Source organism: Fundulus heteroclitus, chromosome 5, assembly GCF_011125445.2.
Source record: "Fundulus heteroclitus isolate FHET01 chromosome 5, MU-UCD_Fhet_4.1, whole genome shotgun sequence".
In the NCBI taxonomy this organism is placed as follows: domain Eukaryota; kingdom Metazoa; phylum Chordata; class Actinopteri; order Cyprinodontiformes; family Fundulidae; genus Fundulus; species Fundulus heteroclitus.
Window position 1 is genome coordinate 23,890,396 of NC_046365.1, and position 70,372 is coordinate 23,960,767.

The 70,372-nt window shown below is 43.5% G+C and overlaps 4 protein-coding genes across 5 annotated transcripts; 2 read left to right on the forward strand and 2 right to left on the reverse strand.

Moving 5' to 3' along the window:
• The first annotated feature begins 474 nt into the window (after positions 1-474).
• On the forward strand, positions 475-17,500 carry zgc:175214 (RING-H2_RNF24_like domain-containing protein). Its single transcript, XM_021310794.2, has 7 exons — positions 475-1,307; positions 1,486-1,890; positions 5,920-6,073; positions 9,564-9,606; positions 9,900-9,941; positions 13,818-13,900; positions 16,633-17,500. The coding sequence occupies exons 2-7, from the start codon at positions 1,866-1,868 to the stop codon at positions 16,751-16,753; spliced, it is 468 nt and encodes a 155-aa protein (XP_021166469.1). The 5' UTR covers positions 475-1,307; positions 1,486-1,865; the 3' UTR covers positions 16,754-17,500.
• A 34-nt stretch (positions 17,501-17,534) lies between these two features.
• Positions 17,535-40,475, reverse strand: pdcd11 (programmed cell death 11). The gene is made up of 36 exons (XM_036137247.1): positions 40,373-40,475; positions 38,670-38,792; positions 38,424-38,561; positions 37,793-37,960; positions 37,466-37,627; positions 37,259-37,379; positions 36,984-37,159; positions 36,782-36,889; positions 35,828-36,040; positions 35,622-35,746; positions 35,474-35,534; positions 35,212-35,358; positions 34,863-35,114; positions 33,568-33,693; positions 33,279-33,473; positions 33,014-33,184; positions 32,712-32,925; positions 32,453-32,602; positions 28,834-28,946; positions 28,207-28,706; positions 26,540-26,602; positions 26,358-26,454; positions 26,127-26,216; positions 25,918-26,020; positions 25,653-25,830; positions 24,492-24,548; positions 24,286-24,408; positions 23,657-23,779; positions 23,405-23,570; positions 23,070-23,207; positions 22,840-22,983; positions 20,558-20,808; positions 20,309-20,477; positions 20,070-20,223; positions 19,782-19,947; positions 17,535-17,946 (listed from the first exon to the last, which is right to left on the reverse strand). Exons 2-36 carry the CDS (start codon positions 38,769-38,771, stop codon positions 17,775-17,777), a joined length of 5,436 nt encoding a protein of 1,811 aa, XP_035993140.1. The 5' UTR covers positions 38,772-38,792; positions 40,373-40,475; the 3' UTR covers positions 17,535-17,774.
• Positions 40,476-40,574: 99 nt separating this feature from the next.
• Positions 40,575-50,551, forward strand: atp5md (ATP synthase membrane subunit DAPIT). Its single transcript, XM_012852892.3, has 4 exons — positions 40,575-40,708; positions 49,995-50,100; positions 50,254-50,347; positions 50,426-50,551. The coding sequence occupies exons 2-3, from the start codon at positions 50,014-50,016 to the stop codon at positions 50,341-50,343; spliced, it is 177 nt and encodes a 58-aa protein (XP_012708346.1). The 5' UTR covers positions 40,575-40,708; positions 49,995-50,013; the 3' UTR covers positions 50,344-50,347; positions 50,426-50,551.
• taf5 (TAF5 RNA polymerase II, TATA box binding protein (TBP)-associated factor) lies at positions 50,552-59,538 on the reverse strand. 2 transcript variants are annotated; one of them, XM_036137249.1, is made up of 11 exons: positions 59,103-59,538; positions 58,374-58,599; positions 57,960-58,275; positions 57,681-57,844; positions 54,655-54,790; positions 54,436-54,556; positions 54,206-54,335; positions 53,047-53,211; positions 52,777-52,954; positions 51,199-51,376; positions 50,552-51,109 (listed from the first exon to the last, which is right to left on the reverse strand). In XM_036137249.1, exons 1-11 carry the CDS (start codon positions 59,509-59,511, stop codon positions 50,895-50,897), a joined length of 2,238 nt encoding a protein of 745 aa, XP_035993142.1. In that variant the 5' UTR covers positions 59,512-59,538; the 3' UTR covers positions 50,552-50,894. The 2 variants fall into 2 exon arrangements, with proteins under 2 accessions (XP_035993142.1, XP_035993141.1); XM_036137248.1 differs by having other exon boundaries at positions 58,374-58,602.
• Between the last annotated feature and the right edge of the window lie 10,834 nt (positions 59,539-70,372).

Consider the following 70,372-nt stretch of genomic DNA (forward strand, 5'->3'; position numbering starts at 1 on the left):
TGCTGCTGCTGGTTTGGGAGGGTGTCCAGGCTATGATTTTCCAACCACGTTTTTTCTTTACTTCCTTATTAATATTTTTTTTTCATAAATCCTCCCTTTCGTGTTTTAGAGTGATCTGTTCTTTTGTTTTGTTTTTTTGTTGCTCTGCCCGTTCTACATCTGATCAAGGCGTGTGTGCGTGTGTGTTTTCAGTGGAAGGCTGAAGTAATTTCTTCCCCGTATATAATAAACCTGACCTCCATTTCACACCAACTGCTTTGTTTTGGTTGTCAGGACATCTGCCGTGCGCGGATCATTGGGCTCCCTTGACTTTGCAGCAAGTCTCTCTCTCTCTCTCTCTTTCTCTCTAACACACACACACACACACACACACACGTATGCATGGAAGAGTATACGGAGGAGGAAGAGTGGCGGGCGCACGCAAAGACGCACGCCGCCGCGGCGCTCGCAAGGCGTCCCCGATTCGTCAACGTCTGCCTGATTCCGGCTGGCCTCGGCCTGCAGATTGGCGGACGAGGCGGCAGAAGGAGGGCCGACAGAGGAGAGAGTTGCGAGGCAAAACGGCTGGTCACATGAGCAGAGATCTGTTTACAAACCCAGGGCTGAGCAGCGAGAGAGAAAGAAAGAGAGAGAGAGAGAGAGAGAGAGAGGAGCGAGGGGAGGACCGGGGGAGAAAGGCAAACTGCAGGCACCATTATGGAGTGAAAAAGCGAGGAAGAAACGGGGGACGCCTGCCATCACAAAGCCAGCTGGAGGTGTGAGAAGCTGACAAACACACTCCGCCTTTGTCTCTGATTTTTTTTTCTTCTTTTTTTTTTACTCCCTGTCTTCTTAATCGAAGGAGCAGATGGTTAGAGGGAGAGTAGGTCCCCCCCTCCTCCCTGCGCGCACACGCACGTATCTTCTGAGTGGCAACACAAACGCGCAGCAGCAGCGGCTACAGAGGGACTGTTGTTGACTGCATGGAGCTGTCCTCGCTCCGTTTGCCTTTGGAGGGGAGAACATCGCTGGCTTCAACGTTGAGGAGGAATCCCTGCTGCAAGATCAGCGGACTGGAGGAGGAGGAGGGGAGGAGAAGGAGGAGGAGAGCAGAGAGGTGGTGAGACTTGTGAAAATCCCCCCCCTGTTAGGAGAGAAAAAACAGCGCAGATTAATGTTGGATTGTTGCCTTCCTTGGGTTGAGGATCTGTCATTTAAACGCTGGATGTCATTGTAACTGGTTAGAGAGGTGGGGGACGACACCGCAAAGTGACGCAAAGTGAAGTCAAGGAGCCCCCCCCCCCCCTCTCTCTCTCTGTGTTAGAAATGTGAGTATTTCCTGTTTGCCAGCCGCCTGTGTTGTTTATGATTGAGCTGTGGTTTCACATTTGTACAATAATGCGCCTCGACTCGCTCATGAGGCCTCTGATTCTGCTTGTTCTCAGCCATGTTTCTTTGTTTTCTTCTTGTCTCTCTCTCTCTCTCTCCTTTGGTGACATCATTCAGAAGAAGCCCGTGAGGGTCCCCAGACCCAAATCTCCAGACCCGCCTCCATTTAACACAGAGTGGGTTAATCCAGATTTGGGGAATACCGTGCAGCCCAGACTGCTGAGCCAACGACAACAAAAAAGAAGAAGGGGAGAGAAAAAAAAAAGACACACCTCCAGAGGATTTCTGGGATCTGAAAACCTCCCGTGACTTGTTTCTGAAGGAACTCACGCAAAGATCCAGGTCAGGGCAGGTCAATCCTGGAAGAGGGGGGACCTTCACTTAAAAAAAACAAGTGACGGCGTCTGAGCCTCCAGAACCACTGCTTCTGGCGTTTCTCCAGTGTCTTCTCCTGACAGGGCCTGAATTCCCTGCTGCTGCCTTGGGAGTCAAATTTCATGCAACCACTCCAATGGTGTAACGGTAAGTGAGAGGATTTCGCTGCCGACCCCCAAACACATGCAACGACGTGGTGGCAGACTTTAAACCGAGCCGGGGAGAACGACGTCGATCGGGAAGTGGAGGCCGCGGTGGCTCATTTAATACGCGAGCGATGAAACTGAATTCAAGGTTGTGCTTAATCTTGCTTTATATGATGTTGTGTTTCGGGACGGACCAGTTGCCGACGTCGTGGTTTGAAAAAGTAGGTTTCAGAACCAGCTTAGTTTCATAGAGAGGCCAATGAAAGGGTGGGAGTGACCAGAGTGGCACAGAGAGTGGTCCTGTTTTCCCCTTATTGTTGCAGGGAACTGCCGGTCAGCTGGCTGAAAAAAAAAAAGAAAAAAAGAAAAAAAAAAGAAGCAAACACGCTTTTCCCTTGCTTATAAGACAGACAAATTGGACTGTTTGGAAATATTTCCAGTTGCAAGAAAGCCACAAACTGTCAGGTTGTGGGAACCAAAGGAGCGCCGCCTGTTTATAAAAGTAATGTTGTTTTAACACTACATTTGGAAAACTAAAAGCTGCTTGTCTGTCAGGCAGCGGCCCGAAGGCTGGCTACGCGTCTAATTAAGCAGCTAATATCAGCTCGCCGTTGCCAATTACCGGTATGCCAAGGTTTTAAAAAAAAGGGGATGGTTTCACAACTGCTACAAGTCAAGTTTATTTGTGCAGCATATTTCAGCAGAAAGGCGGTTCAAAGTGCTTTACATGCATGAAAACATAGAAACATCATAAACACATCGAAACAGTCACCGGTTGTGAGTACAGTAACAAACATAACATTTTATCAAGACAAAAACATCAACGCACATCAAATATGTCGGACAATGTTCCGGTTATTTTGGGTCAAAAGCAACTCTAAACAGGTGGGTTTTCAATCTTGCTTTAAAACAATTATACCTAATCATTCTGATGATTCTCACCTCTAAAAAGTACCTAAAAATCCGAACACATTTACATTTATTTGGACAATGATTTAAAAAAAAATCATGGTAGTTGAAAAATACATGACAGCATATAGGAATACATTGATTAAGTTGGAGAAAACTGTTGAATCATAAATGGCATTTTTATAAATGGAAAATCTGTTAGCTTTTTTTTTTGTAGGTTTGCCATTTTTTTGGCAAGTTTATAGAATTGAGGCAACCTCTTGAAAAGTTCAGCTATATTCTTACAACAAAGCCAACGTCGCTTAAAAAAAAAAGGCACAAACTGTCACAAGGATCTGCTCTGGGTCATTTAACTGAGATACAGTCGAGGTGAGAAAGTCCCAGATTGATCGGAGTATTTTCTGGCCATTTAAAGCCAAGAATACAGGCGCACTACCCCCCTCCCCCGAATGCTGCTGTGCACTGCCGATCAGCAGGCTGAAAGAAGATGGCTCTGGAAAGACTGACAATTTTGACTGGGAGTATTTTTAGACACAGAAAACACTTAAATGTGTTGCGCTGAAGCTAAAGAAGTGCCATGTGTGATGTCTATATGGTCCATTTTCACACAGCAGTTGATAAGCAGCTCGTGGGACGTCTACATCTTCATTTAGTGGCTTTATTATGTAATAACTGCTTCTGTTGAAGTCTGTGTATCCAAATCAAAAATAACTATGTTAATAATGTTAAAGACATTAAAACACCTATATTCAACCATATCCTATCTTAGCGGCAGCAGGAAAAATTGTTGCTTCTGTGAAAATTGGATCTTTTTTGTTTTACACTGAGTTAATAATGTGAGATGAATTTTTGTTCAAGGTTGTCCGTGTCTAGATGTATTTCAGAATATGCTTTAATCGTCATGTTTGTGCGCACATTGAGTTTGAATCTGGTTCAGACTCGCGCTCGGCGAAGTCTTATTTTATTGCTTTTGTGTACACACATCGCACACATTTGTTCAGAACTGTGTGATGTGTAACACTCCCATAGCTTGTCCCCGCTTAACCCCGCACACTAATAAATCCCCCAACCCATACCCCTCACCCCCCCCCCCCGCCCCCCTGTAGCCTGCAAGCTGGAGCCGTTCTCTCACTGTAAAGTGTGACACATGGTCACTTAGACTGGCAAACAGCATTCTTTGCAGCACATTAATAGGAAATCATATGTTCTGTGGAAGTGGGGCTTCCTCCTCTATGGTTAGACCAAATGGTGCTTTATCCCCCAGAGTCCGTTTGGTTTAACTCCCCCCACCCCCACCCCCCCGGCAACAAATTCTCACCATACGGCCTCCACCGTCCGTCTCCCCCACAGACTCTTGACACACACACACACGCCCGCCCGCCCTCGCACTCCGCCAGTCGCCTCTGAAGACCCTGTAGAGCAGATGGTGTCGTGACAGAAGTGCCGTCCGTCCTCCGTGTTTGTCTCGTTCACAGCCAATTAACGCTCAGACCCGGGAGCGCCTCGGTTGCCACCGCGGTGCCAGGCGCATATCCCCGGACGCACCTGCATATATTACGCTTAAATACGCCGCCCACGGCGTAAGACACTCGTCACATTACGGAGAAGTTTCCCCCCAGCTAGCGCCAAGAGGAATGGGAATCTTTTCCTTGTGGGTTCGGGTGTTTTAGGGAAGGGCTAATTCGCAAATTTATCGCCATCGCAATATCATTTTACGCACTTTGGATAACCAAAGAATCGCTTTGGACTGCAATGGTTATCAGCCGGTTATAAAAGCACCAGAAGTTCTTGCTGTCTGTGCCAGAAACATATTTGGAGATAACTGTTTAATGTAGAAATGTTTGAGGAGGGCATCCAGGTGATCGGGTAAAGATGGAGCAGATGAGCAACTTTCTCCGTCAGCCATGTTGTTGAGATGGAAACGATCAGTATCTGGATGGACAACTCACTGTTTGGATACCGTGTTTGCAATGAATCCAAAGCAGGAAGGGTACCATTTTACAATAAGGCTTCCCTTTATTTAGCTGGCTTGTAAATGGTTTGTAGACATGTTATAATTTCATTTGTAAACACTTTATAAATCATTAATAAGCATTTATTATGCATCAGTAAAGGGCAAGAAAGAGACAAAACTGATCAGTTTCTTGTCCAAAAGTGAGCCAAATCTATATTTCAAATTCTTTGTATTTCATCTAGAGCTTCTATACTAAATATTTCAGTCTAAAGTACAAACTTGTAAACTCAATAATATCAATCTGTACCATGTAATATTCTACTTTATCACTGCATTATACACATCCACAAAAATTAAAGGGGGGCCTTAGTGTAAAGTGTAAACCATGACACAAAGTAGAATATTACATGGTACAGAATTATGTTTACAAATAATTATTGAGCTTACAAGGTTGGACTGAAATATTTAGTTTAGTAACTCTAAATTGAATATATAGAATTAGAAACATTTTAGCCATATATAGACTTGGCTCACTATTTGGCAAGAACAGGTCAGTTGCTCGCCCTTTATTAATGCATAATAAACAGTTATTAATGACTTATAAAGTGTTTACAGATGACTTCATTACATATCTACAAACCTTTTATAAGCCTCTATAAAGGGAGCCTAATTGTAAAGCGGCACAGCAGGAAGACGGAAGAATGTTTTTGTTTCGTATTCGGTAATTTATTGCAAGCTTTATCGTCATCATAACATTCGTCATCATTATTGCATATTGCATGCATTTCTAATGTTGCAGAGCTCTTTTGTGGGTCTCTTGCTATATGAGCAATATCGGTGGCATAGTTTCCCACAAAAACCTAGCTTTTGTTGTTTATATTTCAAGTAATCATTCATGTTAATTGTAGATTGCTCCTGCAAGTAGCGATCTGAAGTGTTATCTACTGTATGGCACATTTATTTCAATGTTTCTGTTAATAATGGGAAGGCAACAGAAATGTTAATAGGGTATATTAAGTATCCAGAAGTTGTTTTTATAGTAAAATAAAAAAGTTCCAGTTAATCATCTAAACAGGACAACCAACAAACAAGTGTTTTGGCATCATAAAGTTCCCTAAGCTTTTAAGTGACACCCGTGTGTATTTATTTGCACGCTCTCCCTGGCAGGATGCCCTTGTGGTTTGAGTTTTCATCGCTCTGAACACTACTGCAGCATGACGTCTGACATCTACCACCTCCCTCTCAACATCTATGTCATCGTGCTGGGCATCGGCCTCTTCGTCTTCATGCTCAGCCTCATCTTCTGTTGCTACCTCTTCAGGTAGGTGGATCATCCAGTAGCTGGGAGAAAAAATGCCGGTGAAAATAATTTCTGCCTTGATCATAAAAAGTCTAACAAATAGGTACATGAATAGAAAAAGACTATTTAAGTAAGTATTTTCAAATGCATATTTATCCTACCCCCTGCTAAATGGCTCTTTAGGAAAATACAAGGGACTATTGCTGTTTTACATCTATAACGTTGTTTTCTAGACTATGTAGATAAGTAGCAGGTCATTTGGGTTTGTTTTATGTGCAAAAAGCTGCTGGCTAGCAAATGAATTCTCACCATCTCTGGAGGTGCATTTGCATCGACTTAGCAAATGGAAACCTTTCACCTCATGCTTTGATGTTCAGGCACATCCTCGCCGCCTCGCTTTTCTCGCTTTCCGCACTCGTCCGCCTGCTGTCAGCCGTCTGTGCAAGCCACTAAATGACACCTGTCTGGCCCCAAAGGGCAGAAAGACAAATCTGATGACGAGAAACATTAGACTGAAAAAAGGATGCAAGAACATTACTTTTTTTTATGAATCGCAGCAGAAATACTAGTTCTGTTTCCATGTTTATTACCTTAAATGGGCAAAGGTATGTCGGTATTGTTCATACTGCACCCTGAATACTTGTTTACACCCCTGGTACAGCAGAGGAATAAAAAAAAAAACATTAAAGGTGCTAGCTACAAGTTTACATCTTTTTGGCCTTTAGGTGGTGCACTCGTGCTCGACGGCTCTCATTCCAACCTTCAGTTGTACTGTTTGCCAGCCGGTTGCCAGGTCCTTTGGTTAGCATCAGCAGAGATTTACTCTCCTGTCCAGGAGGAAAGCGACAACCTCCGCGTGGCTTCTAAGCCCCTTTGCTTCCCTAAGCCAGCGCTCATAAGCTTGATCGATGTTCACCCCTCGTTTTGCTTCTGTTTTGGTCCGCTTAAATCTGAGAAATGCAACACAGAGTAGAAGCCGTTTCTGAGCGCTATCACAGAGCTACTACGATCTGGCAACGCCTGAGCTCCGTTTTATGTGACTTCAACCTACTATTCCTATTGGTGCAGAATCCTTTCGCATCAACGTTGCCGTCGTAATCAGAAGTATATATTTATATGTTTTGGACCCGTCGAAAATTTATAAAACAATGATTTATATACTATATTTTTATTTTTAAGTAAAATTACTATTTATATGCTGCACCACTCCAGACGTTCTATGGATGTATTATTTTTGAAGACTAGTCGTTTTGATGAAAAAGTTGTAGCTATGACTGTTAAATTCTAAATGATTTAATTTTAATCACACATGCAGGAACATTCATGTTTAATAATCACCTGTTGCGACATTTACTGGCACCCAAACATTCCAGTTTAATAAATCTAGTTAACTATGTTAAGCCATATTTTACCTTTCTGGTAAATCCTAACATCTCCGGACCTTAAATTGTGTTTTTCCCAATTTTTGTGTTTTGACACAACTAAGTCATTTAAAAATGGGAAATAACTGGAAATGAACATAAAGTGGACAATTTCCCTTCACCTGGACCTTTTACCTACAGATGAGACTCAGGTTGAGCCTTTCGAGAATTAACAATTTGTATGCGTGATCAGAGACATAACAGAGCAATGAAAAATGTCCATTTGTTTTCCTTAATGAAGAATTTTTATCCCTCCACACTGAATGCATTTCTTCAAACTGAATTTTTAAAATGGTATTTCATTGTAACTTTTATTTTCAAGGCTTCTTACACATCTTTACCAGATGTGCCATCAATTGTTGCAGTTTATTTTAGTTTCAGAGGACAAAGGGTGGTCGGAAGTGGTCATTTTGATTTTATCGACTGCTTTTCTTTACTGCTGCTTTATTTAAGCCTTGAAGTCAGCAGGTGGTGGTTATTATTTTTGGCTGTTTTGAAGCAAGAGGATAATACTTGAAATCTCTCCTGGTGAAAAACATGGCTGAGGCGTAGTTTATATTTGCTAGAATAGTTGCCTAAGAAGTCCACAAGCATGCTGGTGGGAAGGGGCTTGAATAATATGTACACTAAGTAATCTATAGAGAAAGAGCTTTATTTTCTTTTAAGAGACACTTACAAATTGTGGAAATTTCCTAAAACCGGGTAGGGGGGTTTGAAACAACCACCTTGTGGCCATCATCTCAATGCTACTTATAAACACTTACAGCTTAACTTAATATGTATTTTGCCTTAATTTTTTTGACTGTCAAAAATGTAGTACATAGGACATCCTAATATAAACATGTTTTATTCTAAATAAATCTCAGTGGAAAAGACATTTGGATGTGACCAATTTCTCTGTGAAAGGCACCATACCCAACCTTAATGGTGCTCTAGATAAAAGTAGGAAAAGCAGTAGGGAGATTTCAGTGTTTGTGCACAATGACCAGGTTAAAGGCCATTAACAAAGTATTTTAACAGGATAGCAGCATGTTCACAGGTTGACGGGCACAATGACTGTTGACTCCTCGAATGAGACACAAAACAGCCAGATAGTCAGATTTTTACTGCTGCTTTTGCTACATTTTAAGTGCACTGCAGTCATATTAGTTTTAGAGATTAGGAGTGATAAGAAATGTTCAGCCCTCTGTGGAAGACTTTTAAAAAAAAGCTCCAATATCAGGCTACTGGTGGTAGTTGTGTGTGTGTGTGTGTATATATATATATATATATATATATATATATATATATATATATATATATATATATATATATATATATATATATATATATATATATATATATATATATATATATCAGGATAGGTTCTAAAAGCACAAGTCATATTTTTTTGGATCTGTTTTTTATTGTTTTCTGGTTAAAAATTAGGTCTTTTATTGTTTTATATGCATACATTTCCACATCATTTGAAACATCCCACAGCAGAAAGTCTATCCTGGCTCTTTTTAGAAAAGTTGTAGGATTTTAGGACAGCAACAAAATGATGGTTCTTTAAAATTACAGCAAATTTCTTATATTAGATGTTTGTAAAAAAAAAAAAAAAAGAAATAGATACATTGTCATTTTTTAAATGGTAAAGGAACACCAGTGGCTCTAAAAAGAGTTTTATTTAGCTGGACTTGGAGGAAAACTGTCTCTCTGGATAGCAGAGCTTACAGACCCCTGGTATAGACCCTCCACTGACGGCTTGGGATGTCCACCCTGTCACCTTCATACCGGAGGGACAACATGGGAGGAGAAAGCTGTACATGCATCAGTCGGTGCTCTGCCTGACCGGGTGACACCCAACACCACCCCTCCTTACATCTTTAATCAACACATCACGGCCGCTCGCTTCTGTTCTCAACTTTTACTGAAGAGCTTCTCAACCTACCCATGCATTGAGAATTAGGCGTGTGATTTTAAATCCGTTCGACTAAGAAGGACCAACCCTTCCGTGTAAACCTGTCCTGTTCAGAACCTGTTTCTCCCTTGACGCGGTCGTCGCTACGCAGACTGCAGTGTCCTTATCCTCTCTGTGTCTCCCTCAGGTTAAAACAGCAAGGAACGAGGGAGCAGTTCAGCTACAACGAGGTACGACGCAACGATATCTGTCACTGTGGGGGGGGGGGGATGTTATAAATACAGGGAGGCCCACAGTACCGCACACAGGGATACTTTACACCACTCTATATAGATGACCTTGACTCCACCTGTGTACCGGCATCTACTGTTTTTTTTTTTTATGTGTTGCACATCGAACAGGTAAAAGTAAGCGAGGAAAATGATCTTACAACTGCATGAGGAGAATAAAATGCAAGAATGAGACGGGCTGTAATGAAAACATCCATCATTTGATCCCCTGCTCTCGTTTGTCTTCACTGCAGGTGGTGCTGAAGGGAGCGAGCAAGAAGCTGAGCCTCCTTGGAGTGAGTCCCCTTTTCTCTAAAGGCTTTGTTTTTTTTTTGTTTTTTTTTACAATGGCATTTTATTTTAGCCTAACCTATATCCGCAAGAGCTCAGATGATCCGTTATGAGCTGGGAGGGTTTGTTTATTCGGTTAACTCTGTCAGCTTTTCCCTTCAGACATCATTAGTAGGCCGTACGACATTAATTAGGGTGGGGATGACTTTAAATGAGGGTCATGTGAGCGGCCCTGCAGAATGTGTGACTCTCAGAATGACAGGAGTGCATTGCATTGTTCCCCAATGTCTAAATAAGCAGTCATATTCAATAAATTGGGATTTCAATGAAAAGTTTGTTTATTCCAGTAATAAAATGAGTGATCTTTTACTCAGATCACTAAGTAAAACAGATAAAGATAAATTACACACAGACGGGTGTTTTCAAGCCTTTTATTTCGGTTAAACATGATGATTTTCAGCTTACGGCTCATGAAAACAAGACAAGATTAGAATATTACGTTAGACCAATAAGAAAAAAAAAATACAGATATGTTGGTTTTATGAAAAGTAGGTTTTATATTCAGCTGGGAAATTAATTACCTACATAATTTAGATTAGTTAAATGCCAGAATTCTAAACAATATATTTTTTACTCACTTTAAATTGAAACCTAAGCACACAAGAGGGTTGGGGTACAATTTTCTAAATGCTTGAAGTTGATCTGCAGAGGTTTGCAAACACAAACCCTACGGGAGTGTCCTGTCATCATTCTGGTCGGGAAGGCGACGGGTTCTGTGACCCAGAGCTGAACACACTTTGAAAGAGGAGCGTGTCAGGAGGAATGGACCAAAATTCCTGCAAACTACTGTTTGCCTAAAACATTTGACCTGGGGTCACACAGCTAAAGGGAACTGCTTCCTTCACAATTTCTGAAACCTGTCATTATTTTCACATTTAGCAGGTGGTTTTAGCGACAGTAACGGGCCTAGACAGGAAAGCTTTTAGAAGAAAATTGGTTATGCTGTTTATTTAATTCTGTGTATAACAGCATATCGTATTTGCAGTACTGTGCGTGTGTGTATATGTATCAACATAACGTCCATTTTTTAATAGATTTACGGAAACTTTCTTTGTCAAAATGGCCCTGTTGCTTGGAAACAAAGCAAAAGCACAATTTTGCATTACGGGCATTGGAGATTAATTAAATGACTGTCAAAATGAGATGCCAAATGGCAGCGCTGGGTGGAAAGAGCCAAACCGGCTGTTCAAGAACAACCAGAGCTGAAGTCCAAAAAAGAACATGTTGCTGCAGCTGTGTTTTTGTTCTTCCTTCTCTTTTCTGCAACTGCAAACTAAACTGTATCACAAAAGACACAAAGTGGTATTAAAAGAAATCACTGCACCTATTATGCAGAATGCCACATTAGAAGAAGGGTCCTCCCGTATTAGACGTGTTCTCCACTTGAACGGTAAAGCGGTAACAGGTGTATGATACCTTTTTTAGTCGATGAATCTCATGAAGGGTGGGTAATTGTATAAAAGATGAGAGCAAATATTTCTAAATTTCCACAAAATTTGAAATATACCAAACTACAGTTCAAGAACATGAACGAGTGCATGATTATGACTTTAGCTTGTGCATGCTAAATGCTTTTCCCAAAGGAAGCTGAGTGGTTAGCTGTGGTTTGGGAGCTGGCTCAGATCTCAGGTTTTTTTATCCAGCTAGCTCAGCCCTGCCGCACACGTCCCTCTCTGTCATCCTCACTCCTTCCTGTTCATCTTTTCTCCACACTTATCTTCCTCGCCCCTCTTTACAAACCCCCTTTTAAGACCACTTGTCTTTCTTATCCAGTTTCATGTCCTATTTTCATCCCACTAATGCTCCTCAGCACTCCTGACCATCACTACTCCACTCATCCCTCTTTACATTTGACTCCCGTTTATCCTTTCATTGGTATTTATTACTGCTTTGCACCCACTCATCCTTGGCTATGACTTATTTGATTCCTACTCGCCCTTCTCAACACGTTCTGATTTTGTTCCTCTTTGTGACATGATCCAGTCCTATTTGGTGATCCATTTCCGTCACACTAATCCCCTTTAACGCATCTGATCATTCCTCTTGACAATGTTCTGATCACTTCACATTTTATCCACACGTAGATCTGTAGGGCTGCTTTTCAACAAGTCATTCTTCATCAGGCCCTATAATTAGCCCACTCCTCCTCGTCATTCTTCTTCAAAACCTTCTTTACACACTCGTCCTCCCCATTCCTCTTTACAATGATTTTTCTTTTTACCAATCCTGACTAATACCCTTTTTATCCCAATTATTCTTCAGGATGTCTTCATATGACCAAATCTTGACCTATCCATCCTCCTGTTTCCTGATTGCCAAGCGTATTTAACAATCATTCTCTACATTCTTCTTAACAGCTCCATATTAATCCCTCTCATCATATTTTTAATCCATCTTCAACGCTCATTAAGACGTTTTCAACACATCCATCCTCCCCATACTTGATTACCTCGTCTTCATCCCACTCATCCTCCTTATTCCTACTCAACTCTCAGTCTCTACATTCGTAAATATTTTCCCATTTTCATGCCACTCATTCTTGACCCCCCGCCCTCCTTAATAACCCCACTCAACAAATTCTTAATTATTTGTTATAAAACCCATTATCATGTCGTTCCTCCCTCTTATCCTCTTCAGTCCTCTAGGCAATAGACAGAGAAGGGCAAAAAAATAATTAAAAAAAACATCGGCTTCGTTGCCCTGTAGAATATGTCATATTAAGAAGCCCTTAAAAATGACATAAATCACATTCCGATCGATTGGTTTTGAGCGCAATAGTATTTTCGCAACACTATTGGTGAACGTTAAGGCAAAAATGCACCATGTCTGCAAATCAAAATAAGACCAAACAAACACCCAAATATGCAACATAGTGCGTTGAAAGTGCATTTCCACCTAGACGGCACTTCCACTCGAGCCCAAGCTCAAGTGAGCAAAGTGCATTTATGAAGCGCCTTTCACATACAAAGCCATCACAATCGCTGTACAGAAAGCCAATAACACAATTGAAATAAAATGATAAAAATAAGATAAAATCCCACATCTTCAACTAAACATAGCTGCAGAGCTAGACCGTTCCACAGCCTTGGTGCCGCGCACTGGAAGGCTCGGTCCCCCTTTGTTTTTAATCTGGTACGTGGAACAACCAACAGAAGCTGAGCTTCCAAACGAAGGGAAGTAGTATAGGTTGTAAAAAAGATTACATAAGTAATCTGGGACCTGGTTATTTAGTGTTCCATGACAATTTTAAAGTGGATCCTGAACCCTATTTGTAGCCAGTGTAGAGAGTATAAAATGGGGGGGATGTGATTTAGCTTTCTGGAACGAGTCATTTTGTGTGGTTTGGAGGCGTCAGAATGAAGATTTATCCAACGCAGTAAATTGAGCATTACAATAACCTAAGCACAGTGACACAAATGCATAAATAAATTTTTCCAATCCAGCTGTGGAGACCACATGTTACAGTTTAAGCAAAGTTCTTTAAATGAAAGAAACAGCAGCGAGACAGAGATTTCACCTGTGAATCAAGGCCCTTGAAGAACTGAAAATTACGCCAAGATTTCGGATGCTGGACTTCGGAGTTGGCCAGATTTGCTGGAAAGCCAATTACTGGTCCATCCACACCTTCTTCCGCTCTCTTTAAACTTTGATTAGTGGAGTAAACTGTCATCTTTCTGGCACGGGTACTTGCCTGGAAATGCACCATACGACACATTAAGCTACATAAAAAAAAAAAAAAAAATGTTCCCTATGGCACGTTGAGGAACATCTTCTCCTTCCTTTTATCTTGAACTAACCCTCTCTGTTTCTGTTCATTGCAGCAAACCTGCGCGGTGTGTCTGGAGGAATTCAGGACCCGCGATGAACTCGGAGTGTGTCCCTGCTCACACGCATTTCACAAGAAGTAAGTGTTGATAAACTCCGAAGGTCCTGCGAGGACGGTTCCTAGGCAGAAACAGCCTGAGTGATGCTGTACGTCATATCTGTCGCCGTCCTCATACCCGCACGCTCAGAGAAATTCGGCTCGGTTCAGCTCAGAAACTGAAAGGTCTCCGCCTGTGGTTTGGCAAACAGGACATGGCAGATTCTCATTTTCAATTTACCAGACTTCATCACGGGACGGCTACGTGGTTACAATAATAGTGTTTATATGATAAAGGTAAAATCATATGCGATGTCTAGTTGTTTCTTTGCGTTCTGCAGAACAGGATATCAGCGTTTACTCTGTCAAACCTGCCCAAACTGGACTAAAATATCTTCCTAGGTGTAAATGTAATAAAAAATGATGCCACAAATTTCTTTTACAGTGCATTCCTGCTGAAACTTCAGTGCATTCTGCTTAAAGCCTTGTTTGTTTTTTTTTTTTTTTTGGGGTAAAATGATCCAGGATAGATGCTCATTCCTCAAATCAAACAGTGAGGCTACATTTTATATCTCGTTGTCCTCTTTCTGTAAACACTCGATCTCAAAACGAGAGAAGGCGCAGACTTCTGTAGAAAATGCTGCCACCGTACCAAGAGGCAGTCAAACCCGACGAGCGTCTTTCGCAGTGCAGTTGTAAATGTGGACAAATTATTGAGAATAAAAGGGATGATTTAAAGTCCTGTTGCAGCTTCACGCAGGGTTTAAACTTTAAACTTTTCCAGAGGCTTTCGATCCATCTTTGATGCACCAGGGTCATCTCTTAGCGGGGAATCTGAGACCAGACATTCACATAAAGGAACGGCATATCTCCTCATAAAGTTACATGACCAGACTTTAAAAGGCTGAAATTAGAAATCTTTCAGTCAGATGCTTTGATGTCTTCAAACAAAGTCATATGATTTTTATTTTTTTTATTCAAACCTTATTCAATTTTGCTGTTTGACCAACCTACCTTTTGAAGGCAAAAAACAAGAACCATGATTAGATTTGCCTTGGCATTTGTTGTAGCGGACACGAGGCAACGATGCAAAAGTGTTAAATAAAAGAAAAATCTTAACAGTATGGATAGAGGGGATTGTCGGCGTAAGGACTGTTTTTTTTTAAGCGTATCCTAAGCATAGCATGGTGAAAATATATAATTACAACAAACAAGGTGTCAGTAGAGGAGTTGTTGTAGCTTACAGAGTGAAAAACACATTTAGCTTTATAGAAAACGTTTCCATGCTCCTAAAAGCTGCCACGTGTATTTTACTGTGAAAAGCCTACTTGCTTTTGATGAAGCATTTGAGCCGTTTATTTATTTTCATTTTGAAATGATTATCTAACAATCGATATGTGGCCAAAAAAAATTGGACTGGGTGTACAGGTTATAAAATTTTGTATTTTCTCTAATCCACACAGGGTCAGAATTAAACATATAGTCTTAAATATAGAATATACCCCAACTAATAATTAGATAAATAGTGTGCAAACACTTTTTTGAAGCAATCAGGAGACTTCTGGTATGATTGCGGCTGGATATTTGGCCATTCTTCTAATCAGAAGTGGCAGCATTCATTTAAACTGGTTGGTCTCCCTCCACTGACCTAGTTTATTAGCTTAGACCATCCGTCTTATAATTTTCAGTAAGACTGAACTCTGGATCACCCTCGAAGCTAAGAGTTAGTCTGCTTTACCCATTCCAAAACCACTTTGGATGTGTGTTTGGGATCATTGTCCAACCATCTGATCTGAACTGTCATCCTCTGGTCAATGAAAAGTAGTCAGAACGTTGAGGAACCACCAACACACCCCAGAAGGTAAATCAATAAAAGCACCAAAGTTAAAAGACAATTGTGCCCATGAGAACTGTACAGGATTTCTAAGCATTCTTGAAAATCGTATTATTCGTTTGAATCATTTTCCAAATCTGAATAACTATGGAAAAACAACAAAAAAGCATTTCTACTTATTTTATTATTTAAAAGATAAAAATATAAATGTAATCAACAAAATAGCTTTGACAAATTGATAATGCTGACCTTCATATTTGGTCTGCCACACATTAAAATGTGAGCTTTTGTCCAACTTCATGACAATTTTGGTTTCTAAATTACTAATAAATATAATTTTAAAAAAGGCGCTTTTAAAAAGAGCTGTGTTGGGTTTTTTTTTAGCCTTTAAATCATTTTACCTACAAGTTTAAAACTGGACCTACGATTCCTTAACTGGGTTCAGTATAGGGGACTAAAAAAAAAAACAAAAAAAAAAAAACTCTTTTTTGGCATTTTATGAAATGATGGCATTTCTGATACAAACTGATCTGTATTTGAGCCCTGTCAAGATTTTCTGTAGGTTTTTACTAATCTGTCTGTATAGTTGCCAAAAATAGAGTACATCAGCCCTTTAACGCACTGCAGATTGAAAAAGCAGTCATTTCATGATTTGGGGTAAAAATTAAAAAAAAATTATAAAACCCAACTAGTTGAATATTTGGTTCCCACATATCCAAAAAAAAACAAAAAACGGGGAATTTATTTTTGGAGTCTGGAAAAGCATGAAATCTTTTACAAAAAAAAAAAACCTTAATGTATGAAAACTTCTGTACAAAAATATCTTCCCACTTACATTCCAGCGCAAATATTTGCATGATCTATATTTTAATTCAAAGTATTTTCTCCACGAGGTAAAAAACAAAAACCCAAACGCTGCCCCTGTGTTTCATCCTCCCAGGTGCCTTCTCAAGTGGCTGGAGATCCGCAGCGTGTGCCCCATGTGCAACAAACCCATCCTGCGGCTCCGCTCCGACGACCCGCAGGGCGCCGAGGGTCCCATGGATCCAGAGGAGGTGTGAATTCATTGGAGGGGGAAGAGAAAGATCCGCTCCCCCTTTCAGAAAACACCCGCATTAAATACACTAAAGATGACGACCATCTCAGAAGGTAATAAGTGGTAACGACCCTGAGCCGGCGCTCTGCTGGCGAGTTTCGAGCCGTACGCCTCGGCTGGGATTCAAGACATCGACAGCGTGTTTGGTCCGACCGGTCAGAGAGGGACCTGGATGAGTAGGATTATTTCCATTAAAAATAAGTTCCTAGTTCTGCTTCCATGTTGCACTGTAAAAAAAAAAAAAAAAAAGAAATAGAGAAAAAAAAAAATGGCAGGATAAAAAGGAGTGGCTTTAGAGAGCTGGATTATCAGAACGAGTAGAGCAGCACTGCCAGGGACAAACATCACCAGAGGCATGGAGCGGGGACATCCCAGGATCAGTCCGGATACCTCTATTTTCTCAGGGGTGTTTGTTACCAACACAGCCAGCACAACCCCATTTCAGTAACCACAGGATCCCAGTGCCACATATGCATCTTTGAGTACTGCCAGAGTAGGTGAAACGCCACAGCAGCCAGAGTTCGCCACAGTTACCTGGCTGAACCAGAGACCAGCTGGAATAAAACCCAGATTTCAGTAGGAACCAATTGTCCCCCCCTCCCCCCTTTAAACAGAGACTCTTAGAAAACTAGTCTTGCCTGTATGTATTGTGTGTAAAGGTACCCCTGTATGATGTTATTTTGTATTTTAAATAAAGTGTCATGTAATGTAACAGCGTTGGATTTATTCAAACAAAAAGCCTTGACTTCATTCCTCGTTTTATTTTACAAAATAGGTTAAAAAGCCAGTTCATGAAATGTTAAACAGCTGCTTGTTTTTTAACATTTATTGATCATTAGCACTCACTTTACAAATGTCTGCTGGACCTTGGACCCAGGATCAAACGGTAATGACTCAACAGACCACGACATTATTAAAATAAAGAGTTCAAGCTAAAATATTGATGTTTTCTGGGAGCAGTTCTATGCAAGCTGTATCTTTGCTCTTCAGTTTGCAACGTCTTTGCCTTTAGCCTCAACAAACTCCATGGCCTTCTCTTTGACCGCCTGCACGCTCTGAGGGGTGCCGTGCTTCTTCTCGTACTCCAGGTAGCGCTTGAAGAAGAACTTGATCTTCTTCACGGAAACACTCAGGTGGATCACCCGATCAAAGAGAGCCCTGCAGGAGGAAATAAGTGGAGAACAAAATGAAACATAAATGTTCGGTACTCGTGTCTGTTTGCTTTAAAACAAAGTTTGTGGTGCAAATAACATTATCATCAAAATGTTTATTTCAGCAATTCACTTTAAAAAGCGAAGTTTTGCACAGGTTAATTTCAACCATACTGATATCACTGACATGATAAAGAGTTGACACAGAAATATAAATCAACATAGTTGTAATGCTGTAATCTAAACCAGGCGGATCCTTTAGAAGTTAAATAAAAGTGGTCCAAAAATGGCGCCATTAGGTACCCCGCATGTGATCTTCATTTTCTAAGATTTAAAAGGTGAACTTGATCTTTTTTTTTTTGGTGCGGTTTGCTTTCACATTGAACGTTTTACAAGTGAACAACAACTTGTAACAGAGCCGTGTGTGTGACAGAAACTGGGCAGAAACGACTGGGCAGGACGTATCACAGACCTGGAAATTTACAACAACAAACATGGACGTTGCCTGTTGTGCAAATTTGTGCCGTTATAACAGCTGCAGTATCATTTTGAATGACAAGAGCAGCTCCTTTTTAACGCAGGTTTTATAGCGTTATATTTCTGATTAGAGTGGGATTGGTGAATGCTTGCTTCAAATTTAAGGAGATTATGCTTTTTTTGTCAGATGTCCTGCAGCGGTGGCTCATTAAGCGAACAAACTCCTGTCTGTTTAAAGCAGACCAAACATGGCAGGTGTGAATAATATGGACCAGTTTAGCACGGTACCAGAACATCCTACCGATGTTTCCAATCTGCCAATCTTTTTATCATCAGCTGTGTAAAAAAAACAGCTCTGACTTCTAGTAAAACCAAGTTTAAAATCGCATTTAGATCTTTAATCAATACAGTCTCATTGCTGTGGCTGTTGTCCAAATCCTGACTGGGAAGTAATACACATTAATTTTTAAATTAAAAAGACGACAGAGTAAATTTGTTGATTAACAAATCCACTCTTCCTCCAGACCTAGATTTCCAAACTAATATTTAAAAAAAAAAGTTTTTTGAAGAGGACTTTGGACCTCTTCAAAAACCTCAGCCCAGTCCTGCTTCTCCTTATCTCACATCCTTCTGATATTGTCTCTGGTTCAGGAGTGCTTTACCCACAAGGAATGAACACTGAATGAATGTAATACTGACATCTTGTGGCTGAAACCGGTACAACAACTTGCAAATTACAACAATCTAATATGCCGTTTTTTTACAGTGTGTTGCTGTTGTGAATTGTTATTTACACAGGACATGTATATAATGTGATATGTTGTATTTCTGGTCTGTTTCTCTTACTGACTTCCATGTCGGCAGGCTGCTGCTCTTTTGCCAAGATAAAACACCAAATGCTGCGCTCTTTTTTTGGGAACCCTGGGAACTCTCATTTGATTGGCTCAGGAACCAGGAAGTAAACACGGGCTACACGTCTGAACTGAGGTAGTTCTGGACCATTTGAAAGGAGAAAAACTTGACTAAGACGTTGTTGATGGAGAGGACCGACTGTTTATAGGGAATGTTACTTCCATCCCAGGTGACAAATGAGAATGATTTAGGTTGATTTTACAGTAAAATTACTTATACCTCGTTTAATAAAAAAATTCAAATAAAAAAAATAAAGGGTCTTGCATCACTTTTTAAAATAGCTAAAAATCCATGATTGAAATATCACTGTGTATAACAAATCTAAATAAAATAAATGTTCCACTTTTAAAACTGAATTTGCCATGAACAAAATTTTTGATAATGTTCCGACTTATTGGAATACATCTGTAGATAAATCACAGGGTAAATGTCAGCAGCAGAGCTCACGCTTACCTCACTTCCTTCTGAGATCCGTGTTTGACCATCAGGTCGATGAAAACGGACCACAGATCCGTCCGTTTTGGGTAGGTCGTCAGGACTTTGTCGAACATGTTGCGGCCTTTCTCAGCGTCACCGAAGCGGAACTCCAGCTGAGCAAACTTGGTGATTACATCCACACCTGACGAGACGAAACATCGCAAAGGTTCTCACTTTTAAATGTTAAAATCCTGAGGTTGTTATTCTCTCTTGGCGACTGATGATCATACACAACTTGAAACAAACTAACTCAGCTCATCTTACTTTCTTTTGGGGGTAGACTGTTCAGCGCCCTCTGCAGGAGGGCACTGGCAGCGTCGCCCTGGCCCTGCTGGAGCAGGAAGCTCCCGTAGCTTAGCCACACCGCTTTATTGTCGCGGAATCGTTTCACCATCTTCTTGTACAGGCCCTCCGCCTCCTGGATACAGACGCACATGTTAGAAGCTGCCGGGAAAAAAAAACAACTATTTGGCCCTGGTACGTGGTCAGGATAAAGTCGGAACCTTGGTTTTGTCGGACTTGGCGTAGATGTCGGCCAGTTGCTGGTACACGGGCATGGGCTCGCAGAACTGCACGGCTCGCTCAAACACTTTCTTCAGACTCTCCTCGGTGCCGTACATGTTCTCCAGGTTCAGCAGGGCCACCCACACGTTCAGCTTCTCCTGCTCCTCCCTGGACCAACACAGAGCGGTTTTAGCACAGACACGTTCTCATCGACACCTGCCGAGGTCGGCGGGTTTTTTTAAAAACACCTGAAGGAGATGGTTTTGAGGGCCCTCTCGGCCACGGCCCGGGCCTGCTCGATCTCCGTGGCTTGCAGATGGTGGGCCATGTACTGGAGCCAGAGCAGCGAGCTGTTGGGGGAGGCGAGGAGCAGCCGCTCGAAGGCGCCCGCGTCCTGGGGCCGCAGGTTCGGGTCCATCAGCTCGGCTTCCCGCTGGGCGAGGGCCTTCTCCGCAGACTTCTTCTCCTGCTCCAGCCCGTGGCGCGATTTCTTCTGGGGCTGGAAAAGGTGAGCAGAGAGAAAAAACGAGGTGAGACGGGTCCAAAGCAGCAGGATGCATGAGGGACGAAGAGTTTTAAGCAGCTCATGTTGTTGGAACGGTTTTTAATGAGATGATGCAGCCCCTTGCTGAATGATTCGTTCCCCCTGACAAAGACAAAGTGGTGCACAGCTATGAAGTCGACTAAAAAAAAAGGGTACAGGATACTAACCCTATTTATTTTCACTCCCCCTGAATTGTAGCTGTGTTGGACCACCTTTTGTTGCAATTAAAGCTGCAAGTCTCTAGGAATATGTCTCTGCCTTCCAAAAACAGATTACATAAACTGTCTCGTCATGATTCAGGTGACCAAGTACTCCACTCACACCTAGCAATAGCTTCTAACAACACAGGATAGGACGGCTGGGTCATTGATTTGCATCTGACTTGAATGCACCTTGGAGGATGGACCTCCATGTCCTTAAAAACAGCAGCGCACCAACTGCAGGGTGCGCTGTAAGTGCGAGCCACCAAAATTGACAAAGACTCCTGGAGAGGTGTTGAAACGTTTTCAGGAAGAACTGAATGAAAGTCCGGTTTCCTCCGATTTAAGCCGTTGCGATGACCCGGATAACTGAGAATTTGCACAGGCATTTAGACCCTTCTTTGCAAACGAGCTCAAGCTCAGTCAGACCAGGTGGAGAGAGCTGGGCAAGATTTTGAAGCATTACCATAAGTTCTCTACAGGATTCAGGCTTCGACTTTGACTGGGTGATACCGGCACATGAACATGCACTGATCTGAACCGTCCCGTTATAACTCTGGCTGTATATCGAGGGTAATTGCTCTGTTAGAAGGTGAACCCCCCACCCAAAAGTCAAGTCTATTAGAGCTCCCAACAGCTTTTCAAGCGGCATCGGCCTGCATTTAACTCCACCCATCATCCCATCAACTCTGACCAAAAAACACGCGTGACCTTGACATTAGGGCTGGGCAATAAATCGATTAATTCGAATTTACAATTCTTTAAGATTTCATTTTTGGAAAATCTGGATTTTATTTTGCCAATACACTCATTGGGTTTCCATGAAGAGAACAGCATGTGATGCTGAATATATGTTTAGGCAAATATATTGTCAAAATATTGTTAAGTGGAAACTTTTTTTTACCATAATACGAGGTACTTTATTTACTTAACTTTTTTTTAACTTAGTTTGAAGTTCACAAGTGCAGTGAAGCCTGTTCTTAGCTTAATGTGTAATACCACTAGCAGCAAATGTGTTGTTATATTTTCATTGTTTATAATGGCACGGCTGCCATCTTGTTTTTAGTTGCACTTTGAATTCAGGTCAACTCCCAGACGAAATGCTTGACATAAAAAGCAAGGTTTTAAAATAATTTCTTTAATTTCTTTTTGTGAAACAAAAAGGAGGAAAAAAAAAATCGATTAATCGAATTTGGTATGATAAAATCGGAGATTTATTTTTTAATCCATATCGCCCAGCCCTACCTGACATCACCGCATTTCACTCTGAGGATGCTGTGCGTAGAGTGATGTGCAGTTTTGCTCTCATCTGACTAAAGCATCTTCTTCCATCTCTGTTGTGTCTCCACAGCCAGATTTGTGGAGCGCACGACTAAACAGTCGTCCCGTTAACAGATTCCTCCACCTGAGTCGTAGCTCCTCCAGAGGTACCATGAGCCGCCTGCCTGCTTTCTCGATTAATGTCGTCTTTGCCCGGGCTGTGAGTTGAGCTGGACGGTCATGTCTGGGTTGGTTGGTGCATCTGAGCAAACCAACCTCTGGGGCCTTTATTGTATTTATGCCGAAATAAGGTTACATCCAGGAACACCTCATTTCCTAATTAGAGGAATTTTCAGGGCTACTCTTTGCACTTGCTCTTGTTTAAAAAGAGTAAAGGTGACTAAATACCAATGCAAGCCACATGATTGAAATTTTAATTATTAAAAATCTTTTTAAAAACCACGTACTGTTTACTAAACGGAATGTTTTTTTTTTTTGTTTTTTTTTTGTTTTTTTGCTGTCTCACCTTATCGTTTCCATCTTGCTCTTCTCCGTCACTGGAGTCCCCGTCCTTTGCTTCCAACGTGGGCTTCAGGGAGTTCAGGCCCACATCCCAGGAGAATCCTGCTGCCACCTGCAGCCTGGATGGACCAGCAGAGCCGGGGACCACCTGGAGAGACGGAGCACATCTGTCCAGCTGCCGGGGATGAATTTACGGCAGGACCAAAAAAAAAAAAACTCTGGGCTTCTACTTACTTTAACAGAATCATGCTTTACTTCCTCTTCCTCCTCCTCCTCTTCCCTGAAGTACACCTCCACTCCACTGTCTTCACCATCAGTCTTGGATTTCTTTTTCTTCTTCTTCTTCTTCGGGATCTGGGGCTCCGTTTCTTTCTGTCACACGAATGAACGACAGAGACTGAGCTCAGGGCTAAATACACAACCGGACATCCAGCAGTGCAGCGTTTTTGACCCGACTGTCTGGTTCTGGTACCGTTAAAAAAAAAATCGGAGCGAGAAACTACACGGGAAAAAAAAAAGGGCAAGACAACAGCAGCAGCAGGGAGAATGTGTTTAAAGCAGCTCGTTACCTGTTTGCTCTCAGAGAGCGAGCGCTTCTTTGCCTTTTTGCCGTCGCGTTTCTTCTCGTCTCCGACGAGACGCGGCGGCAGGCCGAGAGACTCCGGCAGCACGTCTGGCTTCCCGGTGTCTGCTGGGAGAAGGGAGAGGTCGACCAACTCGTCCTCCCTGTCCACTCTGAGGAGACACCAACAGTGGTTACTGGACCAGATTAAAAAAAAAAAAGAAGAAAGAGACAGAGCTGAGACACGGCGTTCTCTTACCTGAGGATTTTAGTGGTGAGGAGCGCGTTGACCGGCAGGTGATTAGAAAAGATCTTGTGGTTGGTCACAAAGTATTTAGAGGACTGCTGAAGTTGGGCTCTTCCTGTGATGCCACGCGACAGCCTGGAAACAGGAGAGAGGAGAGGAATGAGCAGGAGGAGACGCCACCAGCTTGCTCTGATTTATCATCACTACACAAAGCAGCAAAGTATCTGAACCGCTCACTGCAAAAACAGAACTAAAAATAAGTAAAATTTTCTTGAAATAAGTGTATTTGTCCATGATTTGAGCAGGTAAATGAGATTATCTGCCAATGGAATACGATTTTTGCTCTTAAAATAGGAACAATTCATCTCCATCATCTTATTTCAAGTGTAGTTTGTCTAATTATCTTATTTTAGGCGTCAAAAGACTCATTCTATTGGCAGATCATCTTATTTTCCTGCTTAAATCAAGGACAAACACACTCATTTCAAGAAAACTTTACTTATTTTCAGTCCCGGTTTTGCAGTGGCTCCAGCACGGTAACCAGGCATTTAAGCCCACTTCTCTCCATCAGCATCTTATGATGAGATGTTTCGACACGGCACTGTGATCCAGTAAAAAAAACAAAAGAGGGAAGCAGGTACCTGATGAAGACCCCCTGCTCGCACACAGACTTCACATAACCTCGGACAATCTGGCCCGGCTGCAGCTGGTCCAGCGACAGGACCTCTGGGTCCTTTGGAGACCTGGTCTTCTGTGGGTTCAACCTGGAAGGGAGGCTGTAATGAGCTGCATGTCCTATAAACCCTTAAGAGGAGGTCAGGCTTTTCACCAAATGACTGTTTCTTACCGTGACGGACGCAGGGACAGGTGCCACTTCCCGTTCTCCACGTCTAGAAGGCAACACCTGAGACGGGACAAAGGGGGGGCGACGATTGGTTTAAAAAAAACGCAGCTGGAAAAGCTGAAAGGGTGACACTGATGTCCAGCATGTCGACGGGTAAATAGGTTAATTAATGCTACAAGTCAGGAAATTAGGCTCACTTACAGGTTAAATGAACAGTGTAATAAAATAGAGAAAAATCTCCATCAGTATCCTTTTATGGGGGCAAAGCAACTGTGAACTGTAGGGTGGAAGAAAAAAATATACACACTTTTCAAATACTTGTAAATGTATTAGAAAACTATAAATGCTTTTAATCATTGCCAACGTTTTGCAGAACCGACTATCCTGTGATTACAGCTGCAAGTCTTTGGTCTTAACCAGCGTTGGACCTCTTCAGACAAACATGCCCTGTCCCAGCTCACTCTAGCTCACTCAAGACTAGCCGAAGAAAGTTTTACAATGTCAAAAGTCAAGTCTTGCCCCCCAATTCCCGGTTTTATTATTGTCTGGATCATTCTAACACGCGAATATGCTTTGATCCAAACGCTTCCTGTGCTGCTCTGGCTGGGTGTTTAATGATCGTCATCGTCCTGGAAAGGAAAACCTCCGTCTCAGCCTAAAGTCTTTCTTCCAGGATTGAGCTGCATTTAAGCTCCGTCCTTCAGCTCTGACCACCTTCCACCTCCCTAAGAAAAAAATAATAAAATCTCCTCGACATGACACTGCGACTCCCATGATTCACAGCGGGTATTAATCAACAATTCATAAGACTTTCAAAGTTTTTCTTTGCACTTTGGTGTTTTTTTCTACTCGCTTTCAGTCCCGCTGTCCTGCCTGACCAAGGCAATGGCAGAGTGTGGTTGAGAGAGAGAGCGCAAAATTAGAAGTATGACTCCTAAAAACTGTATCATGTCACGTCTTTGATAAAAAAAAAAAAAAAATACAGCAAAGACAGAACAGCTCCTGCAGCTGTTTATCTGCTTTTATTAGCTCTGAAGTTTGGGGCTGAACTGGAGGAAGAGTTCAAGGATAACATGAAGAAAAGTAGTCCTGTGATTGTTTTTTTTTTTTTACATTACCATTTTTGGGATAGGCATTGAAAAAGAACGCTGAAGCAGTGCTAACCTGATGAACTGATCCTTGCTGAACGTCTCCAGCGGGTTTGGCCTGTAGGAATCAGCCAGGTCGGTGACAGAAACCGTGCCCGCGTTGCCGAAGGGAAGCTTGACCTGGAGGCCGACCTGCGGCTGAACGCTGGTCACCATCCCCAAAGTGATGCCGCCTTTCTCCAGCTTGTGGACCCCTGGGAACCAGCAGGAAAACGGGGAGCATATCAGACATCCTCACTGACACTTTACCAAAACAAACGAAGGCCAACGGCGTCGTTTACCTGTGAGCGAGAGCACAAAGCGACGAGGCTGGACGCTCGCCTCCACCACTTTAGCGCGGACCGCCTGGCCCAGCTTGTACAGTTTTTCTGGGTGGTTGGCATCCTGAAAACAAGCACCAAAAATAAGCAAATATGCATTTAGAAGATGCATTTGAGCAACAAATCAGAGCCTAATAATAAAACATGTTGACATAACCTGCATCACTCACCTTAGGATCCGTGATCATGGAGAGCAGGTCAACGGTGCCGGTGACGCAGGGGTCGGTGGTGACCTCCAAACACTTCTTGTCTGATTTAAACTGGAAAGAGAAACAAAAAAAAACCTGAGCCACTGAAGGAAGGAACGTAAGCGGCAGTTTCTGCGCTTTGTGGCTTTGGAAATATTCCAGTTGATAACCGCTACCAAGTAAATCCCCAACAAAAGGCTGTTTAAAGCTCACCTTTGATACGAAACAGGTGATCTCATCGCCGACCTTATAGCTGGCCAGTCTGTCTTTTGCTGTAACTGGTTTGAAATCTGCATCGGTTTCCAGGTGGCTACAGACAGAAACGGAAACAGAAAATGAGCGGCCACAAAACTTAAACATCGGCACGGGTGACGTGTTGTTAGTGATGTGCTTACCTGGGTATAAGTGTGAGCTCAGGTATGGTGTACTTGAATTTAGGGTGAGAAAACGGAAGAAATCTGAAATTCACGAAAAGGTTTTGTTACAAAGATGGCCGCTCGTTTTTTTACTTTAACGGGAGCTTATTGAGAAAACAATGTCCTATTTATATTTCAATAAATTTCAGCATCGTCAAAAAAGCTAATTTATTTTCAGGCGTTTCTGTGAGTCGTTTTATGCCAAGCGTAATAATGGAAAGTTGAGTGGAAGAACAAAATGTGGTAGAAAAAAGGTGCACAACCAACATGGATTGCTGCTGCCTCGAAAACATGTCCGCCCGACAGAGCAACTATGTTGTTATTTTTATTAAAGAGAACGGTTCTGTATTCTCCGTGACTTCACTGAACTGTCCTGGGCTGCACTCTTGACTCGGTGGAAGAAGTGGCTGAGAGGAGAGTGTTGTCCAAGCTCACATCCATCATAGACAACACCTTTCACCCCCTGCAGAGGAGCTGAGCAGCTCATTTAGTGACTCAGACACCCTGTATGTAAAAAGGAGCGCTACCACAGGTCAATTATACCTGCTGCCATCAGACTTTACAATGCTGCACTATAACTGCAATAACTTGTGCAATTACTATTAAATAACCAATGTGCAATTACTATTAAATAACCAATGTGCAATTACTATTAAATAACCAATGTGCAATTACTATTAAATAACCAATGTGCAATTATTAAATAACCAATGTGCTATTACTATTAACTAATGTGCTATTACTATTAAATAACCAATGTGCAATTACTATTAAATAACCAATGTGCAATTACTATTAAATAACCAATGTGTAATTACTATTAAATAACCAATGTGCAATTACTATTAAATAACCAATGTGCAATTACTATTAAATAACCAATGTGTAATTACTATTAAATAACCAATGTGCAATTAGTATTAAATAACCAATGTGCAATTACTATTTAATACCCTGTGCAATAATCCTGTTAAATAAGTGACTCAGCTGTTATAGTTATCTCACTACCTCACTGTTGTTCTTTACCTGGTACCACTTTAATGTACAACGTCAAATCCATATGTATACAAGTCACCTTGAATGTACATAAGTCATCTTAAACCTCTGCTTTATTTATTTATTTATTTATTTTTTCTATTCACTGTATATATGTGGACACACTGTAAATACCTCCTGCACATTTTCCTCCTTTTGGCACCTTCTTTTGATTATTGAGCCGATGTGACACGTGGATTTCTCCACTGAGAGATGAATAAAGTCTATCTCATCTTATCTTATCTGCTCACATTGCCAAAGGTACCAAAAGCTGGTCCATCGACTATGGTGTCCATGTCATTGAACCATGTAATTAACTGACCGGAACCTTTCAGAGAGTCTATGGAGTATTGTCAACAGGAAGATGAGAGACCAGAACCAACAATGCAGACGACATGGAGGCCTTTTTAGCTTTCATCGCCTGTGAGCGGTAATCTTCAAAATTTACAGAAATAAAGATATTAAATATATCACTTTAAGTGCAATTAATCTATATTACAGGAGTTTTGGTTTCTGAACAGAAATAAATCAACTTTGTAACAATACCTAAATTCCCTGAGACGTCCCTGTATTTCCCATTATGTATAATGACACCGTCAAGCCGTGCTAACCTGTGACTGGTGGCTTCTCGTCCTCCGATGACCCTGGCTTTGACCGTGCTGCCCACCCTCGCCGTGGACGTGGGGAAGGACCCCAGTCTGACCTCAGCCGGCTCCACCACCTGCGACACGTGGACGCTGCCCACGCTCCCGTCCTCCAGAGCGACCTGAATGCAGGTGGGCTTCACCGACCTCACTTTTCCCTGCACTATTTCGCCGAAGCGGTGTCCCGACGAGTCCGTCTGGGATTCCGAGGGCGTGCGCCGCCGCCTTGGCGCGTTTCCAGTCCACAACACCAGGGGGAGCCCTTCTAGTTGCTCACAGCTGGGCGCCACAACTTCCACCGTCAAAGTCATCCCCACCTTGAGCCTCTCTGACTGGGACAGGATGACGTCGTTCAGGTGGGGGCGGGTTTCGATCAGAGTCAGCTGTGCTGCGTCGCTTAGCGAGACAACGGCAAAGTCCTGGTCCACGAACTGCACCACAGCGGAGCAATCAGCACCTTCATTCAGCTGTAAAAAAACCCAAAAAAAAAACAATGGAAAGCATGTTAAAAATGGCAATAATGAAGTAATTTAATGTGAAAAAAAAAGGGTTCATGAAAAAAAATAAAATTTTTCTAAAGTGAGCGACACTTACTGATTTCTTTTTGCCCAGCAGCTTTGGAAGGAGGGAGACATGGACACAGGTAGACAGGATGTCAACATTAAGGATGACTGCACTCACTTTCTGTCCAGGGGTCAGGTTAACTCCTGGAAAACACAGAACCGGACAGATAGCATCACTGGGTGGGGTCGAGTGGGCTGCTGATCCATTCAGATAATGTGACTCTAAACGATGCTCAGTTTCACGGGGATATATATTACAACAAATATAATCACTTTTTATACAGACAGATTCAAGGTTTGGCAAACAACTAATGTGCTTTAAAGGAATCTAATCAGTGTAGAATATTTGTTTCTCAATTTGCTGCACTTTTCGAGCTGGATTCCATTTAAAGCTATGGTCTGCGATTTTTCCAGAAGTTTCCCCCAAGTCCCTTTTTGAATAACTACGCAAGCGCAAGACCGCCTTAGCTGCTCTTCGGCTCTTTAGGGGAATCGCCTGAAAAAAAAAAAAAAATCTCCCGAATCCACTCTGGTCTTATTTCTTTCTGCTGAGGCCTTCCTCTTTTTCTCATACACTTGTATGCGGTTTGCTTCTTGCAACTCTCAGCCATGTTCAACATATACGGTGAGAGCAGCAGAGCTACAATGAACCGCTAGCCGCTAAGCTAACTGCTAACTTAGCCGCTAAGCTAACTGGATACATAAACCAGACCTCTCAACTTTTATCAAAAGTTAGGAGTGAGATTATGCTAATTTGGGGGCGGGGCTTGTTTGGGGCGGGGCTAACCGGACCCTGGAAGAGCCGGTGGAGTCAACTCCATCTCATTTTTATCCCACCAGACAATGAAGTAGACATGTATTACTTGTGTTAAAAAGAGAAAGAGACGTATTAATACTTTATTGTTCAGTTAATGGATTAAAACATAAATAATACACAATTGTTCAAATAATACTGATTAAAATAAGTAGTTTTAAGTTATTGACCGAATTATTACACTGTTACACATTCATCTATGGGTTGTTTATCATTGTAAATCTATAACCTGATTGGTGAATCAGGCTGAGTTTCATCAAGCCTTTATGATCCCCTCAGCAGCAACACTGAAGCACACAGAGGTTCCCGCTGCGTCTTTACGCACGATCCAGCTGCTGATGTGTCCCTCCTTTCAGCTCAATGCACTTCTAGACTGTTACAGTTTATAACATTCTCATCACCTTTCACAGCGGCAGGTTTCTCAGTCAGTCGCCGCGCTGATCAGACCAATCTCTATTGCTCTCGTCAGTGCTTTCTGGGCGCCCAGAAAGCACCTGCTCCGAGGGAAAGGAGGGGAGGGAGAGGAGCAAGCGCGGAGGCACAGAAATACGGTGCATGTAGTTAAAAAATGCAGAATTAATAAAAACGAAACTTATAAACAGACTAAGTGGCTTTTTAAACTGCATCTGGATAGCAGAACTGTTTTATGATCCAGTGTGCAGCCATTACTGGTTCTGAATGAACCGGTCATCTGGCAGCAGCTCCGCCCCCTCTCCTCCTGTGTACGCGGTACAGGACCATACCGGCTTACTTTCACCACTGTTAAGACTAAAATTATTCATAACTATGATTACTCTTCCTGCTGCTCTGTTAACATGAACTGCAGCAGGAATTACTGATGGCCACAAGCTGTGAAAGAAGCCCAAACAGCTCAGCAGAAGGCGGAGTTTTGTCGTCCGCAGCCCAGAGGGGCTTTGGGATTTTTATGCGTGAGAAATGCCATGTTTGCGTGTGAGCGTGTGAAGTTAGTGAAATGCGTGTGTCACACGGTCAATGCGTGAGAGTTGAGAGCTATGCATAAACACAAGTAGGCCAGCAAGTGGAAACTGATAAGGAATGAGCACGAACACTGCCGTTATGTGAACACGTCAGAATGATCGGCATGTGGGACAACCAATAGACAAAGTGATGACCTGGAACCTGAGGGAGAGAAAGGGTTGAGTATATAATGTCTATGGGTGAGAGCAGGAACAAAACTCTGACCAATCACTGCTCTTTGCGCCAAACGGCAGGGATTGGTCAGAGTTTTTACAGGCCTTCAGCTCCCACGGATATAGATTTTTTTAAACCTCCTTTTTCTGAATCCATAATTTCAGGATTACCAACTATAGCCTTTAAACGGGTCCTAATAGCAAAGGTAGTGGTGAAACCACAATTCCATAAGTTTTCATGAATAGAGTAAAAATGTCCCCGATCAAAATTCGTGTTAAGGAAATCATTCAGGACAGAATCCCCCAGCTCAGTTTATATCAGGATGAATACTTTAAATGTTGAACGAGAGATGATTAAACGCAGCTCAGACCCTTCAAAAAAAAAAAAAAAAAAAATAGAAATGGCTCTAAGTAAATGCCAATTCTTGCAACATTTCACTAGGCTAAACATTCAATTGTTTTCTTTATTATTTTAACAAAAACAAAGTTTAACAAAGCAGAGATTGTTTGTTCATAGGATATGTAGGCGGAGAATAGCTGTGTAAAAAAACTATTTTCTTAAAGATTTATTTAAATAATTTTTTTAATCACGCTTACATTTTTCCGATCAAATAAACAAAAAATTGAAAAGAGCTGGAAAAATTACAAAAAGCAGTTTTAACATGATGATATATTTACTAAGAGGATGTAGGCTATCAAAACACAAACTGTTCCTATGGTAAAACGTATCGGATCACATTTATTCACACTATGAATGTAAATAAGACATCATATGCCCATTCCTATTTCTTTTTGTATTTTTTTTTGGTATTCTTTTTGATCTATTGTAGATATGAAGATTCACTGTATATAACTGAATGCACCTTCCCTACTCTGCACCTTCTTGTATGAGCCGATGTGACGAGTGAATTTCTCCATTGTGAGATCAATAATGACTATCTTATCTTATCTTGTCAAACCATGAATTAGCTGTGATTAACTACGTTTTAGGTTAGATTTTAGCAACCAAATTCAGGCTCGACTAAACCCGACCGGTAGAATGAAGTAATCACTTAGATAGAAAACATGAAAAAAAAAGCTTGAAAAAAAAAAAAAAACATCCGGTGAGAGAGTCATTAAATCATTTCTGAAACAGCCAAAAGGAGAACAACTTACTTCTGCAGTGATATTAAAAACCTAAATTTGAACAAGAAGCTCAGAATCAGATGCTGAAGAAAACCCAATGAATTTAAACTTTTAACTTTTTATACCAATTTATTTTTATGTCCGGTGAAGACGTTTCTGGTTCTGAACTAGGGCTGGGTATCACCTAGGATGAGCCGATACGATTCTCTATACAGCTCAGGTTGATTTGATTTGACTCCAATATCGATATTTAATACTATCAAATTAATGCTCAAAGTCATTTAATCAACAAAACTAGCCAAATATTAAATTTATGTTAAATCTATTGAACACTAATATATTAACAGGAACATAAAGTTGGTTCAATGTGTTTAACATATCACATCTGATTTAAGGGATGAAGGCGCTTCTACAATCCTGTCTCCCATTCCGCAAATTTGTCTCACTTGTACTTCCTCGCTCTGAACAGTAATGGCGGTATATCGATATTAAATTGTTTTTAAAAACATTGATATTAATCTTTGTATCAATTTTTATGCAGAACCCTGTTCTGAACATACCCGTCACATGGTGCTTATCGGCGAGAATGGCAGCGCCAGGCAAGTCATCGGACTTAAGTTTGGCACCGCTCTCTGTAACAGAATCCACCGTCAGTTTCAGCTTCTGCCCGACGACCAGCGCGCCCAGCTGCTGCCGGAGTTCTCCGTCACCTGTAGAGACAGAAATAATGAGGAGGAGAACGCCAGAGCCGGGTTCTACCGGGCCGAACCGCGGCCGCGTGCCTCTGACCGACTCCACAGGCAGGAACCACGAGCGCACCTCTGGCAGCCAGCATTTCCTTCACAGCTCGTCTCTCCTGCAGGCCGTTCAGGAGTCCGGTCTGGGCGTCCCCGCTCGGCGTGATGACCTCTGACATCTTCAGCGTCACCAGGAATCGGCGCTTCTCCTCGTCCAGGTTGGTCACCCTGGCGATGACCGTCTGGCCCAGAGCGAAGGCAGCCGTCGTGTCGGCGACGAACTTGTCCGACATGGCCTTCAATCAGACGCACGCAAAGACGGTTTGACGTTAAAGACGGGGGCGCGTGTCTGGAGGAGAAAGTGATTCTCAGCCCTTCACTCACAGATTTGGGAGCAAGGCCAACCAGACCGTAGGGGAACTCTACAAAGACCCCGTAGGACATGATGTTCTTGATCCAGCCGATCAGCTGCATCCCAACGCTTATCTCAGAGAAATCTTTGGCTAATGCTCCTTCCTCCAGTGACCATCTCACTCTGGGTTTCTTGGTGATCATCTTTAAACGAGAGGCAGCTAAGGCGAAAACAAACCAACTTCGTGCCACAGAAACATCGGCTTTGAAATGAGCGTTTCATGAGGGGAAAGGATACAATATTCAGTTTATTCTTGTTGAAGCACACGAGGTTTGAAATGGTGTCTCCTTCCTGCAGACTCTCCCACAGTAGCTGGCAGTTGGACGTGTGATCCGAGAGGTGCATTGTGGGTAGCGCAGCGCGGACCTCGTCTGGGAGGAGGACGACCTCCAGGCCGCTGTTGGATTTCTTCACCACCCTTGCTTCCAGCCTCTGCGTTACAAGCAAAACGATGGCAGAACGTGAAGAATGTTTGACGGAGGCTAAAACAACGAGGAGGAGGAGGAGGAGGAAGAGCTGAGCTCACCGTTCCAACGTCGCAGTCAATCTGAGGCCCGGCGCGTTCCTCCGTATCTCCCTCCGCCACCGCCTTAAATGAAAGCAACATCTTCTCCTTCTCCGGCTCACACTGAAGAACTTTGGCCTTCAACACCTGGAGCGTAAAAAAAAAAAAAAAAAAAAAAAAAACACGTTGAGTCAAAGGAATGTGGTTCCAAAACGCTGACAGAAAAGAAAATTTAGGAAAAGCAGGGGTAATAAACTAAGTTTCAATTCCCTACTTTACCAGACAAAATATTCCCAAACTTCCATTTTTTTTGGCCCTTACTGAAGTAAAACTACAAAGAAGTTAAGTATTAATCTACTGCAGATACATCTCAGTAGTCAGACTTTGAGTAAGGAACCTAAAAAAAAAAAAGACAGAAGGATAGATGTAAAAGGATAACACAAAGACAAAATACACAACAAACTGAAAAAAAGAAGTATTGATGAAGAGACTTTATGTTAAGATAAAGGAAAGGAAGGTAATGTGAATAGGGGATGGATGGATGTAGAAGAATAACCCAAAGACAAAATACACAAAGGATGGATGGATGGATTAACTTTAATGGATAGATCAAGAAAAGGATGTACTGATGGATGCATGGATATAAAGATGTGCAGCGTTTCCCCTACCATTCTACAAGAGGGGCGCCTCGCCCCGCCAACAGGACCGTCCACCCCCAAGACATGTAGTAAATTATTAAATGTCTGTACGGTAATGTTAACGGTGAATTTTAAATGTATAACCTTTCTATACTACAGGAGCGCCGGTTACAAGCGGAAAATGCATCCTGTTCTGCCGTGTTACAACGGAACAGGACACATTTTTTGATTTCAAGAGGTGCCGCACGTGATTACTTCACATGGCTACTTTACACTTAGAAAACACATTCTCGTTACTAGATAAACCCCTAGAATGGATCATATAAAAGTAAAAGTGTTAAAATCTAATAAAGGTACGATTAAAATCATTTTAAACTCCTGCAGATCTCGAGTTCAATCAATCATTCAATCAAGTGGAAAGGAAGAAAGGCAGGTAGCCTTAAAAAAAAAAAAAAAAGACATTATAGAGACTGCAAAGAGGATTGATGGATAAATAAAAGAAAGAATGAGAAAAACAGAAGCTAACTGCTTTCTGGGACAGTAATGGAAAGTTAAGTGGAAGGAAAATCTTTGCAATCCCCAAAAAAAGAAGTCCCTAAGCACGCAGAGTGCGCATGTAGAGGATCCGACTCGGTTGTAGGACTCCTGACAAACTGATCAAATAGTCAACCGTCTCACCTGTCCAACATAGAAGACGTCCTCGGGCCTGGTGATGGCCTCGGAGCTGAGCTCCGTGAGCGGGACCAGACCTTTGACGTTGTTGTAGAAGCGGACAATGCAGCCGAAGTCCCTGACGCACACGATGTAGCCGTGGGACAGCCGGCCCGGCCGCGCGTCGTCGTAGCTGAGGAACAGCGGCAGGGTGCTCTCCACAATAGCTTTCTTTCTGGTCAGACACAGCTTCCTGTTATCCGCGTCGACCGACAGCACCTGACGTTTCACACACAACAACAACAACAACAACAACACATGGAAATCTGACCCGGAGAAGCTTTTATTGCCTTTGAGAGGGGAGAGCTGTACTGACCCGACATTTCACCCTCATTCCCTCGACGTACTTCTTCTCTGGGTTTTTCAGGATGATGTCGGAGAGGTGCGTCCGAGGCACCAGGCCTTTGACGTGCTCCGACAGGTGAACCACCATCCCGTGACTCAGCAGCACAGACACCGTCCCCTTGGAGGAAGACAAAAAAAGACAAAAAAAAAAAACATACAAATCATTATGAATATGACTCGCTTTGCGACTTTAAATCTAACGAATACCAACAAAAACGAAACGAGCATCTCACCTCTACAACCTGGCCGGTGTGAATGTCCTGGTAGCGGAAAAACTGCTGATCAATCACGCTCCTGCAAATCGGGAGAAGGTGGTCAGCGGATCAACGCGGGACGGCCGACATCATCGTTCGCTCCGACAGAAAACAAGACGCAACGTACTTTCGCAAACTGACGAAATAGATCTGCTCCATGGGGCTGAAGTCCAGGATCCTGCAGGCGAGCTCGGGCGCGGCGGACACCTTGTTGTCGTTGGCCGGGTCGCTCGGCTCCTTCAGGTGGTTCCTCTGGCGACACGGAGGACAGAAACGCCGGTGAGGGTCAGGCTCCCCGCAGCGGCCGCACCGATCGGCAGCGCCTTTACTTACGTGCGCGAAGGCCCGGCTTTTGTCCGGCAGCTCCACCACGGCCCCCGACATGTGGTGCAGCGCGGTCACCCTGCACCCCCTCACCACCTCGCCGACCCGGTCCCCGTCGGGCGAGGCGGGGCTGACGTCTGACCCGGGCTGCAGGAGGTGGCCGCGCAGGCTCAGCCCGATGAGGCGGCTGCTCGGCTCCACGTACAGCACGCGCGCTCGCACCTGGTGTGTGTGTGGAGGAAACGAGGCGCCACAGTTTAACACACAAATATAACACACGAATGATTAGGGCTGGGCAATAAATCGATTTAATTCAATTCTTTAAGATTTCATTTTTTGAAAATCTGGATTTTATTTTGCCAATACACTCATTGGGTTTCCATGAAGAGAACAGCATGTGATGCTGAATATATGTTTAGGCAAATATATTGTCAAAATATTGTTAAGTGGAAACTTTTTTTTTTTACCATAATACGAGGTACTTCATTTACTTATTTACTTCTTTTTTTTAACTTAGTTTGAAGTTCACAAGTGCAGTGAAGCCTGTTCATAGCTCAATGTGTAATACCACTAGCAGCAAATGTTTTGTTATATTTTCATTGTTTATAATTGCACGGCTGCCATCTTGTTTTACAAGCATGTTTCACAGCTTGTTTTTAGTTGCACTTTGAATTCAGGTCAACTCCCTGACGAAATACTTGACATAAAAGCAAGGTTTTAAAATTATTTCTTTAATTTCTTTTTATGAAACAAAAAGGAGGGGAAAAAAAAAAATCGATTAATCGGATTTGGTATGATAAAATCGGAGATTTATTTTTTAATCCATATCGCCCAGCCCTACGAATGATTAGATGTATGTCACAAATGAATTCAGTTCTAAAAATAAAAAAAAATAAACATTATATAACAGCTAAGCCTATTTCCTGAGTAAAAACATGATTTTCCAGGCTAGCTGAGCTTTACCTGAAGCCCCTCCGTGTAGCTCGACTCCTGCCCGGGCTCCATGTGAAGAAAGTCCACCTGTCCGCTGAATGAGGACAGGAAGTCCAGGAGCAGGCCGTGTTTGGTCACCTGCAAACCCAAACGTTGCCCGGGTCATTTAAAGAAGCGACCCTTACAGAATCAATCGCGCAGACAGGAAACCGAGGGGAAAAGCCGGCGTCACCTTTTTGACTGTGGCTTTGACGGCGAGGCCAGGCGCCAGGTTTGAGAGGTTCCAGCCCTGTTTGGCGTTAGCCGAGGCCTGAGCCACGGCGGCCGGGTCCGAGGAGAGCCAGACCACGCGGCCGCCGCTCTTTACCTCCTCCACCCGACAAGTCACGTACTGACCCACTTTCAGCTCTGCGCACACGGAGGACACGCAGACATGTCTCAGAACCGCCGACTTTTTGAAACACCGGGGCACAGTTCAGGTCGTTCTGCTTTCTTTTTTTTTTTTACCATCACTTTTATGCTCCTTGCTCCTTGTAGCATCCTCAGGCAGGAAGGCTTTGGTCCCACCGACGCCGATGTCGATTAAAGTGCCGTGATCTTCGACGCTCTCCACGCACCCGCTCAGGACCTATTGCATCGACATAAAGGTTTAAAAAGCTGTTTAGCGTTCGCCGTGCGCCGCTGCCCGAACTGCCGACGCTCGTCCCAGCTCACCATTCCGGCCGTCAGGGAGCTCGAGGTGAGGCTCTTGTTGACCAGCTTCGGATTGACCGACAGCTGGATGCTGAGCGAGCCTCCTTTGGTTATGTCCAACTTGCAGACCGCACATCGGAGCAACATCCCCGGGCTGAAGATTTGGGACAAAGAGCAGAACTCCTGCGAAGTCATAGGCATAAGGCCGTCGCACGTTAACGGAGACTGGAATTTATTTGAAGGGGATTTCTCATGATTGGAGAACACAAATTAGAGCAAACAATGTTTTCCACCCATCTGGAAGAGAACAGGGAGCCAGGCTCCACCAGTACTGATCAAATGAGTCACCTCAGTATCCACATCGGAGTCCAGCTGCTGGCTCAGCAGCTTGGTGTAGGAGTCGCAGATGTTCCTGATGCTGAGGAAGCCTTGCAGGCCACAGGGGAGGCCGACGGTCACCTCGAAGTCGGTCACCTCCTTCACGCAGCCCAGGAACAGCATCCCCTCTCTCACATTCTGGGTCAAAAGGAACGTGGAACGCTTTAACCTCGCCGACAACATAATCAACGTTGCTGGTGAAGATTCTCAGTCATCCAGGTCACGGTCATTCCAAAAAAAGCCAAAAAAACAAAACTGGACTTTTTTTCCCGAAGTTTGAAGACGTTTCGCTTCCCATCCAGAAAGCTTTCTCCATTCAAAATGTCTGGAGTAGCGTGGAGTTGCAAGCTTTAGAGTCCTGCCCAACAAAGGCCTTGTAATGGCTTAGATAACGTGCAAATTGAACCGAAACAGGTCCACCCCCTTAGTAATGGGGTGTCGTTAAGGTCATTGTGGGCCTGCAAATTAATTTGTAGGATAGGAAGCGAAACGTCTTCAAACTTCGGAAAAAAGTCCAGTTGTTTTGTTTTTTAACTTTTGTGGAATAATTAACCATGTAAGTAAGGGTTAAACATCTTTAGGCGATGGGTACGTCTATTACCTTCAGATGCAGAATCTCCACCGTTCTAGCAGCGGCGTTCAGGGTCAGGCCGCCCTCTTTCTGCTCCGCCTTCTGCTTTTTGAGCTTCTTGTCATCCTTGGCGCCCTTTCTTTTCTTTGTTGCCGTTTGTTCGTCTGACTGAAAAAGAAAAAAGAAAATGCACAGGGTGGCTTAACATTAAGGGTCAGAGGCAGGGTCGAGGGAGACTTTCACAACCAACGCATAGGGAGGAAGAAAGCTTTTTACCTGGAACAGGTTGTCCACTTTAATTCGCTCAACCGTGGCTTTACTCTCGGCGGTCTTCTTTACTTCGCCTCCGCGAGGAAAATCCTCCTCTACGGACGCCATATTGGACTGTAACTTGAAAAGCTGCAGACACAGACACAAAAAGAGACTTAATCAGCAATTAATCAAATAAGAGTAATTATCTTACTCCTAAATGAGCATATCTCAATAAATTAAAAACATTGGGAAAAGTTCATTTCTGTCTTTCAAAGCTCAAGAATGCAATTCAATAATGATACAGATTAATACATAGGGAGGGATACACTTTTACATGTTTATTTTTGATGATTATATCTCACAGCTAATGAAAATTTGAACGTTATCAATAAAAGGACCATAAAAAAAGCATTTTTTTTGTCCTTTTAAACTAAAATGTTTTGTGTTTGAGGATGCTGTGGTCCACTGAAAATCAGGCTGCTGAGTTGATCATACATCTATAACAAGCATGGTAAGCCACAAAAACTAACGGGGTTAAAGAGGTTGGCTGTGCCGCGTATGCAACCGTAATAACAAAAAGCTGGGTGGAAGAAAAAAATCTTGTTAAAAAAAAAAAAAAAAAAAAAAGAGAAGAGAAGATGCACATGCAGCCTCGAAAGGGCTGTGAAGCACAGTCCGTCCGAGAATGAGCGTGAATTGTGGCTGGGCTCAGCGCTTCAACAGCGACCGTGCACAGACATATCCAACACATGGGCAAAATCTGCTGCATCCCTTTTGTTGGACCACTCCTGAACCAGAGACAACATCAGAAGCAGCTTACCTGAGCTAAGGAGAGAATAACAGGACTGTAAAAAATGCATTTTACAGCTCATCTTCAAGTGTTGGTCCACTGGGAAAAGTCAGAAGCTACCCTACCATTTTAAGAGCACTGCATGTTTCCCTCTGCTAACCAGATTCGTGGAGACTCTCCTGATGGCGACTTACCTGAGCCCTCTGACAAAAAGCACCAATGCCTGAATAAATGACCAAGGGGTGATGCCTACAGACTCACCTGACCTGAACCCTTCAGAAAAATGTAAAAAGTGCTGCAAAGCAGAGGATGAGAGACTCCAGACCCAACAATGCAGATGAGCTGAAGCTCATTATTAAATCAACCTGGGCTCTAATAATGAGCCACGCTGCACTGCTGCAGTAATTCATGCAAAAGAAGCCCCAACCAAGTGTTGAGTGCATTTACTGTAAATTGTTACATTAGAAATATGTTTTTTTTATTTCTCTATTGTATTGATCTAAAAAAAATGTTTCATTATTTGTAAGCCACAATCATTTCTTTGCATGAATTAATTGAGGTGTAATGAATGAATAGGATAGGAACGTTACTGTCTGAAATTAAAGTACTGAAATAAAATTATTGGGGTAACCTCGCTGCTAGTTTCTTCGTGTCCAGATTTTCTAACGTTAATGTTTGAGACCCTAAAAAACCGGCTCACCGAAAGCCAATTAAATGGGAATAAACTATGTATCGGGTCATTTGTAGTGTTTTTAAATATAAAATAAAAAAAAACAGAACGAAATAGAGCTGTTCTAAAAAGGACTAAAAAGATCTCATCTACAACCGACTGGGATTAAAGTCTGAACAGATTAACATCAACAAGCTCAACAGCAGACATCAAAGGCTCTCTAGAAGCAATCTATTTTACACTTTAGACAAATGTGTAAAACAATACCTGGGTTCAGGATGTTTACGTCTGTTTAATCCCCGATTTGCGCGTGCTGGAACTCACATGTTGGTCAGCAACACGCCATCTTCGTAACCCGGAAGTACAACCTGGACAGGGCTGTGCTTCTGTCTTCCAATCACAGGGAAGAATTTATGATGGACAGTTATTCAAACCAATCAAAGATGGCATCTGATACCGGGAGTGAGTGACACTGATTTTAACCAATAGCCAGCCGCTGTCGGGCCGCTCTTAGTGGGAGGGACTTCCTGGCAACCTTAGCATCGCGGCCTCCGTTGAAGGGCACTTGTTTCATTCAGCTAACGCAGGGGTCGTGTGTTAAAGGTGAGCTGCAACACGATTGAACTTTATTTCGTTCGCCCTTTTTGGTTTCATAACTTGCGGATAGCAGAAAACTATCTTTGTAACCCCTTTGTTTTTGACGGAGTGGCTTGTTAATGTTGTCAGAAGTCTATTTAGCTCGGTGGCTAACCCAGTGAGCTAACGTTGACTTCACACAGTGCGTTAGCTTGTTTTTCTTAATTTCACTTAATTACAATTTTCTGAGTTAACAAGTCTAGGGTTACTCTGCCAGATGTCAATGACTAAAACTCGTTCATATTTGTTTTAAATATTAAATTGTGATATTAAACAGCATTTGCGCTCTTGCTAAGTATGGAAGCATTTTGTATTTAGAGTATAATGTGAAGTTATTCACTTCTATTCAAATTCAAAAATAGTTTATTTATCCCAAAGGGTAGCGGTCCGTTTTACAAGCAATCTGAAGAAGCCTTTGACTGAAGAGACTCTTTTTTCCAATGACAATGTCATGAAGAGGATGTTCAGAATTGTCCATTATTGTCTTGTCAAATTATTCTTGTCTAATTAAATCTGATTAGATAAAAAAAAGAAAGGGAAAAAAAGGTCAAATACAGTTTAATGTCTTAGATTTTAGAGTATTGTCTTGCCATTAGTTTGACTTAGGATGTCCCACACTTGATGGAATCGGTTGCACAGTTGGATTTACTTTTACAATTATGAACTTAGTTTAATAAACCTTAGCCAGTGCGTTGTGTATTTAGTTCTCAGTGGACGATAACGTTGAGTAAAAATACCACTGTATAAACGCAGAAGATATACAGTCATCAAAAAAGTCAGCATATTTATGAAAAGTTACTTTTATTTTTTTAGCTATCTCTCAACTCACTAATTGAAACGCATTCTAGGGATTAACTACACAGGCGTATGTTTAAAACCCTTTACTTCTGTCGATGGTGATGATTTTCTGCTTGGAGCTGATAGCATATGAAATTTGAGACTAGAAAATTACATTAGACCACAAAGAATTCAAAAAATAAATAATCTGCTTCAAGTTAATTTACAAAAGGCACTTTTAATATGACAAACTAGCCTCATCGTAGTCTCCTATTATAATAATTTGTATAACATGATTTGTATAACATGATCTAATTGCTAAGCATATAAGAATAAACCATTCTGCCCTTTTATGGAGCTACACAGGTACAACAGTTCTTGGGATGGCACTTGAAAGAGAAAGTGATTTTGCAATGCATTGTGGGATGCAGTTAGCATGTTAAGGAGCAATGGCTTTTATGTTGCAAACATTTCAAGAAAATTGTTTGAAATATGTCACAAAGACACATATTTGCACAGATAGCTAAATGTTTGTGAAAATAGTACTTCTCCTTGTCAGCTGTAGTTCGTACCAGGATCCCCTTCCTGAAAGTCGGATGATGCGCCTTTTTATTCTGACAAAATTACTGTATATTTGGTGGCAAGAGATTTTTGTGTTGTTTTTTTTTTTCAGTCAGCTGACTTGCACTCCACAGCAACATGTGGGGGAGGTTTAGTGCTGTTTTAATAAACGCAGCACAGCCTTAGAAAACGTTAGTAAATATTCCACTTTCATATGAACAATATAATAGTGAATGAAGCGGCTCGTAACACTTGAAAAAACAACAACTTTAAAACGGGTAACTGGCATATGCTTGGATACAATTATTACTGAGAGCTCAACATTAGAGCTTGTGATTTCAAATAAAGTCAAAAGTAGGGCGGCACGATAATTCAGTAACAATATATATCGATCGATAGACGTATATCCATGATGGGGAGGGGGGAGGGGGGGGGGGGCAAGGTAAATAAAAAGTTCAATAGATTAACAGTTTTCCTTCTTTATGCATTCTAGCCTTAACCTGACAACAGCCAGCTGCATGTATCGCTCCGCCTAGCTCCACTCACATACATCTGGGACACGGCCATAGGCATTGCCTTTACTGAAGGCTGGGCCTTATCAAAACTCCTTGCATATGATTGGATAAGCCACTTGTCTGTCATCTTTATCGACGTGCTATTTCAACCACTCACACCGAAGCTAACCCGTGACAAATTCGGTCGGGAGAAGGGCGAAAACATGGTTTCCACCAACAAAAGCCTTCAGAGCCGTTCTCTGATGTTCTTTTAATGAAACAATATCAGATAGATTGGACAACACGGAAGAAATAGCAGCATCAATGCTAACAATTGCTTCCTCGATGCGAGCCGCCATTGTTGTTGGAATCTCACGGTGGCTTCTCCACTACGTCACATCCATGAAACACCCGCCCTGCGTCCTGATTGGCCAGACCAAAAATTTGGTTGGGGAAATCATTTTCAATGAGCCGTGTCCCAGATGTATGTGAGTGGAGCTAGGCGGAGCGATACATGCAGATGGCTGTTGTCAGGTTATTCTAGCCTATCATGTAGGTTCTCTTTCATAGCATTCGTTTCGTGTCTCACTATGGGGAACGCCTCCTGCGTGACCTCATCAGAAGCTCAAATGACATTACGCCAGCCCCGATTGGCTGGCAAAAGTGACAGTCTATGTCAGGAGGGGATGGGACCCTCCTCCTATATAATAGGCCGACATAGCTTCACTCGTCATTCAAAAACCTCTTCTCGCTTCTCACAGAGGCAACAACTGTCCACCTGGGCGCAGAGCTTAACGGTCCACAGAATTGGGTGCGCAACTCAAGTCAACGGGCGCTCCGCTCCTGGACGTACGGTTGTCGGAGAGAAAGAGTAGCAATACTCTTCTATCTGCTTAGTAGAAATACTAAAAAGAGAAAACTCCGGGGAGTAGCAATACTCCTTTAACACGAAGTATCACTACTTCAGACACGAGGTTTCGCTAGCATCGCGGCTACCTGGTAGCAATACCTGATAGCCAAACCAACTAGCAACCTCGCGGGTAGTAATACCTGAGGTGTACAGAGTAGCAATACTTTGTACATCCCGCTAGCTTCTGTCCCCCAGTAGCTGCACAAGCTCCTAGGGATACACACCACGCTAGCCACCCATAGCCCCAATAGCTAACCATGGCTACGGCTATAAACCCCAACGACGGGGGTAACGGCACGAGACTTTGTCCCTGCGGCAAAAAGATCTCAAGCTGGGACACTCACCCTGTGTGTGCGGCGTGCCTGGGTTTACACCATGCCCAGGTTGCGTTGACGTCCACGGATGAGTGCATCCACTGCGCAGCCTTTCCCCGCAAGCTGCTTCGCCGCCGGCTGGCCCGCCAGGCCAACCTGTCAGGGGGCGACCCGCTGATGAACGAAGCAGCCGCGGCGCAGGAAGGTGCGGACATGCCTGAGGTGTTGGCTGCCACACCTGGCCCGAGCTGGGCGGACGCAAGCCCCCAGCTCCTAGCCCCCGTTTCCCCGCTGCATGCGGTGGACGAGGATGACATGGGCGCTGCCGCTTCCTACATGCCGGGAGGAGATGCGGACTATGGGGACGACGAGTCGGCAGGCTCGGAGCTCCTGATGTCCGATGATGACGAGGAAGACTCCATCTTCCTCAGCAGTGCGAGCGGGGCTGCAAAGCCCCCCGCTGCCGACGGAGGTGAACAACCTCCGCCGTCATCTCCTCTAGATATGGACATGCAGGACATGTGCAAACGTGCGGCTGTCAGGCTCAACATCGCGTGGCCAGCTGTCCAAGCGGAGGTTGTGAAATCTCGCTTTGACGGAAAGAAGCTGCCAAAAGCGAAAAAGACGGGGAAACAAGTCCTGCCCATCTTCCCGGAGCTACTGGATGAGTTGGCGATCACGTGGAAGAATAGGCCGTACAGTGAGAAGCATCCCATCGCGGGAAGCTCCCTGTTGGACTGTGACGGGATGGAATCCCACGGCGTGCGCCAGATGCCGCCGATAGAGCCGGTGGTTGCGACCCACCTTCACCCGAAGACGTCCTCCTCGGCTCCGTCACTGCCCGCAAAGGCAGACCGCTTCCAGTCTAGCCTTACTGACAAGTGCTACAAGGCGGCGGCTCTGTCGACGAGAGCCCTCAACGCCTCCTCGATGCTGATGGCCTACCAGGCCGAGCTGGAGGAGGACATGACCAACAGACCAGACTCCGCTCTGTGGGAGGAAATCTGTGTCATAACGGACCACGTCCTCCGTCTCCACAAAGTTGCCATACAGGCTACGGGGAGAGCCATGGGTCTCATGGTTCTCCAGGAGAGGGCGCGCTGGCTCGGGCTCACCAACCTGGCAACCAAGGAGAAAGAGGAGCTCCTTGACACACCCGTCGTCCCCCAGGGTCTCTTCGGTGCTGCTGTCACCAGCATGCAGAAGAGATGTGAGGAGAAGAAACGGGATGATGAGGCGCTGAAGCTCTGCCTGCCGAGGAAACCTCTGCCGGCGGCTCCAGCAGCGCCGCGCCAGTCCTACGCGCAGGCTGCATCTCGCCCCATCCCTGCTTTCAGGATCCCCAAGGTGCCTAAAGCGCAGGCAGCGACTCAGGCCCCCAGAGGTCCCAAGAGTCCATGGGCTAGGAAGCAATCGCCTCAGCCCAGCCCTCTGACAGCACCTCCGCCGCCTCCACCTGCCGCCGCGTTGGGAAGGCGGAAGAAGCGGACAGCCTGACAGCCTCTCCTCAGGGGAAAAGCGAGCCCGTTCTGCCCCGTTCCTGGGCTGCTCGTTCCCCACCCAGCTCCGTTCCGGAGCCAGTTCAACGGGACTCGTTCCACACAGAATGCATGGCCGGGATGGGCATTCATGTTCCGGTGCCCACCCCAGGAAAAAGACAATGTTTGTAGTGTTGTTGCGCAAATGTGTTTCCCTCGCATTCTGTAACAAATATGTCCCGACGAGCGCATCCGGCCTGCGTGCCAAGGGCGCCGTCAAATGTGTTCGTGACAATAAAGAGAAAAGATATGTTGAAAAACAAATCAATCCTTTCTGTCATAACGCAGCCTGCGGGGAACAGCGTCCCCGCAGCTGTGACAACACAGTCCACCCGCGCGCACCCGCGCGCGCTGGTGCCGTCCGCCCGCGCGCACCCGTGCGCGCTGGTGCCGTCCGGGCGCGTATGTTGCATGCCACAACCCGGACAAGGCGCCCACAAGGCGGCGGGGACGGAGTTGCCGGTCAGCCCCCTCTCGCTGCACGGCGAGAGCTGGGCTGCCTGCACGCAGTCAAAGTGGGTGCTAAGAACGATAGAGAAGGGCTACAGGCTACAATTCAATGTCGCTCCGCCCCTTTTCAAGGGAATAATATACTCCCATGCTCAAGGCGAGTCCGCCAATATTCTTCTGGAGGAAATTTCCTCTTTGAAGAAGAAAGGAGCTATAAGGGTAGTTCCGCCCGGGGAATCCCACAGCGGCTTCTACTCAAGGTATTTCCTAGTCCCCAAAAAGGGCGGGAGGGGGCGGAGACCCATTCTGGATCTCCGTGCCCTAAACCGCTGTTTAAGGAAATACAAATTCAGGATGTTGACACACACGTCTCTGCTGCGGTTCGTGCGAGCAGACGACTGGTTCACATCAATAGACCTGAAGGACGCGTATTTTCACGTCCCCATATACCCCCCTCACAGGAAATATCTGAGATTTGCCTTCGAGGGGATATCGTACGAGTATGTGGTCCTGCCTTTTGGTCTGTCCCTGAGCCCAAGGGTGTTTGTAAAATGCACCGAGGCGGCAGTGTCTCCACTGAGAGAGCGGGGCATCCGAGTGGCGACATACATAGACGACTGGCTAGTGGCAGCCCCCACATGCCAGGAGGCGGCTCATCATACAGGTGTTCTTACACAACACCTCATGAGTCTGGGGTTTCAGATAAATGTGGAAAAGAGCACACTGATTCCCACTCAGCGAATTACTTATATTGGGCTCACTCTGGACTCTCTCCAGGCCAAGGCATCATTGTCCATGGAAAGAGTGGAGGCAATGCGTGCCAGTCTAGCGCTGTTTGGCAGGGGCAACATAGTTTCCCTCAAACAATGCCAAAGACTTTTAGGCCTGATGGCCTCCTCTATAGTGGCTATTCCTCTCGGACGGCTGTATATGAGAGGCATTCAGCGATGGGTAACCTCTCTGGGTCTGAACCCCCACCGACATGGCCATCGCAGGGTGAGGGTCTCAACAGAATGCTCACTTGCACTGCGGCAGTGGAGGAGCCCAGGTTTCCTGACACAGGGTGTCGCTATGGGAACCATTCAGGCAAGGAAAGTGATCACCACCGACGCCTCCCTGATGGGCTGGGGTGCCACTCACGAGGGGAGAGCGGTGAATGGGAGATGGCATTCTCACATGCGTTCTGCCCACATAAACTGCCTGGAGCTGCTGGCTGTTCACCTGGCTCTGAAACATTTCCTCCCTTGGCTAAGGGGTCACCATGTCTTGGTGAGGACGGACAACTCCACGGTAGTGGCTTACATCAACAGACAGGGGGGGCTACGGTCCCCCCAGTTGCACATGCTGGCACACAGACTGATAGTCTGGAGCAGCAAGCACCTACGGTCACTGAGGGCAACTCATGTACCGGGTGTTCTGAATTACGGGGCAGATCTGCTGTCCAGGGGAAACCCACTGTATGCAGACTGGATGCTTCACCCCCAAGTGGTGAGTCAGATATGGTCACGGTTCGGTCAGGCGACCGTGGACATATATGCAACAGTGGAGAACGCTCAGTGCCCTCTGTTCTTCTCCCTGCACGACCAGAGGGCTCCACTGGGCGTGGATGCACTGGCACACAGGTGGCCGAAGACCCTCCTCTATGCGTTTCCCCCTGTAGCTCTCATTCCCCCGACTCTGGCCAGAGTGAGGGAAGGGGGTCTGACTATGATCCTGATAGCCCCACGTTGGCAAGGAAAGCACTGGCTGGCAGAGATTTTTCAACTTCTCTCCAGCCCACCTTGGCCGTTACCACTACGCAGAGATTTACTGTCTCAGGCACGGGGGGAAATATTCCACCCCCACCCAGAGAGGCTAGCTCTGTGGGCCTGGCCCGTGAGTGGTTCAACCTGAACACGGTGGAGCTCCCTAATAGCGTTATTAACACTATTCAGTGTGCCAGAGCCCCCTCAACTCGGTCACTGTATGATAACAAGTGGCGCGTGTTTGAGAATTGGTGCGCAGGGTCACAGGCTGTACCTTTTCAGTGCTCTGTGACAGTGGTTCTGTCTTTCCTACAGGACCTTATTGAAAAGCGTAAAGCTTTCTCAACCATCAAGGTGTACCTGGCGGCTATTTCTGCTTGCCATATTGGCTTTGAAGGACAGACAGTGGGTCAACATCCTTTGGTGTGCCGATTCATGAAAGGAGCACGTCGTATGTTGCCTACATCTAGACCATTGGCGCCATCCTGGGATCTTCCCACGGTACTGGATGCGCTCTCTTGTTCCCCGTTTGAACCCCTGGAACAAGCAGAGTTGAAACCGTTGTCCCTGAAGACTGCCTTATTGCTCGCTTTGGCCTCAGCTAAGCGCATAGGTGAGATTCATGCACTCTCTACACATCGAGCATGCATCAAGTTTTCTAAAGGGAATGCTAGGGTCAGTCTGCGGCCTAACCCGGCCTTTATTCCAAAGGTGGTTGGCTCGTGCTCCCCCATAATACTGGATGCTTTTTACCCTCCGCCTTTCTCCTCTGAGGAGCAAAGGCGTCTACACACTCTCTGTCCAGTTCGCGCATTGCTGATCTATCTGGACAGAACGAGTGGTTTTAGACAGGGTGACCAGCTGTTTGTGTCGTGGGCGAAACCACACATGGGAAAGCCGGTGTCTAAGCAGCGCCTTTCCCACTGGATAGTGGGGGCTATTGCACTTGCATACACAAGCAAGGGCCTCCAGCCTCCTGCTGGTCTCCGGGCACATTCCACTAGAGGTCTAGCAACCTCCTGGGCTCTTTTTAGGGGAGTCTCTATTCAAGAGGTGTGTTCAGCTGCATGCTGGGCGTCACCCCACACATTTGCTAGATTCTATAGTTTGGATGTCACGGCTCCGACTATGGCACATTCGGTCCTCAGTACTGGTTCTTCTCTGAGTGCAGCTTCTCCAGAGTGAAGCATCAGTGGGGACAGTTGTCATCTTGACAGGCATGTCTGGCAATCCGGGAGTCAGTATTTTCCCCATAGTGAGACACGAAACGAATGCTATGAAAGAGAACTTAAGGTTATGGATATAACCCCGGTTCTCTGATTAGCATGAGTGAGTGTCTCACCAGACCACCCTCCTTGCTATGAAGCGAGGAAGAGGTGAGCTTGTTTTGAATGACGAGTGAAGCTATGTCGGCCTATTATATAGGAGGAGGGTCCCATCCCCTCCTGACATAGACTGTCACTTTTGCCAGCCAATCGGGGCTGGCGTAATGTCATTTGAGCTTCTGATGAGGTCACGCAGGAGGCGTTCCCCATAGTGAGACACTCACTCATGCTAATCAGAGAACCGGGGTTATATCCATAACCTTAAGTTAATACTACAGTCATTACATCCTCCCAACCAATCACAAACGCAGACCCAGGAGCTCCACCACCAAGCTCCGCCCCCTTCAAAGAGTTCAGAGAGCACGTGTTTTTTAAACAGTTGATTGAATAAAGGGTTGAGTTTGAATTCAGTGTTTGGGTTCTGTATCTAAAAATAGGTCGCTAAGCAACAGCGTAAAATGGCCAGGGCTGCACTTAAAATATGTTTTGAATTTGTTGTTAATTATCGATCAATATGATTTCTATTTTGTCTATATGCTTTTTTGTTTTTTTTCTATTTCGCCCAGCCCCAGTCAAAAGAACACCATCAGCTTTTGTAAACACTGACTCCAGGCTAGCTGTGAGAAATGTAACGTCTGATGCACAAAAGCTCACCTTTGAGGACTTTGATGCCGAAACCAAAAACAGCATCTAGAGTTCAGAGCAGAGCTTAACTGAACATTATCTGCATGCAGACTAAATAGTTTTTTTCTGTCTGTCTATACGGTACGTCTCAGTTAGAGACTAGGATGGTTTAGTCAGCGGTTGAGGATTACAGGTCTGTGTTTTTAGGGGTTGCACATTTGAAGTATGCTGATGTGCTACTGGAAAGCACCTCAGTTACCGTAGGTTTTGGCTTAGCAGTTGACTTAAAGGGTTGGTTTTGTAACCTGGAATGGGCCAAAGATGAACCTCTGTAGCATATGTTTGAGGGATTTCCTCTTTGCTTTTTTTAAATTTTTCAGAAATAGTTTGTCCAGCTACTGAACACGTCATCCATTAAAAAAAAAAGCTTGTTAGCATTATTTCAATGCGATTTTTAGCATTGCAGGAGTGATCCTGCTGGTTTTGTGTAACGTTGGCTGATTTGTCTGTGGCAGGACCAGAGCTTTAGCCAGAATGGGAGGACACGACGCCGGGATGGAGCACCAGTTCACTGGGGTCTCCAGATTCTTTAACTCACAGACATACCTGGGAAGGAGGAACGTAAGTTCTGCTGATCAACTCTTTGAGTTTAAAGAGTAAAATTTAGCAACGTAATATTCTGAGCGCCAACAGGATGCAAACTTGACCTCCAGCAGACGGTCGTGCATCCTTTTATTATAAAGTTAAAACCTGTACTACTTTCTTTTGTTTTAGTGTGTTTTGGCCACGTATGCCGGCGTTGCAGCCATCTTCCTTTTCTTCAAGCTAAAGCCCAAGAAACAACCCGCTGTCACAGACAAGTAGTAACGTAAGTATTTTCAGCTCTGCCTGCGCCACGAGCCGTTTTCTCTTCAGACGACTCAAAAGACGGTTTGTTTCCCGGCAGGTTTCCGTTTGACGGTCGCTTCCATCTGCCCGGAGGAGGAGAGAGCAGCTGGACGTGCTCGTGATGAAATGTGTCTGTTTGCTTTCCTCATGTGAACAATAAAGAAAAAAAAATGTATGCCCTGAACATAGAAAACACTTTGTTTTATTTACAGTGTGCATCAGTAGAAAAGAGAATATGTTACAAAGATGAACGCCATGTCTTGAGGTAAACTGATGTTATGGCAGTGACTTATAAAAACAGAAACAAACGCGGTCCGTGGGGCAGTTTACAACTGCAGCAGTTAGCCTCGTCCCGGCGAGCTGATTTGTCGACCAGTTACTACTTCATTCTGTCCGTTAGCCGGGGGAGAGAGAGAAAAAAAAAAATGAACTGATGATGTGGTTTATTTTGTACAACTCCGAGGTTAAAGATGTGCGTCGTGTCAGGCTCCGCATGATTCCCGAACCCCTCCCGCGGTCCGATGCCGTTACGGGTTATAAGCGCCCGCGGCCAGGAGCAGGTTCCTCCGCGTGAAGTGAAGGTGTATCACAGGCGTGGACTTTGTCATGTAGGTGCCCAGCAACAGCTCCTGGGAGTTATCCTGCAGGTGGATGTGCCCCGTGGCGGCGGTGAAGTCGTCGGTCTCCAGGTCGTCGAAGGCTTTCGTGGCATCCCACAGGCGGACCGTGTTGTCCATCGAACCTGGAAGGAATGACACTCTCATCACTTTGCTCTGTTTTGGCGGGCTTTTTTTTTTTTTTTTTTATCAGAGTAAGATAGGGAGCACCCACCGGAGGCGAGGATCTCTCCGTCCCTGCTGAATCTGAGGGAGTAGATGGTGTCCGTGTGGCCCTTGAGCTCGCCGACCATCAGGCCGTGACCGATGTCCCACAGAAGGACTCTCCCGTCGGTGGCTCCCGAGGCCAAAAACTTCCCATTAGGCGAGAAAGCCAGCGCGTGAACAGGACCCTGATGGATTTAGAGGGAGGGAGAACAGTCATGGTCCATCTTTCACTTTATTCCATACAGGACCTTGTATTTCCAGACGGATAATGTGTTAACGAGACGATGAAAACTTGTGTTTCCTTTTATGGCCAAGTCACTAATCATCTGAAACTGCAGTGTGACCAGCGGTTGTACCGTTCCAACATGCATGTTTATTTGTTGTAAAAGATGCCATGTTTCTAAGACTACTGGGGGAAAAAAAGTGTTTGAGAGCCACCGAGGTGCACTGCGTCTTTAAAACCGGAGTGCTTAAACTTTTTGGTCATGCTGAGGCGGCGAGAATCGACGAGCTTAAAGCAATCGGGGGCCACGATTTGTTTAAAAATACAAAAAATGTGATTTGGGATTTTTCTTGTTTTTAAGTTTGACCTGCTCACCCATAAACTTAGCAGAAAGTTTTTTTTTTCTTTTTTGCAGGAAAATAATCTGTAAACCATCTTAGAACTGATATATTTAAAGAGAGGCGTTTTTCAGGGTGACCGTTTAATATTAAGAATTTTTATGCTAGAAAATGTTACAGAAAAAGTAATGTGGAGACTTAACGGAGCCCCACTCGGTATATTCAAGCTGTCGCTGTCTTAAAGCTACAAGCTTTTCATACTTATGTTATAAAAGAGCAGATAAGCAAAAAAAAGTTCAACTTTCCTGTGAACTTAAACTAGTAAGTTTAATCGATGTTTATTCAGCATTTATGCTTTAGTCCAGGGGTCAGCAACCTTTACAACCCGCAGAGCCGTTTCTGCCCTCGGTCCAGCTAAACACATTTTGTTTAGAGCCACAAAAGTTACACATCTTCCTGAAACAAGAGCTTGTTTTTATAGTGTACAACAGGAGATTTGTTTATTTTTATTTTTTTTAAATTAAAGATCAAGTTTTTATTATTTAACCAACAGTATTTTTATATTTAGGTTTAATGCATTTTCTTCAATTGGACAATTCAATTAGATTTTTATAGCAAATGGCATCAAAATGATGAAAAAGCAACTCGTTTGCAACCTATTGACAAAAAGATACTTAATTTATCTATAGTCAAATATTCTATACACCATTAGTTTCTTTCTTTCTGGAAATGTTATGCATATTTTGCAGAACTAAATAAATCCAAACACTAGCAATTTTAAAATACCTTTACATTACCGCATTTTTGGTCCAAGTTTTTAAGAGCCAACGCTGAAGGTGTAAAGAGCCACAGGTTGCAGACCCCTGCTTTAGTCGCTGCACCAAGATGCCAAATGTATAAATATAACTTTTTTAATTAGTTGCTATTTTAGCAAAATAGTATTTTCACATTCTACTATAAGAGTCCTTCCTGTTTCCTTTAAATGCTGAGACGAAAAGCGGCGACTGTTCCTGTGACCCCTGACCTTGTGGCCTGTTAAGATACGGACGCAGTTCCCGGTGAGGACGTCCCACAGGCGGATGGCGCGGTCAGACGACCCCGTGGCCACGTAGTTTGCGTTGGGGTGGAATCGACTGCAGGTGACGTCCGCCAGGTGGCCGGCGAATATCCGCAGCGGCTGGTGGTGGTCCGTCGCCCACAAGCTGCAGGAGAGATGGCAGAGGGAACACGTCTCGGCAAACCAGAGCTACGCGCGTCAGATGTGGTTTTTTAGCTTCGTTGGGGAGTTTCTTACCGTGCGACCCGGTCGTGTCCCCCCGAGACAAAATAGTAGCCGTACGGGGAGAACTGCGTGTCCCACACCGGGTAGTTGTGGCCTTTGTAGCCCACCAGACAGGTGAAGGTCAGAAGGCTCCACAGCCGCACGCTGCCGTCTTCAGAGCTCGACAACAGGTAGTTTCTGAAACGGAGCCGTAAATCAGAGGTTCTTCTTTTCAGTATAAAACAAACCACGACAAAAAAATTGTCTATATGCTTTTTTTTTGTTTTCATTTTATGATTAAACATTTTTAAACCTAATATTAAAGCCTGTACTTAAAAAACAACAACAATGGGAACAGAACAGGATCCATGATGTTGTAATTTAGACATTTTGCACCATTCTGCCATTTTGAGTCCATGTACGAAACTGTGCAAAAGTCTTGGGTCACCCCTCATTTCTCCACATTTTGCTTTCTAGGAGACAGCTTTTCTTGTAATCTTTTAAGTTGGGTCTTGATCAATGTTTCTTCAGGCTTTCTGAAGGTACCTCAGTTTGTCTTTAAACTTTGGATGCTGGTTAATTGTTTTCTGTCCCCTAGTTTTTAGAGCAACGACTTTATTTTGTTCTGAGTCAACAAATCTAACCGGCACTTTAAAGACCTTCAGAAGGCCTGAAACATTAATAAAAGCCACTTAATATTTGTTTGGACTAAACAGGGATCTGAACAGGTCTAAGCTTATGGACAAGCTGGAAACCTTTGGCTGCAAAATGCTGAAAAATTGCAGTTGTAGCAACAGCTTCATTGTTGTGTATTCATGCAAACGTTATTTAAAGTCTGTTAAAGTCATTGTTCATTCGAGTTGTTCAGATGAGATGTTATTCTGGTTAAAATGACAAAAAAAAATGTTGTTTTTGTTTTCTGGCCTGCACAATAGAAGGAAACTACACAATGGTGTTTAAACATTATGTTGCTTAAATATTACAACAATGGCAGATGCAATAAAAACTTTTATTTCCCCTCACTCCTCTCTTTCTCACTTATTACAAAGTTTTCCGCCCCCTCCTCTGACCAGTGAGCGACTAGCCGTCTTCAAAGTGAACACACTGATGTAATAGGAACCTATTTTTCATTTATAGTGCAATGGTCAGAGTGCGCCCCCTGTGGCGGTGTGAGGTAAAGCCCGGCTGGTACCTGTCTGGGCTGAAGCTGATGCCGTACACCGGTCCGGTGTGCCCGTAGAGGCACTTCGACTCGCTGGCTGTCTTATCGTCCATGATCCTCTCGAGCACGTCGTCCGACTCTTTGTCGATCAGATTCAAGTCTTAAGAGAGACAAAGCATAGAAAATAGTGAAGCTTCGGGTTTCTGCTAGGTTCCAATGAGGACTGGGGGATGCCGTCGGTCCGTGTCGAATTATTTCACCTGCGGCGGTCTTGACCTTGCGGAGCTTCTTGGGCGTGACGCTCCACACCCGCACCGTGGAGTCCGCAAAGCCCCCTGCAATCAGGCTGGAGTCGTCCGTAACGTCCACTGCCGTTAGACCCTGAAGAAGAAGGAAAAAAAGTTTACTTTGTGACCAGCAGGTTGCCTCCAAACACATGAAGTGCAAACAGAGCCCGCAGGCTGCTTGAGGTCATTTGCCTGGTATGCGTTGAGAAAAGTGTAGAAGCAGATGGAGGGGAGGTTGTCTGGTCCCAAGCGGATTCTCTTGGTGGACTCCTTCATGTACATGATTTTGTCCAGCTTGTCCGAGTCTTTGAGTTCTGGTAGAGGTATCCTAAAGAAAAGAAGAAAAAAAAAGGTTTGGTGTGCGGTGATAAACAACGAGAGCTACTGTACCGCGCTAAAGCTTCTACAACAGCGAACATTTCCACATTTCTTTTTTACGTTACAACCACAAACTCAGCAAAACTGGCAACAGAGCTTCTGTGAACATTTACTCTCAGGTCTAGCCACAAATTCCACGATTGGACTCGGGTCTAGACTTTGACTGGGCCGTTCTAAGCGCATGAATATGGTGTCATCTTCTAAATCACAGGTGTCAAACTCAAGGCCCGCGGGCCAAATCTGGCCCTTCAAGGTAAATTATCCGGCCCTCGAGAGCCAAAAAAAAGGCATATATCCTTTTAAAGTGTATAAAGTGGCTAAAACTGCCTCCTGTAAGTGTAACTCACCCCAATATCAACTTTTTTTGAAGATAAACTGTATAAACTGGGCCGAAGAGTGCTACTTTTATGTTACTGTGCATTTCTTATACTACTGTGTGAACTGGAATGAAATTATGAAATGAAAAGTATCGTCAATACACATGCAAGCGGTCCTTTTAATGACTTCATGATGCCAAAGTGGCCCCATATAGAAATTAGTTTGACACCTCTGCAATTGCAATTTTGGTTGAAATATATTGTAGGCAGAACACAATCATTTCTGCTCCGAGTTTAGATGCTGCGGGTCTTTTAGCACCTAGTCTGCACAGCGAGGAAACAAATTGATTTGTTGTTTGTATATGTTTAAAAAGACATGATAAATTAAACTGGAAAAAAAAAAATAATCGCATTAAATCGCAATATTAAGAAAAAAAATTGCAATTAGATTATTTAAATGTGTCGATGTTTGAGAGCAACATAAAACGGTCATTAAAGTTCCCGTCCAGGAGAAAACCTCCCGGTCTAAATAGCTAACACGCTAGCCGTTATTAGCTCGACGCACACTTTTGAGGGCCCTTGGTTGCGCTGAATTATATTTAGCAGTATTGGAGTGGAGGGGGCTCAACACGATTACGCACCGCTGCGTATGACACAAAATCCTAATAAACTTTTCTAAGGTTTGTGGCTGCAGCATGAAAAACGAAAAAAAGCTCAAAGTGGCGCGCATATACTTTTGGAAGTGCACGAGTTTGTCTGATAATTATCTATAGCTGCGTTTCCATTTTAAAATGTGCGCAAAACTTTGTCGGCATTCTGCTAATGCCAAAACGAGAAGAAAAGAAAAACCACGCACTTTCGCAATTGCGCTGTTTCCATTAATTAAGAAATGCAGTTTAAAAAAAAAAAATCCCACGTGAATAAGTCTGTTTACGCGATGATTCATCAGAAAAATAAATGGCGGCGACGAATGTAAACACATGACATATAGATAGTGTTGAACCGATACTGATACCAGTATGGGACGGGGTTCCAATCCAGCACTAAAATGTTGGTATCGGTATCTGCGAGTACCAACAAATAGGGCACCGATAACATTTTGATGTTTGTATGTCACTTGAACGCAGCCTTCTCTCCCCCGACTACTATTATACATGTTATTTAAGTCCATGAAAGTTCCACTATTTTGGCATTTGAGAGCCAAAACTCAGGGTTTAAAAGAGATTATTCAATTATTAATGTAACTTTACTGTCTCACTGTTGCGCTACTATTATACATGTTATAATTTCACCAATGTTGCACTATTTTGGCCTTTGAGAGCCAAAAGTTTATTCAACTATTGTCACCCATTCCAGGTAGGCAATAAAAAGTTCTACTACCCTAAGTAGTATGCAGTTCTTCATATACACACACAAATCAATTTCAAACAGATGGTATCGGTATCGGCCAATGCTGCACAGCCAGGTATCGGGTATCGGGGCCAAAAAATGGCATCGGCGCAACACTACATATAGACAAACTTCAGCCACGGCACTAGCGCTCAACATCAGAGGAGACTTCGGCGACTGATCGAGGCGCTGGGAGAGACGAGCCCCTCGTACCTGGAGGGCGGCTGCGTACGGCGGAGTTTTTGGGAAATTGTAGTGGGCAACTTTACGGAAGAGCTACGGATTTCTCCAGCAGTAACAGCCGACTCATGATCACGATTTTCGGCGCTTGACCAAACACATCGACTTCGATACGATAAACCATGTCATCCTCGAGCAGAAACCGAAAAAACAGGAGTTCCCCACCCACCCTAACCTGACGCCGCCAGATAGATTTGCTTCGCATATCCATCTGGAAACCTTCCGTTGAAGTAATTTTGGGAAGGGGCGAAAATACTGGTTAGCTGATTGGCCTATGTTGGTGATAGACGGGCCAAATGAACCAATCAGATCAACGAAGCATATGACGTACTCGTCAACATGCTTCGTCGTCGCTCTGTAACGAGCAACGACGAAAACACAACCACAAGCCAAGCTACTCTTGCTGCTGCAGGTAAAGGCTCGTTGGCTCAGCAAAGAAATACTCTGTAATTCCGATAAAACTTGCTCGATAGCCACGCTAACGCTAGTTTCATCGGCTGAAGCCGCCATGTTGTTTAGACTGAACTGACGCGCTTCTCGTTGCGTCACACCTCAACTCGCCTCAAAGCCAACGCTGATTGGACGTTCGTTTGGTGAACGGCTCCAAATTTTCTTTAACGGAAAGTAGCCAGACTGATCTGCGAGTGAAACCTTGAAAGCTCGCGAGATCAGGATGGTCTCACGAGGCTACACCCACCCACCCCCACCCTGAAATTGTCGCGTTTCCATTGAGCTAATTTGCTTTTGTGATTACAGTTTGACGTCCCCATGTTGTCTGGAGAATCTCCCCCCATTATGCAGGGAGGAAATAATGCGAGAGCCCACAGCCGTGAACTGGTGACGCACACGAAAGGCAGCTTCCCTGCGGCACGTCGCCGTTCCAAGTGTCTCTACCTGGTCTGCGAAGGAGCGTTTGGATCCTGCTTCTTGCTTTTGGAGCCGGCGCTGTCCTTTTTGGGCTTTTTCTTCTTGGGTTTACCCTCCTCGTTCTCCGCCTCCTCGTCCTCGTCGTCTAGGGGGAGCTCGATTTCTGGCTCCTTCAGCAGGCCGTAGTAAACCTACACAGGGTCAAACAGCCAGACGAGTTAAAAAAAAAATAAATCAAAATAAACAGGGGGAAAAAAAATACTAAAACGCAGATTTTTAAATATATCGGAGGCATAACCATCCAACCTTGGCCTTGTTCGCTTCTCGCTTGGCCTCTCCGGCCAAGCTGCCCGACATGGCGTCGATCTGGCTCTTGCTGCGCGGCATGCCGTCGAAGATGTCGATGTAGAGGTGCTCTTGGATTATGTTCCATATCTGGTTGTTCTGGCGCTCCTGCAGGTGCCTCTTCAGCAGCTGGTAGGAGTCGCGGGAGATGCGCAGGACGAACTTGCTGGTGCGGAAGTCCAGCAGAGTTTCGTTCCCTCGCATGTGCTCCTTCTTCGTCAGGCCGGACAAAATGCGCAGGTCGTCTTCGTAGTAGCACTCCTGGTCCCCACTGAACCTGGAGAGGAGGAAATGGACAGGGTAGGCTTATTGGGGGGGGGGGGGGGGGTTGCAGGGCGTAGACTAATATCTAAAATACCCCGAAGGGAGACTTACCGTTCAAAGAAGGCCTTGGCCTCACTTTCGTGGTTGTTGTAGACCAGTTCCAGGTACATGTGGACAAACAGAGGGTAGAAGACCTGCGACAGCTCCGCTCTGTGGCAGTCCAGAACCGACTCGATGAACTTCTTCAGACCGTTGTAGTAAACCTGATAGAGAGCTGGATCTCCCTGCTGGCTGTAGGCCGACAGCACCACGTTCACGTCCGGCTGATCCTCCCCAGCTGCTGCCGAAAAACAGGGTTTCCACCATTGGTACATTGCACTCGTTCAGGCGTAACTTTAGACCTCTGAAGGCTTAACTTTTAACGGCTGGATGGATGGGTAAAAGACTGGATATGCATATATTTTATATACTTTACTGTCTGTTTTTGCAGTTTCTCAAAGTTGGAAAACGTTTAAATCTAATTCCATACTTTCCCAACTATGTGGCTCCATGTAACCTGGGAAAGAAAAAGGCTACAAAAACGCCTCAGAAACAGTTCTACTATGTTATAAATAAGGGTTTACCCACAAGCCCCATTACCTTTTCGTGGAAAGGAATAAACTAACAGTGCAACACTCAGTTCTGGGGGCATTTCTGTAAATGTTTACTTTAACAGGTTTAGTTACAAGTGCTAGAGGTGGCTAAAACAGATGAAGTTGCCGGGGACACTAAAAGCAACACCGGGGACACTTTTACACCGGGTTTCGCACACTTTCAAACAGGAGCCGGAGTGAACTGCACCTTTGGTTGGCGCCTTCGCTCCGCCGGGGGCAGGGACGGTCACCCGGCTGAGTAAAGCGCTCGCATCCCCGCCATCTACGTCCGCGCTGCCTCCCAGCCCAGAACCGGCGGAGTCAGCCCCCTTCGGATCCAGAACCTCCTCCGGCAATCCCGCCTCACGACGCAGAATTTCCGCGGACTCTGACAGTTTGTTCTTTCTGAGGAACTGCAGGACAGCCAGCAGGGTCTGCTGGTCCTCGGGGGCTCCCGCCGCCGGTTTGCTGTTTCCAGCCGCGGCGCTGGAGCCGGGGGACTCGGAGAGCAGTCTTGAGTCGTTGGCGTGATTATTTCCGAAGCCATCGCTCGCCGGTTCTGTTTTAATGTCCGCTTCGTCTTTCGCGTCGACCATACCACCCTGTACGGCCGCCATTTTCAGAATGAAATGCGCATGCGCGCGGTTGAAAACCGGAAACCGCCAACGGTGGGACATTTACTCACCTGATTGGTTAGACTGCCTGTCAATCAGAGGGGAAGTCCCGCCCCCATCCGTCAACGCTGGTTCTCAAACTGTGGAACAAGTGCCGCTGGTGGTCCTTGAGCTGCCTCAAACTATGATGTATGACTCGTTTTACATAATTTGAAACTGGTTATAAAAGGAACACATTTGTTTTTATTTCATTATAGGACACAACAAACTGGTAAAGGTTAAATTCTTTTTGAACTGCTGTTTTATAACGTCTGCAGTGGTACTGTGATAATGTTCTGAGCTGTGTTTTCTGTGGTGATACTTGTAAAAAGTTTGAGCACCACTGAGGTGAACATGTACAAATGCTGATCTGAACACCAAAGAGAGTGATTTGCTGGTCAGATCACGACTCACAAATTATTAAAAGCACCAATGGAATACTTTGTCAATAGGGGTAGGTAAAAATATTGATTCAATTTCAATAAACCTTTAAATATTGATTCAGGAAATCCTCTGAATCGAATAGTTCCCCGGGCCTCTGGGTTCACGAGCGACAGTTTTGAGTGAATCAGTCCAGCCTCAGTCCACTCCTTGTGAGGCTCCCTCAAATTTTGCAATGAATTTCGCTTGGCAGTCCTCTTAAGGCCGAGGTTCTCCCTGTGGCTAGTGCTTCTTTTCCTACTAAACTTCTTCCTTCCACTCAGTTTTCTGTAAATGTGCTCGGATACAGAACTCTGTGAACAACAACAAAACAAAGGCTTGGAATATATCACTTAATGTGTAATGACATATGATTTTCATTTTCTGAGACTATTGGCAAAAAATATTACACTTTTATCCATTATTGACATTTTCTGCGCTGTACCTGTAAATGCCACAGTCAACTGATGGATCATACAAAGATGGAAGTAAAAGAAACCCAGCTATAATTTAATAGAAAGGTGCATCGCGCACAGTGGTCAACAATATTCAGCAGATTTGGTAGCTACTGACCAAGAAACATGTGGCCTTCATATTATGTCAACGCCAAAAAGCTGCACCCAGGCAGTGCATTCACTTGTTCAATGCATAGCATGGGATGCAGTGGTGTAAAGCATGCTCCCCTGCCTGGTGTCAACGGACCTGGCTAGGTTTGACAGTAACCAATAGAAAAGCACATCCTTTGTGTCAAATGTAAAGTGTGATGGGGTGCACCAGTAGAACTCGGCTTACCACTTCTAATGAAATTAACTCTCAATATTTCAGCATACCAAGACATTTTGGGCCGTTTCATGCTCCCAACAATGTGAGAACAGTTTGAAGATGGCACTGTGTAGCCATAACCGAGTCCCAGTGTAAAAACAAGTTCCACAAACACATGAAATTTTAGCATCTTTGATTAAATTTAGTGTTTACAAACTTGACTGATCTGCACATTTGAGTCCTGACCGCAACGTGACAGAACACCTTTGGCAAGAATTTGGTATAAATTAGGCCTTCTCGTCCAACATCAGTGTCTGACCCCACAAATGTGCTCCTGATGATAGTCCATGTTTGTAAGGGCAAGTGATTTGATACTTTTGGTGATAAATTATACCTCCAATACTAAAAATCACTTTCATTAGATAAAATGTAACTGTAACGTTGCTTTATCGGTAGTTGAAATACAATATCCGACATTAGTATGTGGAATTATGATTTTCAACAGTGAAATTATAATATGTATGTAAACAGAAATTGGCATTTTTAACACAATATAGAGGAGTTAGATATGACACATTAATGGGAACAGTGACACAATTTGCCTTGGGAAAATGACATTTATGAGCGTTGAAATATTGCCTGTACATAAAAAAAAGTAGCCCTGACATCTAAAATTCTTATTTTAACTACAAATAGGTAAAATGTGAATGTTTGCTTTAAAGTTCCTGTATTGCTATTAGTTTCTCTGCTTCGGTTTGCAGTGCTGTTCAATTCTGCAAATGACAGAGGTTAAATTTTTTTTTAGACAACTAAGAAAGTTGATCCTTTTTACCTTAGAAAAAATATTTCCCTGTAAAGGAAACAGTTCAAAACTCCTTGGTTAAGAAAAAGTGATTTCTTAATGAACGGGTAAATGTAAACGTACCAAAGTTATTTAAATGGGCTGTTTTTTCATTAGTAGTTTCTCTGCCCGACGTAATTAGGCCTCTGCTCTGTATATTAAAACACTTTGTCAACAACACAATAATCAAAATATAAAAAAATAAACATCGGAAGCAAACACCTACATTTGAGTGGATTTATTTCTAAGCCTTAAGTTTCACAGCTGTCAGAGTGCAAATTTAGGAACTTTAAAAGCATTTAGGTATAAAATGTGACAGTGATGTAACACATCCCTTTAAAGTGGCAATACCTTAAGTAGCATGTGCAACAGGAAACATTGCTATTTCTGTTAATATGCTAAAAAGAGATTTTTAGCTTTTTTTTTTAATACAACAGTACAAAAATACAATCTTTGCAAAAGAAAATAATCAAATCCTGACCTTAGAGGGAAAGGAATAAGAAAAACATTGGCCAATTTAAATACCAAAAACCCTTGAGATAGATGGTGTGTTATAATTTGTAATAATACATTTTTGTAAACTAGTTTGTAAACAGTTTTGAATGTAATTTCAAAAGTATCCTGTTGTACAGATGTGCCTTTTTGAACCACAAGGGGGCACTAGTCTCTCACACATCTTTAATACAGTCAGTACCTTTTACAAAAATATATTTTTTTGTATTAAACGTTTAAATTATTATTATAACATTTAGAAACTTACACAGTATAATAAATAGCGCAGAATTTCTGACATTTTTTTTCAAAGGTATTTCTTGACAGCTGTAAATTAGATTAACATCAGGCCTGTGGGGGTAAATGGGTAGTTAATTTGCTCAGTTGATCAATAACGTTAAATTAATTATTAATTCGCTATTTATAATCTTTAAAGCACAATTTTGTGTCCAGAGGCCAGGGAACAGAAAAATGAGAGTCTCATTTGAGTGACAGTTTTGCATAAAAAATACACATACATTGGTTTGTATTTTATTAATAGCATAATCAGTAATAAACTGGAAATACACACCTCTGTTCAAAGATTATTGTGGACCTTGTTTTTATTAATAGTAGTGTTTGATGTCAGTGGAGAATAGGAAGCATGGAGGAGGCATGCAGCAAACTCCCTGGAGCAGAACTAATCCAAGGACACTGAGGTTACTATAAATGGATTTTGGCTTATCCACTGATTCATAAAGAGAAAAAAAAAAAAAAAAATCCAGTTTGGACACATGTTTTGCTCAGTTTTACTGCTAAGACCGAAGTCTTTTCATGTCAAGATCTAAAGATCAATGACGATTTATCATAACCGGAATATTTTCTTTATAAAACAACATACCCACTGCAACATCTAATTCAGTCACATGACCATTCCAGCTTTTAAACCCAGCTTTTTTTTTTTCATTCTTTTTTTTTTATTCACCTTGTAGCAAAGACGAGAAGAATTCATGTATTTTCACTTTGCATTCTGCTGAGGTGGTGATTTTTTTCTGCTCCTGGACAGAATAACCCCCGCTACCTGCTTCAGTAAACACACCAAACATGCTGTCAGACGTGTTTGTGGACTGCCGACAAGTCTCAGCTCAGCTGTTTTCATTTTAGCGAAGCTGTCAAAAATAAAAATTCAAAACTGAATCATGCTTGATTTTCATTTCTGTTTTTGAAGCATCCTGAACCATAGTTCGTTTGAACCTGAACTCCATGAGGGTGGTACCTCAGCGGGTCTGTGGCGAGGGGTGGCACAGAAGACGCGGATGCAGCTGGCTGTTGTGTAACACTGCGGCGTCGCTGCTCCATGTGAAGGAGACTGTGAAGGAGGGGGGGTTGTGGGAGCAGCTCAGGGTGTGGTCAGCTGTCCTGGATTATAGCAAAACTGCAATAATCCAGGACAATTGAGGGGGGAAAAGACAAAGTTATATCCATCTGCTTGCATGCCTTGAAGAAAAAATATGATCAGGACAGAAGCATCATGTTTAAAAAAAAAAAAAACTGACTTGTGACCAGTAAGTGTTTGCAGTAAATTGCACAAAACATCCGACATCTGCTCCTGCTCGAAGGGAACAGTGGTGTCGTTTTGTGTTTTGCATCTTAAATAGCTTCAAGGGAGAGTAATGCGATGCAACAATGGCACAAAAGGCAATTTGATGACAGCTCTTCATTACTAATTAAAAATTAGTTTGGACAGCATTTAGTTCACAAACGGCTTATTCACTGACAGAAGTCAAATGAGTGGGTAACGATGCATTATAGTAATGGCGGATGTTGGCACCCTTGGCAGAGATGTGAAAAAAGCCTTGAAATAAATTCGTATTTCACCGTAGTAGGTTAACCTCATTCTGAATATTCTTTATAATCCCAATTTTGAGTACAATTATTCAGTCATATCCAAAGAGATAATTGCTATTAACAGAATGAACTTTGGCACAATTGTTGGTACCCCAGCTGTGAGTAGCTTGATTTGACCAGTTGGGCAGCACTTAGCTTTCTCCAGTAACGTTTTAAAGAAAGATGGCTATTGGACCATCCCTCAAATCCTGGGCTCTCTCTTATGGTCTCTCTGCTGTTCTCCCACACATCTACAGGATTTAGGTCTGGGTAAAAAAATGGCCATGGATAAAGGCTGATTTTGTGTTCAGTTGATTATTTTTGTGCTGATTTGATCAAATGTTTCTGACCGAGGTCCTCCAGAAACAGCCAATGATTCTTTCTAATACAATTTCCTTGCAGAGGTCAATAAAGTTATATTTGTAATGCCCCTGCTTTGTAAAGAGTTCCCGATGCATTGAAGTCCGCCAAGGTTCTCAGAACCCGTGGAGGAGAAACAGGCAGCATCACAGATCCTCCACGGTACTTCACAGCCGACAGTAGGCTCATTTTTAAATATCCATTTGAAACACCCACCTGGAGAGCGATGTTGCCGAAATGGGTAATCTTTGTCTCATCTGAATGAAAAGCAAAAACTTTTGTCACATTTTGCTGTGTAGAGGATTCAGAGGAAGCCAGGAAGCATCAGTCCAGTGGAAATATGACAGTATTTTTTTTTACAAGAATATTTAAAAGAGAGTCCACAAGGTAGGATGGCAGAAGGCAGGAAAAAACTGTACAATTCAACCATAAGTGGGAACAAAACACATGTACAAAAGCTAAGGAGGTATGGGTAAATACCTAGCAACTAAAATATTGGAATATGAAATTAATATGTAGATTATTCAAAGTGCTTTTTGCAACGTTTTGCAAACCTTTACTTGTGATTTTATGTCTCAACACAATCTGCTTTCTGCACCTCGTTCCTTTTTCAACTCTGCGTGTCACCTTCCAGCCACACCCTGACTGCTGGTCTGTAAGGAGAGTCCCGATGTCGCAACATCAGCAAAGCAAGAAACATAAATGTGGAGATGAGGCGAGATATTCTCAGTTCTATTTATCCAATCTTATATCTTCTCTTCCTCACACACAGTGCTTTATATATACTGAGTTCAAGCAAAGCTGCTCCAGCACGTTTCATAGTGATAATGAAATGGGTTAGTGTGAAGAAATGAGATGCAAGTTCAGTCCCATCCCATCTTTCACACCTCGGAGATGATTGGCTTGGATTTTGTGTGTGTGTGTGTGTGTGTGTGTGTGTGTGTGTGTGTGTGTGTGTGTGTGTGTGTGTGTGTGTGTGTGTGTGTGTGTGCATGCATGCGTGGGTGGGTGAAAGCTGGAGGACTCTCCCAACATCCCCGTTTCTGCTCCTTCGGATGGCAGCAGGGTGTGGCATCCCCACAGAGACAGGTCTGTTGGAGAGCACACGGCAAAAGAACAAAAAGACACAGTTTTGCAGACCATTTAACTCCTCTTGTCCCGAAAAAAAAAAAAATGCTGTAACAGGCTGGAGTAGCGTTTGATTCAGAGGAAGCTTGGAATTGATGCTCTTCAAGCCAGCAACACCTGCAGTAAAAAAAAGGCAAGATGGGTTTTAAAGTACCAGTAAGGACCAAGTGAAGCCTCAGACTTATGAGAACCGCGAACAGATTCTCTGAAGGGTTTTATTGGCTTGATAGCTTATCACGCCTCAAGGCGAAGGAAATTTCAAAGCTGAGATCCACCCTGTAGGGATGCGCCTGCATGTGTCTACCCATGTGACGTAGTCCTGGCAGCGCAGACCAGGGCGTGGCATCTTTCTTGGCTCTTTTTATACTTTTCAAATTCCTTTCAGTGCATCCATCTGCAGAAGAGACACAAATGCAGCTAAATCTGTTCACAAAATAGATGAAAATGTATATGGATATTTATAAATATGCTTGCTCAGGTGGTTTCATCGCTTTCCCTGCTTTCAGTGTTACTGTAATGTATCATTGGTTCGTACAAATTCTATAAATAAGAAGAACTGTGGTCATCTGCACAGGCAAAGGAAACACCAGGTTTTGCTGGTGAGAAATCACCTGCCTGTCAGAAATGCAGCAAAGCCCCCCCCCCCCCACCCCCCACCCCCCACTGAGAGGAACAGATGAATAATTCATCAGGTGCAACTCTCAGAGGTTTAAAAAGACCCCGAGAGGAAGAGAGAGAGAGAGAGAGAGAGAGAGAGAGAGAGAGAGAGAGAGAGAGAGAGAGAGAGAGAGAGAGAGAGAGAGTAAAGGATGGAGGGAGACAAAAAGCAAGAAGGATGGTGGTTGGGATGGGGATCGGGTCGAGGGGGAATGGGAAGGGCGTGGCAGAACATCGGAAGATGTGAGAGCACGAAAAGTCAGTGGATGCCAGCATAAAGGGTAAGGAAGGTGTGTGAGAGGTGGCATAAAACAGTGAAAGTGTAAAGGTGCGAAGGAAAGGATGTGAAACAGCGAATGAGAAGAAGCAACGGCAAAGCACGTTCTCAGATGCTTTGATCATCGCTCTGAGCAGACAAAGCAGCAGTTTATTGCATGTGATTTATCAAGTTCTGAAACAGTTTTTACCTGACATGCAGAACCTTGGGAAGTGAAAGGAAAACTACACATGGTTTTAAACATGTATGGCACGTGAAAATCTTAAAAGTGTGGCGGACATATGTATTCAGCCCATCTTTGTTCTGGTGCCCATAAATGACAACCAGGGTAACAGGTTGCCTTTAGAAGTGACCTTAGTGGTAAACGAAATCCACCTGTGTGTAATGTAATCCCAGCAAAAGTCTGGGAAGTCTGGAGCAGCCACAAATATCCTGAGACCTGCTCCAAGCACTGACCAAGATATGTTAAAGGAGAGGGCATAAAGTCTTAATTTTTGTACAGGTTGGGATTGAAGGAGTAGTTTGCTGCCAGGGGCTCTGGCGGGATTCTGGAAAAGAGAGCGGAGGGAATAATTCTCCAAAGTGAAGCTGAAAAAGGGACTTTTAAAACTCTCTTCACATACAATGCGCCAGGCTTTTGTGCAGAAGTCCAGTTGATCCAGAGGAGGTGAGTCAGGACGTCTCTGCTGAGTCTGCCGCCCCCGTGACCCGCTCCTGGATAAGTGGAAGACGACGAGTACGAAGATGTGTGGTAGAAAAGTGGCGCTGTGCATCAACCTCAACCCACTTGCTTTACCATGAAACATGGTGGTGGCAGCATTATGCTTTGGGGATGCTTGTCTTCAGCAGGGACTGAAAACTTGGTCAGACTTGATGGGATTTTGGATGGAGCTAAATACAGGAGAGGGAAGGAGGGAAACATGTTAGAGGTTTCAAAAGACTGCGGCGTTGGATCCCCTTAGAGCGCAAGGACATATAGTAGTGCATTAACTTTGTTGTGGTCTATTACATAAATTCCCATTGAAGCTTTTGGTTGTATAAGTGAAAATGTATAAGTGTGTGAGTGCTTTGGAGCGCTTCTAACATCTGGAACGCCGATGAGAGACAGCCACAAAGGCTTAGATGTTGTAAGGTGCTCTATTTCATCAGGATCCATTCAAGTTTACCTAAAATTCTTCCTATCTGCAACCCTCCTAATGAACCTAATGTCTATTTTTCCCACCAAATAGATCTTTAAAGTGAAATAATCCTTTGCCAAGCAATCTCTATGAATCCTCTAATGTTGCCTTTGTTATGTTGCAGAAGCTCAAAGAGCCGTGAGCCTATCCAAGTGGAATAATGGGTGCGAAGGCTGGGATGTGGCACCAGAGATGTTCAGGTCCAGGGAAGGAAAGCGAGGATTGTGCATTATTCAGTACCCACCAAACTGGAAAGCAGGATCCATCACGCAGTCTGCGACTCAACTGGTTTTGAAGGAGAGGGATGGTGGCGTCTTCTCTGCAGGGCTGGAGTTCATTTTTTTGTGTGTTATTCGCATCTTGTCTTGGTCTGCAGAGAAGCTGAACCAAACCATTGCTTTGCATCTTCTGTTCTGACTTTAAGCCCCGGTCTTTGTCGTAAATGTGCTCCGCTAAAGCTTGAAAAGGGCTCAGATATTCTGTTTCTAATATTAATATCTTGTGCTGCGTTCTGGTGGTTATTCTTTGATCATTGCTAGTTGGCCTCGGATTGCTCGGATTGTCAGAGAGCTCAGAAATACAATGACTTTGGTCAAATAAACATACATTTTTGGATCTTAACACCTTCGGGGGATGGTTGATGACTTTTGTGACATTCTGTAAAGAGGTCACAAGCAGCTAATGTCTGACGTGCAGCAGATACCTCAAATTAATCGTCTCGGTTTCTGAAGCTAACAGCTGGTCTGAGATCAAAGCTTTGAATAGCTCTTTGAAAAGCTCAGCTGTTTATGCAGAAGCCATTTAATGGACCTTTAAACTGTTGCTCATTTGAATTGGTTAGTTTTTTAAAAACTGTTTAAGTGGATGCTTTTGATTGCTGATTTTTAAAACGCCTTAGTTTTCTATTTTACTAGAACTACTTCACATTCGGTGCTCTCAGTACAAGTTTCCCACTGGAACATTATTAGTGGCGCAGCACCTTGTACCTCCATTTCCCATGTATACATCAATAAGGACACCAAAATATGCTTCTCTCTAAATAATGACATAATGAAAACTTGTTTCTTACCTACAGCCAACTAATCTGGATTTATACTCAATGAAGACGCTAAGAGTTATCAAAACTAGCATTGTCAAGAAACTAAATAGGTGTGCGACTGAAAAGGGGGATTTTAAGAAAGGTGATGAAAAACACCCGAGTCTGTTTACAAGAATTAAACAAACTGGGGGAGAAAACAAGATTTGAAGGCCCTTTTCACAGTTACGTCAGACAACTTCCGGTTCGACTCACCCTAATATATGTTCTTGGATGTCATGTTTGCTCAACAGAACAGCCAGGTAATATTAGCTAGCTAAAAAAATTGACTACTGCAATCCTAGCATATTTGTTAACAGCTAACACAAACACACGTACCTCCATAATTGAACAGGTACTGTTCAAAGAAGAATTTGTATTATTTGTTCTGGTGGAGGTTTTCTTTCCCGTTAAAGGGGAGTTTTTCTTTCCACTGTCACTTCATGCTTGCTCAATATGAGGGATTGCTGCAAAGCCATGGACAATGCAGACGACTCTCCCTGTGGCTCTACGCTTCTTCAGGAGGAGTGAATGCAGCTTGTCAAGACTTTGATGCAATCAACTGGATTCCCTTAGACAGGACATTTTTTTTGGACCAATCTGTATAATCAGACCCAATCTGTATAATCTGATTGAATTTGACTAAATCTAATCTAAATTGAATTGTTGAGTTTTGAATGTGTTATCAGTGAAAACTTGTCGACAAGTCGTTATAGATCATCAAACCGTATTTGTGGAGGATGAACAAGTGACTGTGTAAACTCCATTCTCAGGAAGTAAAGATACCCTGCTTCGAGCTGAATGACGTTGTGTGAAAAGTGCGTATTCAGTTTACTTATGGGGCGTCTGTTCACAACAAAGGCCGTCACAAGGATCCCTACAAGAACACCAGGTCAAACCCATGTCCAATTATTTACCACGCAATTTGATTCAAATTCAACCATCCTGGTTTTATTTTCAGGTCTGTCGCAGGTCTCTCTCTCTATATATCTATCTATCTATCTATCTATCTATCTATCTATCTATCTATCTATCTATCTATCTATCTATCTATCTATCTATCTATCTATCTATCTATCTATCTATCTATCTATCTATCTATCTATATCTATATCTATATCTATCTATATATATATATATATATATATATATATATATATATATATATATATATATATATATATATATATATGACAGACTTGCAAACAAAACCAAAATGGTTCAACATTTTACTAAAAACAAATCATAATTAATGCAATTGCTAAATGCTTTATTGAAGGTCCAGGCAAACAACTATACTTTATTCAGTGAAGAAAATTGTATTGGCTTGACTGCTGTAGGCTATACAGGATGAGCTGTAGCGCCTGCACATTATGTGTCACTAACATTGTTAAATCAGCACATTACTGCTGAGTTATGTGTTTTGATGAGGCATTTTTCACCTTTGAGGTTAAGGTTAAGGTTAAGGCCAGGCTTTGGAAAACAGATATGTAAAGGTCAGAGGTGAATGTAATAGCTAAAACCCCTCTGTGAATGGATGTGTGTGTAATGCCTGGATATCAAGCGAGGCCCGTGTTGACAAGACCTTTAAGTGCTACTCTGTATGAAAACACAGAGATATAAACATCTGCTAAGTAGTTTGCACGCAATCAGCATTGGTATGAATGTCACATTAAACAGGAACTTTTGATTATTTTGTCTAAACCATTTCTCCTTTTTTGGGCTCGCCTCATCAGTTCCAAAACCAATTTTGATGTACATTTGGGATT

What these genes read in the sequence shown, in the direction of transcription:
- zgc:175214 (XM_021310794.2), top strand. Translation starts at nt 1,866, where the DNA reads ATGCAACCACTCCAATGGTGTAACG. An exon ending in AGAAGCTGAGCCTCCTTGGA is followed by an intron (nt 9,942 to 13,817) that starts GTGAGTCCCCTT and finishes TGTTCATTGCAG; the next exon opens with CAAACCTGCGCGGTGTGTCT. An exon ending in TCACACGCATTTCACAAGAA is followed by an intron (nt 13,901 to 16,632) that starts GTAAGTGTTGAT and finishes TCATCCTCCCAG; the next exon opens with GTGCCTTCTCAAGTGGCTGG.
- pdcd11 (XM_036137247.1), bottom strand. Translation starts at nt 38,771, where the DNA reads ATGGCGTCCGTAGAGGAGGATTTTCCTCGCGGAGGCGAAGTAAAGAAG. An exon ending in CTCACCACTAAAATCCTCAG is followed by an intron (nt 23,571 to 23,656) that starts GTAAGAGAACGC and finishes GTGTCTCCTCAG; the next exon opens with AGTGGACAGGGAGGACGAGT. An exon ending in CAGTCTACCCCCAAAAGAAA is followed by an intron (nt 19,948 to 20,069) that starts GTAAGATGAGCT and finishes TCGTCTCGTCAG; the next exon opens with GTGTGGATGTAATCACCAAG.
- atp5md (XM_012852892.3), top strand. Translation starts at nt 50,014, where the DNA reads ATGGGAGGACACGACGCCGGGATGGAGCACCAGTTCACTGGGGTCTCC. An exon ending in CATACCTGGGAAGGAGGAAC is followed by an intron (nt 50,101 to 50,253) that starts GTAAGTTCTGCT and finishes CTTTTGTTTTAG; the next exon opens with TGTGTTTTGGCCACGTATGC.
- taf5 (XM_036137248.1), bottom strand. Translation starts at nt 59,511, where the DNA reads ATGGCGGCCGTACAGGGTGGTATGGTCGACGCGAAAGACGAAGCGGAC. An exon ending in CAAGGTCAAGACCGCCGCAG is followed by an intron (nt 54,336 to 54,435) that starts GTGAAATAATTC and finishes GTCTCTCTTAAG; the next exon opens with ACTTGAATCTGATCGACAAA. An exon ending in GGACACGACCGGGTCGCACG is followed by an intron (nt 52,955 to 53,046) that starts GTAAGAAACTCC and finishes TCTCTCCTGCAG; the next exon opens with CTTGTGGGCGACGGACCACC.